At 47.3% G+C, this 60,948-nt stretch overlaps 1 protein-coding gene across 9 annotated transcripts; it reads left to right on the top strand.

Annotated features, from left to right (window-relative positions):
- Positions 1–5,371: 5,371 nt before the first annotated feature.
- LOC102514442 (scavenger receptor cysteine-rich domain-containing protein SCART1) lies at positions 5,372–27,633 on the top strand. Of its 9 annotated transcripts, XM_032490561.1 has the most exons (14): positions 5,372–5,456; positions 16,322–16,554; positions 18,253–18,570; positions 19,277–19,573; positions 20,301–20,609; positions 20,920–21,225; positions 21,369–21,686; positions 21,761–22,075; positions 23,932–24,246; positions 24,422–24,490; positions 24,566–24,880; positions 25,132–25,167; positions 25,768–25,905; positions 26,440–27,071. In XM_032490561.1, the coding sequence occupies exons 2-14, from the start codon at positions 16,488–16,490 to the stop codon at positions 26,724–26,726; spliced, it is 3,090 nt and encodes a 1,029-aa protein (XP_032346452.1). In that variant the 5' UTR covers positions 5,372–5,456; positions 16,322–16,487; the 3' UTR covers positions 26,727–27,071. The 9 variants fall into 9 exon arrangements, with proteins under 9 accessions (XP_032346452.1, XP_032346451.1, XP_032346455.1 ...); XM_032490560.1 differs by lacking the exon at positions 5,372–5,456 and having other exon boundaries at positions 15,889–16,554; XM_032490559.1 differs by lacking the exons at positions 5,372–5,456; positions 16,322–16,554 and adding an exon at positions 27,085–27,633 and having other exon boundaries at positions 17,972–18,570; positions 26,440–26,634.
- Positions 27,634–60,948: the final 33,315 nt, after the last annotated feature.

The raw sequence follows: 60,948 nt of genomic DNA, 5'->3' as shown, positions 1-60,948 counted from the left end.
CACCGCACCCCAGGCAGGTGAAGACACACACCGACGTCAGCACCCGTGCCTCAGACAGACACACAGACATCCCTGCACACATACCACCTGCCCAGGTGACAGGCAGACCCCAAGCCCCCCACCAAGCCCCCCACTCAAGCCTCATGAGCCACGAACTCACTTGTCCACATAAACACGTGGACAAACACAGCTCTGACACCAGCGTAATCCCCAAACCACAGACACGCAGCCCTTCACACAGACCTGTCTGCTGACAGCCCCTGACAGGCACCCCGCCCAGCCCAGAGAGCATGCACACACAGACACGCTCCCGGGACAGACACACGCATCCCGAGCTCCACCTGGGCAGAGACTGACAAGGTCTCCGGTGGCGGAGCTGGGTTCAAGTCCCAGCCCTGTCTAAGCTCTGCCCTCCTGTCGCTGGGGACCTGACAGTTCTCTGGGGCAGAAACAGCTCCTCACCTGGTCCTGAGCCCTCGGAGGGCTCAGATGAGAGACGCAGCAGCCATGGTCACGCAGGCACGCAAGGGCCGGGCCAGGGTGGACGGAGGCTGACCGGGGGCTTCCACAGGTCGTGTCTTGCCCTCAGCTGAACCCAGCTCTGGGTGCTGGGCCCGCAGGTCTCTCCTTCCCAGGGCTGTCGGGTTCCCTGCGACCATCCAGGTGCCTTCCCACCAGGATGGAGCCTTGAGTATGCAAAATGAGATGAGCCTGACTACGAAGGTCCCCTTCACAATAGAAGACCCCCTAGTTGGAGACAGCGATTGATAGCCAGGACCGAAGCGGTCCTCCCCCAGTGTCCGTGTTTCACAGGAGCAGGAGTCAGGTTGTTTGGGAAGAAGCATGAGGGACTCCAGTCCTCTCTGCATGGGGAGAGGGGTCGAGGGCCAGGCAGCCTGGGAGCCCACACCACCCCCCTCCCCAGGCCACGAGTGCATTTCTAGAGGATAACCTCGTCTTAAATGGGAAGCTGACCTCCGTCCTCACTCTCTCCCTTCTTGCATGAAAAGAACCCACAGAAGAGAGGCAGGTGGAGGAGAAGGAGGAGGACCTGGAGCTGGCGGAGAGGGCGAGGCCCCTTCCCGCTGTCCCAGGGGCCAGTGCACAAGACACCCACATGGCCACAGCTCCTCCCGGGAGGCCCCAGCCCCTGCCCAGGGGCCCAACTCTCCTGTGATCAGCTTTGTCAGTCAAAGTGGCCAGAATCAGAGCCCAAAGGGAAAGCTGCCCTCCTCTGCTGTCCTTGTGGGGCCAGAGCAGGTGCGATCCAGAGGTAGGAGGTGGGAACAGGTGACACCCTCGCCACTCAGCAGTGGCTCCATGAAGAGGAGGGGCTCAGGTAGAAACCACTGCACACCCCTGGCCAGAGCTGGAGGTGCAGGAGTGGGCCTAGGCCATGCCCTAGACCCTGCCATCCAGGGGGGCTCCACACTTCCCGCTCAGATGGTTGGTGCTGAGGCTCCAGGCCGGCCTCCTGGTCACTTACTTCCCTGATCTCCAGTGGTCACCGTGAGGGTCGCACGAGGTGGACAGAAAGACCCCTTAGTGGGGCATTGAAGGGGGTACAGGCACTAGGACACTGCCCAGGAGGTGATAGGAAGGTGCCCAGGACCGACCCCACAAGGGGACCTTGGCCCCTCCCTGCACATGGGGTCCAGTGTCAGCCCACATCTCTCCATCAGTCTCTGTGCTGAGTCAGAGAGGGGGCCCCACAGGCTGCAGGGGACAGCTGTCCCACGGTTAGCAGTGAGTGAGGGCCTTGCTGCCGGCCCAGCCTGGGGTCCTGGTCCTGGTGGGGGCCCAGGGTGGGGTTAGTTGGGCTCTGTCCCTCTGCCCCAAAGTCATTTTATAGAACTCTTTTCTCAGGCATCATTCAGCAATGTTTGCTGGGTCCTTACCGGTCTCCTGAACCACAGCAGCAGCAGACAAGTTCCTGCGCATGGAGCTCAGGCATCGCAGGAAACAGACAACAGACCAATGAACAGGCCACCACAGGGCACATGGGATGGTGGCCTGTGCCCGGGGCCAGCAGGAAGACAGGGATGTGGGGCAGGGGCTTTGGGCGGCCTGAAAGGCTCCTGAAGGCCCCTGGGGCCCTGGAGACAGCAGGTAAGGGAGTGCCAGGTAGAGGGAACAGCAACTGCAAAGGCTGGGAGTGGATGAGGCCTCAGGGTGCTGGGGAGGCATGGCTCTGAGAGCTGGGGCTGAGGGAGGGGTGGGCTCCACACTGGGGAGGGGGCTGGGGAAGAGCCGTGGCTTAGCTCAGAGGTGGGCACCCATCTGCAGTCAGCACCCACAGCCCATGGCACTTGGCTCTCTCGGGGGAGAAGTGCAGGGTTCTGACCAGAGCTGGGCTGGATGCTGACTTTGCTTCAAAGGACCGAATTGCGGAGGGTTGGGCTGGGGGCTGTGGTTGCAAGTTGTAGGCTGTAGTCTAATGGTGATGGCCTGGGGCCAGGGTCACAGGATGGATTTCGGGGCCAGTGGGATTGGCTGATGGATTGGACGTGGGGGTGGAAGAGCCAGGGGTCTCAGGCTCTGAGATCAGTGGGATTTGCGGGCTGGGGAGAAGTCAGAAGTAACTTGTTGACGTGCTAGTTTAGAGATGAAGGGACAGTTAGGTGGAGATGCGGACGAGTGGGCTGGGCTGCAAGTGGAGCTGAGCCTTTGGGGTACATCTGGGTGCCGACAGGCATTTCATCGTGAGGCTGAGGAGAGGGTGTGGAATGAGAAAGAAGCCTGAGTGGGCAGGCGAGGCTGATGAGGCTGGTTTTCCGTGAGCAGGCGGTGTCTTTACCTAGCCTAGTCCAGAGCATTCTGCGGATGCTAGAGTTAGTCTATTCAGGATGAAATTGTAAGCGACCAAGAGCGTGTCCAGCCCTGACGATCACGGGAGGACACCGAGACACGTTGACGGTGTGGGTGGTGTGTCACGCAGTCCGACACCTGCTCTTCCTGCTGGGCCTGGATGCAGGGGAGGAGCTGCGGCCTTCGGTGCAGGGCTGCCGCCCTTGGGCCTCTGTCGGCAGCCCTGTGGCCTTGGTTTCCCTGGCTCTGCCTGTGCGCACCAGGCAGCTTCGCAGAGAAGCAGCTAGGACCTTCTAGGGGATGTGGCTCCCGCCCTACCGCGGCCTCCCCGGCCTCCCCATGGGCTGTCAGGACTTGCTCATCTTGGGGCAGGCCTCCCCACCGCTGCGCCCCTGGGGCCTGGCACCACACCCCACCATGAGTGGCGGGGCCAGATGTCCCTCCCCGAGGCTGTGCTTGGTGCAGAGGCTCTTGGGCCGCAGAGCTGCTGGGACTTCCCACTCGTTTGCTGAAGACTTTGCTGCATGGCTGGAGGTTTTCTTCTCAGGGACCCAGGCATCCATAGACAGCCCTCCCGGCTACAACCTCCTGATTCTCAGAGCCCTGCCCACAACGCCATCCCAGCCCCCACCCCACTGCCACCCTGGGCTTCCTATCCCCCAGGACTTCACCTCTTGTCCAAGAGTAAGGTCCTGCCTGTTTCTTAGGTCACGCCTGCAGCACCCCTGGTCCCACCTCAGGGAGCGCCTCCCTTCCAGAGAGGCACCCCCCGCCCCACAGAGCCCCGGAATCTGTCTCTGCTGCAGGAGCTGCCTTCCCAGAGGGCTGCCTAAAGCCTACACCCCCACCCCTTCTCGGAAGACAAGCCACAGGGCGGGGGCCCCACTTCCTGCTTCCCCGCAGAGAGGTCATCTCTCTCCAGTACTTCCTGGGGGCCTCCTGCCAGCTCTCCACCCCACCCCGCTCCCCAAGGACCCTCCCTCGGCTTCACTCCTGAGTCCTCACGGTTCTTCTCATCTGCCTCCCAACATCAGCATGGAGGCAGAGGAAGTCCCCAGTCCCCAGCCTTTCCTGCCTTCTGCCCCTTGGTAGCCAGCATCCCCGCCTACCCACCCCTAGTGCTGGCTGGGCCTACTCGGCCTTGACTGGCCCCAGGAGGCGCCTGGCGGTGTCTGCGGGAAGGAGGGAATCCACTCCCAGACCTGCTCTCTGCTTCCACCCGACGCGGCCCAGCCAGCACTGCGCTGGGGACCCCCAGCGACCACGTGCTGCCCACAGATGGAGCCGCTCAGGCCTGCTTCTAGTCGGCTTGGACGCCACCCACCTGGATTTCCATGTAAATTTTAGAAGCATTTTGTCAAGTCCAGTCTCCTTTCCTTGAGACAATTTGGGACAGTTTTACGTCTTTGCAAGACTGAGTCTTCTAGCTCATGAACTGGGTGCGTTTCTACACTGAGACTTTCCTTCAGTGCGGCTCAGTTTTCTGCATAAAGTCTTCCGTATCTTTCATTAGAGTATTCCGAGATACTTAACATTTTTATTGCTTTTATAAAGCGTAGCTATTTAAAAGAACTCATTTTCTGTTTATTCTTACGTGTAGGAAAACAGGGGATGTGAAAAATCCAGAGGAATCTACAGACAGGTTAGCAGAGCTCACAAGAAAGTTCAGCAGGATAACTGGACACAGTAAACAAGTCCCCTGTTTTCCTACAGTTCATGAGTTTCAGTCTCATTTCCAACCCTTATGACTTTCCTTCTCGAAACTTAAAACGGCGCTGGTTACGACCTCCAGGGCAGAGCCGGGTGGAAGTGGTGAGAGCGGCCTCCGGGCTGCTTCTGATTTCAGAAAGTAGGACACTGACTGTGAGCTGTGTCCCGGTGACACTCGTTATCAGATTAAGGAAGTTCCCTCTGACTTCTGGTTTGCAAAGACTCACGTTATTTATTTATTATCATAAGTGGATATTACATTCTGTACAAACATTTTCTGCATCTCTGAAGACGACAGTGTGAGCTTCCCCCTCAGTATTTCAGTGTGGAGACTTACAGTGGTTTTCTAATGTTGAGCCAACTTTGCCCTCCTGGAGAGAAGCCAGCTTGGGCATCGTTGGTATGCTTTGAGCACCTTGACGGTTCTGTTGGTTCCAGGCCTGGGGTTTTCTCTGTGGGAGGTTCTTTTTTCCTTAAAAACAGCGTTATGGAGGTGTAATCGACACACTCTAAGTGGCACATATTTAAAGTATACGGTTTGGTCAGCTTTGACACAGGTACACAGCCATGACACCATCACCACAACCAAGAGAAGCTGCGTTTCACCCCAAAGCCCCTCCTGCCCTCCTCCTGCCCCTCCCCACACCTCCCTCCAGAGAACCCGGACGGCCTTCCTCACTGTCGGTTGTTTTATACAAGTGGGCTCACACAGCGTGTACCCTTCAGCCTGGCTTCCTTCACTCAGCGTTATTTTGAGCCCATCCGCGTGGCCGCATGGGCCCCCCTTTTACTCCGTTCTGTGGATTTGCTGTGACTGGTTTATCCGATTGTCTGCGGACGGCCATCCTGGTTGTTTGAGGTTTGGACTATGGTGAATAATGCTGCCATGAACATTCATGTACACGTCTTCTTTACACATAGGTTTTGGTTCCTCCCAGGTAATTACTTACGAGTGAGGTGTTGGGAGTGGGTGGTGGGGTGTGTGTGACTCACCGTAAAAGCCACGCTTCCCTGGGTGGCTGTGGGACCCTGAGCTCCGCTGCTCCACATCCTCTCCGACACTTGGCCCGTCTTTCGATTTGGGTCGTCCTGACAGCGTGTAGCCTGCTGCACTGTGCTCATTAGCCATTCTCCGGGGCGTTACCTGCCACCCACGTTTCTTCTTTGGTGAAGTTGAAATGTTTTGCCTGTTCTATCATTGGATTGTTTCCTTACTGTTGACCAGGAGAGTTCATTGTGTCTGCTGAATACAAGTCCTGTATCGGCGACGTGGTTTTCAGCTGGTTCCTCCCTCTCTGTCCTCAGTCGTTTTGTCCTCTTGGTGGTCTCCTTCAAGGAAAAGGTTTTAATTTTGCTGAAGTCCATTTGTCTACTGGCTGTTTTGTATTTTGTACTTTTTGTGTCGCACCTAACACAAGGTCACAAAGATTTTCTTCTGGAAGTTCCATAATTTTAGATTTTACACTTGTGTCTATGATGTATTTTGAGTTATTTTTTGTGTATGGTATGAAGTATGGATCAAAGTTCATTTTTTCCTACTGAATTGCCTTTGCACCTTTGATGAAAATCAGCTGTACGTTTGTGGATCTGCTTCTGGTCTCCCTGTTCAGTTCCCTTCATCTGTTTGTCCGTTTTGACACCAATATCACATTTTCTTGATTGCTGTAGCTTTTCAGTAAATCCTGGAATCAGGGGGCATCAGTCCTCCAAATCTGTTACTCTTTTTCAGAGTTGTTTTGGCTCTTTGAGGTCCTTTGAATTTCCACATGAATTTTAGGGTAAGTTTGTCACTTTCTACAAACAAGTTTCCTGGGGGTATTCGTCGCAGTGACATTGGATCTAGAGATCAGTTTGGTGAGAATTAACAATCCTGATCTTCCAATCCGTGAACACAGAACAGCTCTTGGTTGATTTAGGTCCTTAATTTGCCTCAGCAGTCATCTGTAGTTTTCAGTGTATAGATCTTTCATAGCTTTTGTTTGGGTATATTCCTAAGTAGTTCATATTTTTGGTGATATGGTACATGGTGTTTGCAAGTTTTAATTTGTAACTATTTGTTGCTGGTATATAGAAGTACAGTTAATTTTTGTATGTTGATCTCATGTCATGCAACATTGCTAAACTCATTTATTAGTTCAAAAAGTTAAATAGAGACATGGAAGATCCAAATCAAACTTCTGGAGATGACAACTAGATGTATGGGATGAAAATTCACTGGATGGGATGATATCTGTGTGTGTGTGTTTTACATCAGAAGAGAAGATGAATATAATGAGTGAGGAGAGGAGAATTCCAGTAACATATGGATAATCCAGAGGAAAAACAAATGAAAATGTCAGTGCTGAAAAGCGTAGTATCTCCTCTTAAAATCATTAACAGAATTAATATCAAGACAGGACATGAAATAGGATCGTGTGAAATGCTACAATATTAATGCAGGATGTACTGTTGTAGGTTTGGAATGTCTATTGTGTAAGGAATATAGTGAAAAAGCCAATAGGAATAAAATGGAATACTGAAAAAAAACCCCAAAGAAGTTGGGGAAAGAGGAACAAAGAGTAGATGGACAAAAAAGAAAACAATGGAGTGACAGATGCACACGCTACGTATAATTGCACTGATGTAAATGGACTGAACAATCTAGTTCAATGGCAGGATGGATAAAAAACACGGTCAAGTTACATGCTATTTACAAGAGATGTACTTTAAATACTTAAATGACACAAACAGAATAAAAAGTCAAAGATTAAAAAACATATTCCACATAAATAGTAAGGATATGAAAGCTGATGAGGCCACATAAGTGAAAGACAAAACAGACTTCAAGACGAGCGTGCTGCTGAGGTCGAGGACAGTCTCATAGTGGTAACAGGAACAGTCCTCCAGAAAGACAAGGTGATCTTACAGGTGAATGCAATTATTAATAGTTTCAAAATATGGGAAGCAAAAATCGACACAACTAAGAGCAGAAACAGACAAAACCGCATCATAGTTGGAGCAGTGAACATTCCATGCCCAGCCATTGCCAGAATAAGTCAAAGAAGGTTCAGTTATTCATAGAAAATGTGAACAACACTATCAACCAAATGACCTAATAAAAATATATAAACATTACACTTTCACAATACATATTCTTTCCAAAGGCACATGGTATAGTCACCGGCGTAGACTGTATGCAGGCCATATGGTAAATGCCAATAAACTGGAAAGGACTGACATCATAAGAGTGTATTCTCAAGCCACACAGAATTACACTAGGTATCAATACAGAAATATATCTAGAAACTCCCCAGACTTGGAAATTAAGCAACATACTTTTCAGTAACATGGGTCAAAAAAGAAATTACAAAAGAAATTAGAAAATATTTCAAACTGAGTGATGATGAATACACAACAAACTTTTTTACAAAGAAAATTCCAGATCCAGATGACCTCACTGGTGAATTTTGTCAAACATTTAAGGAAAAATTATGCCAATCACCCGCAAATTGGAGAGGAGGAATAAAAGAAAAGGAAATACTTCTTCAAACTTTTAATGAGGCCAGCATAGCCCTGATATCAAAATCTATCAGGAAAATACAGAAAAATATACTTTACGAACATGATACTTGCAATTAGATTTTTGCAACATATGAAAAGGATAATATAGCATAACTAGGTTCAGTTTGACCCAGGAATGGAAGGTCAATTTAATATATGAGTCATCAAAGCAATTTACTGATAATAATAAATTTTCCGACAATCATTGGAATTAAAAGAGAAGAATTATGTGATCATCCCAGTAGATGCAGAAATCCATCTGACAAAATTCCAGGCTTATTTATGCCTAATCCAATATTTGTACAAACATGCAAAAGACCTTGAACGGCCACAGAAAAATCTTGGAGAGGAACAAAATACCAGGACTTAGAGTGCTGGATTTCAGCACTCATTCGGCAGCTGCAGTAAGCAATGGCAGCGTGGGACTGGTGTAAGGAGAGGCAAGAGATGAATGGAGCAGACGGAGGGCCCAGAAGTAAACCCACACACATGCACTCAGTTGATCCCAGTCAGAGTGAAAGGCACTGCAACCTGGAAGGGACAGCGTCATATCCACTTGGAAAAAACAGAAGCCCTGGCATGTCCTCCACCCCACACACAAAAATGAATTAGAGATGGCCCTAGAGCTAAATGTAGAGGCTGAAACTGTAAAATATCTAGGATAAAACATAGAAAAGTATTTTTACAACCTCGGGAAGGCAGTTTTCTTAAAGAGAGCAAAAAAGGAGAAAATGGATAAACTGAACTCCATAAAAATGAAAACCTCTGTCATCAAAAGACACCAAAATGAAAAGACAAGCCAGAGATTGGGAGGAAATGACCAAGAACCCGTACCCAGAAAATGTGAGGAATTCCTACAAATCAATAATAAAGAGAGAAAATCACAACAATAACAAAGAGACAAGTGACTCCAACAGATGATTCTCAGGGTTCTACGACCGGACAACAAGCACACGAAAAGGTGCTCAACCTCCTCAGTCATCAGGGAGCTGCACGTTAAGACCGCAGTGAGATCACACTGCACACACACAAGAACGGGTGGAATTGAAGGATCGACAAGACTGGATGTTGGGGAGGACATGGAGTGGACGGTGCCCTGGTTCCTTGCGCTGCACAGCGATGTTAGAAGCCTAGATGTGGACACTAGGTGTGCTCATTGCCACTGGAGTGTCTGCTTCTAGGCCCTCTCAGCTGGCAGAGCAAAGGAAAATATGTGTTTGTACACATACTTGCATGTGTGTTTATGGATATATACACATACCTGTAAGTATTTCTCTGTGTAACCATTGGTACCAGTATTATCTAAACATGAGCTCTTACTGATACCGCCAACCCCAATCCACCGCTACGTGAGTCACGCTAGCCTCCTCTCTTGCTGACCTGCAAATGCCCACTCAAGCAGCGAGAGCCCTGGCTGTAGGAGAATGCTGATTACAGAAATTTAACCTCCTTAATAGTTGCAGGACTATTCAGGCTATCTGTTTCATCCTGGCTGAGTTTTAGTAGTTCCTGATTTCCACAGAATTATCTCATGTAAGTTGTCAAATTCATGAGTTTAAAATTGCTCACTGGGTCTCCCCAGTGCCCTTCTAATGGCTGTAGGGTCTGTTGTGATGTCGCCTTTTTTATTCCAGATGTTGACTTGTGTCTTCTTTAAAATCTCTGTCAATCGTGCTAGAGGTTTATGCATTTTATCAATTTTTTCAAATAACCCATTTTTTTTGGTTTCATTTATTTTCTCTATTGTTTCCTGTTTCATTGATTCATGCGTTTATGTTTCTGATTTTCTTCCTTATGCATACTTTAGCTTTATTTAACATTTCTTTTTCTAGATTTTTTAGATGGGAATTTAGATTTTTGATTAGAGATGTTTCCTGTTACATAAGCATTTAGCAGAATGAATTTCCCTTAGCATTACTTCTTATTAGCTGCATCCTACACATTTTGATATGCTGTATTTTCATTTTCATTCAGCTCTTTATGTTTTTAAAATTTCCTTTGAGATTTTATCTCTGACCCATGTATTTCTTAGAAGTGTGTTTGGAAAAGTGCAGATTTTTCTGTTGTCTTTCTATTATTGATTTCTTGTTTGGTTCCATTATGGTCAGAAAACATACTTTGTGTAACTTCAGTCTTTTAAAATTTGTTAAGGTTTGTTTTATGACCTATGTTATTATCAATTTTGGTGAACAGTCCACGTGTGCATGAAACAAATGTGTATTCTACTCTCGTTGTATGAGAGTTCTATAAATGTCAACTAGATCCTGTTGGTTGATGGTATTTTTCAGTTCTTCTAGACCACTGCTGATTTTCTGTCTAGTAATTTTACCAGTTGCTGTGAATGGGGTGTTGAAGTCTCCAGTAAGAAGTGTGGATTTGTCCATTCCTCGTTTTGGCTCTCCCCGTTTTTGTTTCACATACTTTGAAGCTCCGTGGTTTGGTGCATACACATGTAGGACTGCTCTACCTTTTTGGCAGGTTGGTCTTTTTATCATTGCATAATGTCCCCCTTTCTCCCTAGTAATTTTCTTTTGTCTAAAATGTTCCTCTGACATTATTTTAGCCACTTCTGCTTTTCTGATTAATGTTTAGGTGGGGTATCTTTTTCTGTCCTTTTACTTTTGTTTGTCTTTTGAAGAGAGTTTCTTGTAAACAGCACATATTGAAGTCACTTTTTTTTTTGGTTTGGTTTTTTAGTTTGTTTTGTTTTGTCTGTCAATATCTGTCTTTTAATTTGTGAATTTATACCATTTGCATTTAAAGTATTATTGATAAGTTAGGGCTTAAGTCTGCCATCTTATTTTTGTTTCCTGTTTGTCCCCACTGTTTCTCATGCTTCTATTTCTTTTTCTTTGTTGTCTCCTTGTGAGTTATGTGAACATTTTTAGAGCTACACTTTTGATGTATTTATAATGTTTCTGAGTTTTGTATAATTTTCTTTTTTTCCTTTTTTATTGAAGTATAGTTGATTTACAATATTGTGTTAGTTTCAGATGTACAGAATAATGATTCAGTACTTTTATGGATTATATCAAATTAAAAGTTATTACAAGATAATGGCTACAATTCCCTGTGCTCTACAAGCTATCCTTGTTGCTTATCTTTTTTATACGTAGTAGTTCGTATCTCACACCCCTAATTTGCCCCTCCCCCTTCCCTCTGCCTTTTGGCAACCACTGGTTTGTTTTCTGTATCTGTGAGTCTGTTTATGTTTTGTATATACATTCACTTGTGTTACTTTTTATATTCCACATATAAGTGAAATCATACAGTATTTGTCTTTCTCTGTCTAACTTATTTCACTGAACGTAATATTCTCTAGGTCTATCCATGTTGCTGCAAATGGAAGAATTTTGTTCTTTTATATGGCTGAGTAATATATACTGTATCTCTTTTATCCATTAGTCTGTTGATGGGCACAGGGCTGCTTACATATCTTGGCTATTATAAATAGTGCTGCTATGAATATTGGGGTGTATGTATCTTTTTCAATTAGTATTTTATATTTTCTATATATATACCCAGGAGTGGAATTGCTGGATTGTACGGTAGTCTTACTTTTACTTTTTTGAGGAAACTCCATACTGCTTTCCACAGGGGCTGCACCAATTTACATTCCTACCAGCAGTGTACAAGGATTCTCTTTTCCGCACATCTTCTCCAACATTGCTACTTGTAGACTTTGTGATCATAGCCGTTCTGACAAGTGGGGGATGATACCTCATTGTTTTGATTTGCATTTATCTAATAATTAGTGATGCTGAGCATCTTTTTCACTGTGCCTGTTAGTCATCTGTATGTCTTCTTTGGAAAAATGTCTATTCAGATCCTGTGCCCATTTTTGAAGTGGGTTGCTTACTTTTTTTTTAATATTGAGTTGTACGAGCTGTGTTTGTGTCTACACACACACACACATATATATAATTAACCCCTTGTTGGTCACATCATTTGCAAATATTTTCTGTCATTCCATAGGTTGTCTTTTCATTTTGCTGTGCAAAAGCTTTTAGCTTTAGGTCCCATTTGTTTATTTTTGCTTTTATTTCTCTAGCTTTAGGAGAGAGACCCCCCAAAATATTGCTATGATTTATGTCAAAGAATGCTCTGCCCTTTTTCTCTTCTAGGAGTTTTACGATTTCAGGTCTCACATTTAGATCTTTAATCCATTTTGAGTTTACTTTTTGTAACTGGTATGAGGAAGTAACCTAATCTTACTGTTTTACGTGTAGCTGACCAAGTTTCCCAGCACCGTGTGCTGAAGATACTCTTTTCTCCACTGTGTATTCTTGCCTCCTTTGTTGTAGATAATTGACCAGAGGTGCATAGGTTTATTTCTGAGCTTTCTACTCTGTTTTGTTGATCTATGTGTCTGTTTTTGCACAGGTGCCATGCTGTCTTGATTACTTTACCTTTGTAGTATAGTCTTTGGTCTCGGAGGGTGATACCTCCAGCTTTGTTCTTTTTCTCAAATTGCTTTGGCAATTCAGGATCTTTTGTGATTACATACAAATTTAAGAATTATTTGTTTTAGTTCTATGAAAAACATCTTGGGTATTTTGATCAGAATTGCATTAAATCTGTAGATTTCTTTGGGTAGTATGGCCATTTTAACAATAGGAATTCTTCCAATACAAGAGCATGGGGTATCTTTTTATTTCTTTATACCATCTTCAATTTCATTTATCAATGTTTTATAGTTTTCAGAGTATAGGTCTTTCACCTCTTTGGTTAAGTTTATTACTGAGTATTTTGTTCTTTTTGATGAGATTTTAAATGGGATTTGTAAACTTTCTTTTTCTGATAATTTAATTATTAGTGTGTAGAAATGCAGCAGTTTTCTGTATGTTAATCTCATATCTGGCAACTTTGCTGAATTCATTTATTACTTCTAATAGTTTTTGGGTGGAGTATTTAGTGTTTTCTATAGAATGTATCATGCTATCTGCAAATAGTGACAGTTCTATCCCTTCCCTCCAAATTAGATTCCTTTTATTTCTTTTTCTTGTCTGACTGCTGTGGCTAGGACTTCCAATACTATGTTAAATAGAAGTGGCAATTGTGGGCATGCTTGTCTCTTTTCTGAATTTAGAGGAAAGGTTTTCAGCTTTTAATTTTTGAGTATGATGTTGGCTGTGGGTTTATTATAAATGGCCTTTATTATGTTAAGGCATGTTCCTTCTACCCACTTTGATGAGAGTTTTTTTTTTTTTTATCATGAATGAACATTGAATTTTGTCAAATGCTTTTTCTGTGTCTATTGAGATGATCATGTGACTTTTGTCCTCCCTTTTGTTGTGTGGTGTATCACATTGATTTGCAAATGCTGAACCATCCTTGTAACCCTGGGATAAACCCAACTTTACTGTGGTGTATAATCTTTTTAAAAATATATTATTAGATTCAGTTTGCTAATATTTTATTGAGGACTTTTTGCACCTGTATTCATCAGAGATATTGGCCTGTAACTTAATTTTTTTTGTAGTATCTTTGTCTAGTTTTGGTATCAGGGTAATGGTGGCCTTGTAGAATGAATTTGGGAATGTCCCAGTCTCTTAAGTTTTTTAGAATAGTTTGAGAAGTATAGGTATTAGTTATTTTTTTATATGTTTGCTAGAATTCCCCTTTGAAGCCATCTGGTCTTGGACTTTTATTTTTTCAGAGATTTTAAATCACAAATTTAATTTCACTATTGGTGACCAGTCTGTTCAAATTGTTTCTTCTTGATTCAGTCTTGGCAAGTTGTATGTGTCTAGAAATCTGTCTGTTTCTTCTAGGTTGTCCGATTTGTTGCCATATAACTGTAGTATTCTCTTATGATTTTTTGTATCTCTGTGGTATTGGTTGTTATTTCTCCTCTTTAATTTCTTATTTGTTTACTTGAGTCCTCTCTCTTTTCATCTTGGTGAGCCTGGCTAAAGGTTTATCTATTTAAAAAAAATCTTTTCAAACAACCAGTTCTTGTTTTCATTGATCTTTTCTATTTTTTGGTATCTATTTTATTTATTTCTTCTCTCATCTTTATTATTTTCCTTCTTTTGCTAACTTTGGGGTTTATCTTTTCTTCTTTTGCTAACTCTTTTAGGCTGTAAGTTAGGTTACTTATCTGAGAGTATTTTCGTGTCTTGAGGAAGGCCTGTATTGCTATAACCTCCTCTCTTGGAACTGCTTTGCTGCATCCCATATATTTTGGAATGTTGTGTTTCCATTTTCACTTGTCTAAAGGTATTTTCTGATTTCTTCTTTGATTTCTTCATTGACCCATTGGTTTTTTAATAGCATGTTGTTTAGTCTCCATGGTTTTTTTTTTCATGTTCTTTCTGTAGTTGACTTCTAGTTTTATACTGTTGTGGTCAGAAAAATGCTTGATAAAACTTCTATCCTCTTAAATTTGTTGAGATTATTTTGTGACCTAGCATGTGATCTATCTTGAGAATGTTCCATGTGCACTTGAATGTGTATTCCACTATTTTTGGATGTAATGTCTTATAGATATCTATTAAATCCAACTGGTCTAGTTTGTCATTTAAGACCATTGCTGTCTTATTGATTTTCTGTCTTTATGATCTGTATTGTTGTAAGTGGAGTGTTAAAGTCCTCTACTATTATTGTATCATTATCAGTTTCTCCCTTTATGTCTGTTGCTATTTGCTTTATGTATTTAGGTGCTCCTGCATTGGGTGCATGTATGTTAACTAGTGTGATGGCCTCTCTTGTACTGATCCTTTGATCTTTATATATTGCCCTTCTTTGTCTTTTGGGTAGCCTTTGGTTTAAAGTCTACTTTGTCTAATGTGAGTACTGCCACCCCTGTTTCTTGTCATTTCCATTTTCATGAAATATCTGTTTCTTTCCTCTCACTTTTCAGTCTGTGTGTCCCCACCAGCAGTCATTTCCCATTTCCTCTTTCTAGTCCCTGGCAACCACCAATCCACTTTCTATTCTATGGATTTGCTTATTCTGAACATTTCACATAATTGGAGTCATATATGTGGTCTTCTGTGTCTGACTTCTTTCACTCAGCATATTGTTTTCCAGGTTAATCCCACTGAAGTATTTGTCAGTACTTTATGACTTTTAATGGCTGAATGATATTTCATGGTATGAATGTATCGCATTTTGTTTATCCATTCATCTATTTACATACATTTAGGTTGTTTCTACTTTTTCTATTATGAATAATGCTACTATGAACATTTATGTACAGGTTTTAATGTGGACGTAATTTTTACAAATTGAAATATAGTTGATTTACAGTGTATTAGTTTCAGGTGTACAGCATAGTGATTCAGTATTTTTGCAGATTATACTCCTCAGAAATTATTATAAGATAAGGCTATAATTCCCTGTGCTGTGTAGTATATCTTTGTTGCTTATCTTGGACATAATTTTTTGTTTCTCTCTGATGTACAGAATTGCTGGGCCATAGGGTACCTCTATGTTTAACATTTTGAAGACCTGCCAGGCTGTTTTCCGAAGTGGTTGCACTATTTTCCAATCTTCCCAGGAAAGTACGAGTGTTCCAATTTCTCCACATCTTCACCATTGGTTCATTTTTGTATTCTTTTATTTCTTTGCTGAGATTTTTTTTTCCATTTGTTTAAAAAGAATTTGCAATTTATTGTGGAAGCATTTTTATGAAGACTGTTTTAAAATCCTTTTCAGACAATTTTGACATCCAATTCTTGGTATTGGTATTGGCTAACTGTCTTTTACCATCAAAGAGTGGTTTTCCCTGGTTCTTCACATGGTGAGTGATTTTCGGTTGTGTCCTGGACATACTGGTTGTGATGTCAAGACACTCTTGATTCTTTTTAAATCTTCTATTTCAGCAGGTGCTCACCCTGTTTAGGTTCAGGGTGTAGGTTCTGGTCTTTTGTGGCTTTTGTTCCAATGATAATTTAGATCTCAGAGCCCTTGCAAAGCTGTCCAGGCCTGTCTTGTTCTTCTGTGCTTTGGGTGGGGAGCTTGGTGGGAGCAAGGGCTCTGGTGACCTCAATGACACTTGGTTCCCCCAATGCTGGCTCCCAATGCCCAGTGTTACTGTGTCACCATCCACAGTGGGAGTCAAAGCCACTTGCCTGGCTGGAGGACAGGGCTTGGCTGCTGCTGTGGCTGTGGGCAGACCAGACCACCTGCCTGACTGTGAGGTCTGAGTGAAGCTATCCTGTCAGCAGTTATCAGCCTGAGAGGAAACCCACAGCCTGGGCCCCTTGCTCATGCCTGGCAATGCTCAGGCTGAGGCCACTGCCTGCTCTGCTCACAGGTGGAGAGACAGAGCCACTGACTTGATCTGGAAAGGCCCTCGCTGTTCCACTGGTCCCAGGAGGCCACTGGTGGCTCCACTTCTGTGTGTTTGGCTCTGAACGGTGATCCCTGCCTTTGCCCAGCTGAGCAGCAGGTGCTGGCCAGGGCCCTGGGGCCGCGGGACCATGCGGGCAGCTCTCCGGGCTGTGGGACTCAGCGCGCTTCTCCTCAGTGTCATGGCAGTGCCCACTGGTAAGGTCCTTCTTCTCTCACCCACGGAAACTTCTGGAGGCTCTGTAGATGCTGAGCTGCGGGGATCCCTGCTGTGACCAGCTGTCTGCTTGGGTCTTACTCAGCCAAAGAGGGTGGGATGTCCTAGAGCAGGAGGGCACGTGGGCTCCAAAGTGCAGCCCCTGGAGATGCTTGTCCCAACACTGACTGAGCAGGTTCAGTCCCAGGGTGAGGCCAGAGCCCCCAGCCCTACTGCTTGGAGTCAAGTGCAGGGCTGGGTCAGAGCCCAGATAAAGTGGGGGGACATGGCCAGCTACCCAAATCAACAGGGGTGCTGGTGGGTTCTGCAGGGGGACGGCCCCATCTCCTTCCCCTGGGGCAGGGTAGGGGGGTGGGTAGGGGAATGGGAAAGCTGGCCACACTGGGCCACCAGGTGAGCATGGAGCTTGGTGCTGGGCCATGGAGGAGAGCCATAGTCTCAGAGAGATGCCACACCAGGGTGGGGGGTGGGGGGCTGCTGTTACAGAAGCCAAGAGGCTAAGTCATGGACAGGGAGCTGTAAGGAGGTAGTCCTGCCAGAATAACATGGAGAAGCTGGAGATGAGAGCGAGTCCCTGGGGGACGGCATGTGGTGACATGGGACTATGATGAGTGTATGAGTGTGAACGTCAAGTGTGAGCAATTGTGTGCGTACACGTGTGAGTGTGTGTCAGGGCTGAGGGTGGGCAAGGGTAGCAGTGTGCAGTGCCCTGGAAGCTGATCCTGGGGTCCAGCCAGGAGGTGACCAGGAGCTGGACACAGGCACCCCTCGGGACAGGGATGGGATGCAGTTCTGGCCGAAGGGTTCTGTTTTATGTGAAAATGACAGAAAATGACCCTGCACACTGATGCCTGAAAAAGAATAGGTGGGGACTGAGTGGGTGGCAGTGATAGATGAAGACCCTGGGTGGGAGGTGGGAGCAACGTGCCTTCCTCTGCCCTGGGTGGGGGTATCTTTCCCCAACATGAATCCAGGACAGGCCCTGGAGCTGGTCTGGGGTGGCCCAGGCCAGGACGTCCTGGCCGCACCCACATGCATGTCCCCAGCACCAGCCCAGGAGGGGAAGTGAGGATAGAGGGTCAAGAGGCTGTGATGAGGTGGGGCTTCCCCAGGGCTGTGCGGGAAAGACCAGGGTGCAGAGGCCTAGAGAGGGTGTGGTTAGGGGATGGGTCCCTGGTCCCAGTGAAATGGAAAGGTCAGGGGGTGGCTGAGACACTCAGAGCCCTAGGAGGCAGCCTCGAGGAGAGTGAGCTGGACGGGTGGTGGGTGGCCAGGTAGGTCAGGCAGGAGTGAGTGAGTATATGGGGGGTGGAGGGGTGGGCTGCAGGGCCTCTGGTGGAAGCTGGGAAATGACCTTTGGCTGGAGGCTTGGATGGGATGGTGGGAGGAGCCCCCCATCTCCAGGCAGAGGAGGACAGGGCACTTCTATGCCTAGGGGTGGGGTCACCCATGATGTGGGGGCTCTAGCAGGCTGAGGGGGGCTGTGGGGATGAGGATGTGGGCTGCACAGGGTGTGCAAGGACCCTTGCTCCATCCATCACCTCTCTGGACTGCTCTGCGGTGGGTGGGAGGACCTGGCTCTGTGCTGAAGCCTTGGAGGTGGCCCCAGTCAAACGCAGGCGTCTTCTCTGCCCCCTTGCTGCTGTTGCTGACCCCCATCTGGCCTGTTCCATCTGCAGGTGGACCCAGTGACCTGCGGCTGGCGTACAGACACAGCCCATGCGATGGGGTCGTGTTGGTCCAACATAAGGGGGAGTGGGGACATGTGTGCAACCAGGAGTGGACACTGAAGGAAGCATCCGTGGTCTGCAGGCAACTGGGCTGTGGCCATGCTGTGGGCGCCCCCAAGTACGTCCCGCTGCCTGGAGAGGTGGTGCAGCCCTGGCTCCACAACGTGTCCTGCAGGGGCGACGAGTCCTCCCTCTGGGGGTGCAGCCTTGGGGCATGGACGCAGAGCCAGTGCCCTTACGAGTGGGTGGTGGTCGCTCTGTGCTCCAGTAAGTCATGGGGCAGGAGGCCATGGGAGGAGGAGGGAGGGTCCAGGGCTCCCTCGTGGGGGCCTCCAGAGCCCCTGGCCCCCGTAGGACCGGCTGGCCTCGCATCTCTCCTCATTCCTCCTGTGTTAGGAGCTGTTTGTTTTTCGTTCAACAAGCGCTTACTGACCAGGCACTGCTCTGGGTCCTGGGGACACAGCTGTGGATGAACCGCACGAAGGCCTGCGGCCTGGGCCACGCTGTCCCTGGGAGGGACTGAGAGCACATGACTATGCAGGCAGAAGGGCAGTGCTGGGATGTGTGGGGGCCTCGACGCCTTGTCCCTGGGATCACTGCTGCTTCTGCAAACGCTTTCCCTGGAGGTCTGTCTGGATGGTCCACAGCAATATCTGGACGCTTTATGTGCTGAGAGCTTGTGAGGCCCTCATTATGTCCCATCTCTGAGCTGACCCCCTGCATGGGTTGTGGGGCCCGGAGCAGAGTGAGAATGCAGGTGCCTGTGTTGAAAACTCAACGAGAAGGATTTCCCAGAGAGCAACACAGAACACTAAACCAGGCAGGGCCTCTGAGCAGGTCCTTTGTGCTGGCCCAGTGCTTATCCCCCAGAGGGAGGTGCAGGGTGGGTCTGGGCCCAGGATGGGGTGCCTGGTGGGGATGTCTGGGCACTGAGGCCGCTGGCTCCAAGTGCAGTGTTGCGTGTCCTTTGCAGACGGTACTTTCCAGGCGGTCCGGCTGGTGCAGGGCCGAAGCCCCTGTGCGGGACTCCCTGAGATCAGGAACATGAACTCGGTGGATCGCCTCTGTGGTCTGCACAAGGAGGAGGCCACGGTGTTCTGCCAGGAGCTAGAGTGCGGCCCCGCGCTCCAGGCCCCCCGCCAGGGTGGGGGCAGCGCCAGGAAGTACATGACCTGCAAGGGCACCGAGCCAACCATCCGGAACTGCAGACTGAACAACAACCTTCGCAGCGGCTGTGACTTCCAGCAAGACGCCCAGGTGGTCTGCTCAGGTGAGGCCGACCCCTCACGCTCCTGGGGGACCCCCTGGGGGACAGCAGGGAGCAGGGGAGTGACTGCAGGAAGGGTGCGTCCCCACAAACTCAGTCCTGCCTGAGGCGTGAGGTGCAGATGTGGGAGGAGCTGGTTCTCCCCTGGACACCTGCACAGCTGTCCCCACTGTAGAGGGAGTAAGAGCTGGCTGGGGAAAGTGAGTGCAGGAACAGAGTGGCGCAGAGCCGTGGTTCTGCATCCCGGCAGGGGTGTCTGCTCAGAACCCCCGTGCAGGTTGCGGGTACTGGCTGTCTGCAGCACCTGTGCTGTTCTAGCTGCAACTGTTGCGTGTCCAACACGAGTCAGAGTTGGTAGTGAGTCACCCCTCCTGCCCTGTCTCTGGTCTGTGAGAGTGAGCTGGCCCTCTGAGAGCTGTGCTCTGGGGTTTACGGAAGGTGAAATGAGGCAAACTGTCCACTCTCTTGGTGTGCCCAAGGGTGTAGTGGTCTGCGGCAGGAAGGGTGCTTTGACCTTGCCACTGAGACTGTGGGGGGCCTGGATGCCACCGCCCCTGGCAGGCAGAGGTTGTGTGCCACATGTGAGCACCTGCAGGAGGTGTCCCTGACCTCTGACCTTGCGGAAGTGACCAGGGCTGTGCTGGAGCCTCCCGGGACCAAGGATGGTGGGCCCAGGCTGAGCTGGTCATCTGAGAGCACCTGTCCCAGCTGAGTTTGTCTCTTCCTCCAGGACACACAGAAGTGCGGCTGGTGGGTGGCGAGCACCCCTGCTCTGGGCGCCTGGAGGTGAGGCGTGGCCTGACCTGGGGCACTGTCTGTGACGCTGACCTGGACCTAGCCACTGCCCACGTGGTGTGCCGGGAGCTGCAGTGTGGTGTGGCCGTGTCCACACCTGGGGACGCCCACTTCGGCCGGGGCTCGGGGCCCGTGTGGACGGAGGCCTTCCACTGTGAGGGCCACGAGTCTCTGCTGTTCCACTGCCCTCGGGGGCCCGGGAACCAGTGCGGGCATGGCCAGGATGCGGGGCTCAGGTGCTCAGGTGAGGCCAGGAGGGTGTGCATGGTCCTGTTGAAGGAAATGCTGCTTCTGTGGGTTGAGGGGAGGGAGGAGAGGGAGGCAAGACTTCTGGTCACAGAGGGATGTGACCCCTATGGCCGCACCACAGAGCCCGGGCTCTTCTGCAGAGATGTGAGTCAGGTGCTGAGGCTGAGTTGGGTGGGGAGCTGGTGGGAACAAGGGCTCTGGTGCCCCCACACTGGGTGTGAAGGAAAGAAATTGCCACCTGCTTGGCCTGTGGGTGGAAGGACACTGATCCCCGCCCCCCCTGCCCCACCCCACCCCCCGCACAGAGTTCCGGCTGGTGAACGGCAGCAGCGGCTGCGAGGGCCGAGTGGAGCTCCAGGTTCAGGGGGCCTGGGCGCCCCTCTGTGCCGCCCACTGGGACTTAGAAGATGCCACAGTCCTCTGCCACCAGCTCAACTGTGGCAACACAGTGGCCATACCCCCAGGAGGCCATTTTGGGGATGGGGGCTCAGCCATCTGGCCTGACGCATTTCACTGTGTGGGGACAGAGCCCTACTTGTGGGACTGCCCTGTGAGCACCCTGGGGGCCCCCGCCTGCGCCCCTGGCAATGCGGCCGCCACCGTCTGCTCAGGTGGGTCAGCGAGGTCGCGGGACAGATGGAGGCTGGGAGTGGACCGGGCTCTGCTGGGAGGTGGGGTCCTCTCCCCTTCCAGGCCGAGTGGCCTTCCCGCTGACACCCTGGTGGCCCCTGCAGTGCCCCGCGTCCCTCCCCAGGTCTCCCCCACGCCCTGCGGCTGAGGAACGGACAGAGCCGCTGTGATGGCCGTGTGGAGGTGTCCCTGGACGGGGTGTGGGGCCGTGTCCTGGACGACGCATGGGATCTGCGCAGCGCCAGCGTGGTGTGCGGGCAGTTAGGGTGCGGAGGGGCCGAGCAAACCTATGAGGCACCGGCGCCTGGGCGCGGGGCTGTCCCACTGGGGCTGAGCAGCACGCGCTGTCTGGGCACCGAGACCCGCCTGGCCCAGTGCAACGTGTCCGTGTCCCCGCTGGTGGCCGCGGGGACGTCGCGGGACGCGGGTGTCGTGTGCTCCGGTGAGTAGGGGCCCGGCGGCCGCCTCCCTCCCTCTGGCCCGGGGCGCGGCTGCCCTGACTGGGTCTCTCGGCAGGGAGCCATCGGGTGCGGCTGGCCTCGGGGCCAGGCCGCTGTGCGGGGCGCGTGGAGGTGCTGCACGGGGGCGCATGGGGCACTGTGTGTGACGACGGCTGGGACCTGCGGGACGCCCAAGTGGTCTGCCGGCAGTTGGGCTGCGGCCACGCGCTCAGCGCCCCGGGGGCGGCGCACTTCGGGGCCGGGGCCGGGCGCATCTGGATGGATGAGCTGGGCTGCGAGGGCCAGGAGTCTGCGCTGTGGCAGTGCCCGTCGCGGGGCTGGGGCCTGCACGACTGCGGGCACAAGGAGGATGCCAGTGTCGTCTGCTCAGGTGGGTGTCTTAAGCTGAGTCCCCTCCTGGGGTAGTTTGGTTTGAAATGGTTGTGTTGTTTTAGCACATTAAATAATACCCACGTGCTTTCCTCGGATTCCACTAGTGTCTCCCCGCCCAGCTCTTCCTGGTTTGGAGGACTCCGTAGCTCACTGCTTCAGTGTCCTCTTGCTACAGAGATGCTGCGGGACTAAGCACGTTCTTCCCATTGGGGCTGGGGGTGGGGAGGAGGCCGGGGTGGGGCTGGGGGTGGGGAGGAGGCCGGGGAGGGGCTGGGTCTGCTACTTGTTGCTCCTGGTCCTGGTGCAGCACTGCCTGGGGTCCTTCTCTCTTGCTCATGAGCTCATCTCACGTCTGTGCTTGAGGTTTCCGTCTTGAAGTCCTAACTTTGATCCATGTTTCAGTGTGCTGGATGACTTTTTCCAGATATTTTTAAGGCAGAGTATGAAGGTTTTTAGCTCATATATATCTGAGACTCCTCTGTGGATCTTGTCTGGCTGTGATTATTCTTAATGACCGAATTTTGCCGTATGCTGGGGGCACCTGGGAAGTCCTGCCTCCCCAGGCATCTCCAGGCAGCCCTCCAGGGTGGGGCTGGGCATCCCAGGGTGGCCCTTTCTCACTGATTTTGGTTCCTGTTTTTGCTTTAGAAAAGTTTTCTTCGACTTTGTTGGCGGTCTTAGATAACTGCTTTGATTTCAATCTCGTATTTCTTTGTGAGTAGCAGGCCCCTGGTTTTGGCGCATCCTCGTCCTTTTTATCTGGGCTGGAGTGCTCGCTCTTTCCTCGTGCGTTCTGGAGTTTTTCTGGGAGCTGTCCAGATCACTGACTTGCTGTTCTGTCACTGCTGGCCGTCATGCTCTTGGATGTACGTGCGAATGTGCGTTGTGTTTTCAGTTTCCTTGAAGTTCTTCCTTCTCTGTGCTGTGGCCTCTTCGGGCAGCTGCAGGCACTGGCTGGCCGGTAGGGCTCTGCTGCTGGGGACAGTCTGTTTCTGTTACGAGTCAGCCTGGCAGCAGGTTTTAAAGGCGAGAGCAGAAGCAGGCAGGGCACCCTTGAGGCCCCAGCATGGAACAAGAATGGGTGACTCGTACCCCATTAACTTGGTTGGCCAGAGCCCCGAGGCCAGCCCAGATGCAGGGCTGGGAAACAGACTCACTCAAAGAGCACGGATACAGACAGGAGGTCTTGGTGGCCACTTCTGTAATTACAGATGTGTTTCCTTCCGGTGTTTTTTCTAAGCTTATTTCAATTCATTATGATGCTTTCAGATGCAATTCTTATCCACGTTCCTGGATTCATCCTCAGATAGGCATTTTTGATGTATTACGGGCTTTTGTAACATAATTTTAAGGGGCTGTCTAAGACCTTGTCATGCGGTGATATTATGCAGTCTACCTAATGCATCACACTGTTGTTGGACGTGCACTGCTCAAGGGGAACGAGCCAGTACTTGAGCACCGATCAACCAGGCCCCATACTATCTCCAAACTCAGAGATCTGGGCTAATTCCTGTTTTTTTTTTTAATTAAAATTTTTTTATGATCACTGCTAAATCAATCATCTTGTACAAAGGATTATTCTGTATTTCAAGTAATTTCCAAGGATAGATTTCTGGACAATCAGCTGATGCCTGCTGACTAAGATGTTACAACTGGGGATTAAATCTGGTTATCTGTGGTCAACAGTTTCCATCTTTGGGGTGGAAACTGATGGGATGTGGGGTTGATATGAAGGGGATGCCAGGGGCTCACTGGGTCGATGCCCTTGCTTGGCATTGGTCTTGGTGCTGGGACCCCCTCGTCTCCGCCTCCTCCTTCAGAGATTTCCCTGGGCTGACTGTGTTTGTCTTCCAGAGTTAGTGGCCCTGAGGCTGAAAGGTGGCACTGGCCGCTGTGCTGGGTGGCTAGACGTGTTCTACAATGGGACATGGGGCTCCGTGTGTAGCAATGCCCTGAAGGACACCTCGTTGTCCATCATCTGCAAGCAGCTGGCCTGTGGGGAGCAGGGCTGGCTGGAGAACAGACCCGTCCACACTGGCTTGGGCATCTCCTGGGTGGACCACATCCAGTGCCGCAGGCTGCGAAACTCCACCCTATGGCAGTGCCCCTCCGCTCCATGGCACCCGCGCTCCTGTGTCCCTGGAGAGGAAGTCTGGATCACCTGTGCAGGTGGGCCCTGGCAGTCTCTGAGGGGCTGGGAGGCGCTTAAATGTCTTGATAAGTCCTCTGCAGGGGCTGCTGTTGGCCCATGGCTCGGAGCCTGGGAATCACTTGGGCTCCACAGGCTTCATTCTGAAGATTTTCAGGGCGTTTACACTGGGAGGGCCGCTGTTTAATCCAACAGGATTGTCAGAGAAAATGACACAGGATCCCCGGGAGACCCTTAACTGCTCATCCACCCACAGCTGCCCAGGTACCCCTCCCACCGCCTTCCTGTTCACTGCCCATCCGGGTTCTGCCCCGCGGTGACCACAGCCTCCTTTTCCAGAGGAGGGCGCGCTGCGCCTGCTCGGGGGCGAGGACCGCTGCTCCGGCCGCGTGGAGCTCTGGCACGCCGGCTCCTGGGGCACCGTGTGCGACGACTCCTGGGACCTGGCGGATGCCGAGGTCGTGTGCCGCCAGCTGGGCTGTGGCCGGGCCGTGGACGCCCTGGTGGGGGCTGCCTTCGGGCCGGGCTCGGGGCCCGTGTGGCTGGACGAGGTGGGGTGCCGGGGCAGCGAGGCGTCCCTGCGGGGCTGCCCGGCCGAGCCGTGGGGCCGCGGAGACTGCGGGCACAAGGAGGACGCGGGCGTGCGCTGCTCAGGTGAGTGGGCGGGGCCTGAGGTGCCCTCTGCCCTTTCCGTGCGGGAGGGTGGCCGGGGGCGCGGCAGGGTGCCGCGAGGGTTCCTTTGGAGTATCCCTCTACCCTGGGTGCTCCAGAACCCAGGCCTGAGGCTGCCGGGCACTGGGGCACAGGCTGCCCCCACGACCTCCATCTCGGGTTGAGGGGCCGGGGGAAGGTCTGGGCTGCCTTCAGCCCCGTGCGGCTCTCAGACCCCGCCCATTCTCCTGCAGGTGACAGGGAGACCACGGTCCTGCCCCCTGCATCAGGTAGGTGAGTGCTTCCTCAAGCCGCAGCTCGCACCCTCCTGTGCAGCCCCACCCAGAGGGGCCCTGCCTGGGGCGGGTGCCTGGTGTCTCCTGCAGAGGCCATGCCTCAGTCAGCCCCTCCCCAGGCAGGAGGGCAGAGGTCAGGAAGACCAGAACCAGGTGCTGGAGATGTCCATCTCGGAGGGTGTCCCTGGGCCAGGCTGGGTGGAGAGCCAGAGGGAGGGACCATGAGCCCAGGCCCTGCCGGGCCACTCCTCTGGGCCTTTCCCTTGCCGAAGTGGGGGTGAGGAGGTGACGGGGGTGCGCGAGGTTGGCCCCAGTATGTCGTAGCCTCTTAGCCCCTGCAGCTCTGTGTTCAGAGCACAGACAGGACCCTAAGAGCTGTCCCCCAGCCCCTCTCTCCTGTGTCCTCCTCTCTCCTGGACACCCTGTTGGCTTCAGCCCCGTGACCTCAGGCCGCCCCTGGGGGAGGAGCAGCACACGCCCATGGCTCCTCTGGGCGCCCCGCCCCCTCCTGCTCAGGTGGTCCAGGCCCTAGGTCATAATACCGTGGGCAATGCAGGCACACAGGGAAGAGCCGGCCTCTCACTGTCCCTACAGGCCCTCCTCTGAAACCTCTACCTGCCTTCAAGGCCCAGACGCTGCCCATGACCTTCTGCCTGGTCCTCAGCTCCCTCCTGCTTGTCATCTCACTCATCCTGGGGATACAGTGGTTCCGGGGCAGAGGAGCCTGTAGGGGTAGGTGCGCGTGGTGATCGAGGTTAACACTGGGCCTTGCGGATGGGGAGGCTGGTGGGGGCAGCACTCTGAGACCTTAGCTCATCGCAGGTCCTCTGTCCTGGTCACTTCCCTGTGTGCTGGGTCCCCCTCGGACCACTCCCCATCCCCAGCCTTGGCAGCTTCCTAAGACATGAACCCATGAGTTGGTGACAGGGGAGCCTGGGCCCTCTCTGGGCTCTGGAGGGGCTGGATGAGACCTGCAGTTCGGCGTTCCCTCTGTGGGAGAACAGGGCTCCAAGGAGAGAAACGTGCATTAAGGACCCTCAGCAATTCCTCAGAGCCCCCAGGTCCTGCTTCTCTGTCTGTGCCCACAAATCCTGCCCATGGCCTGGTGTGCCTGGTGAGGCCTGTGGCCCCTGGTGGGGAACTGTGGCAGAGGACCTCGGGGTCCAGGGAGTCCTGGCGCGCATGAGACATCCCACAGGGGCCCCGTGGGCCGGCTCAAACCACGGGGAATGTCTCTCCTAAAAGGTTCTGGTGTGGTCTCTGCAGGTTCTGGAATGTTGGGAACTCTGCCCTCGGAAGGTGTTTATGAGGACATTGGAGCTGTTCCTGGCGGGGAGAAAGACGAGGGGCCTGGCGTGTCCTGGGTGCTAGCGCAGGAGGAGGAGTATGATGACGCAGGGGAGCCCGAGCCCGGCTCCGAGGAGGAGGAAGCAGAGGACAGGCCCCCCCTGAGCTCCGTGGGTGTGCATCTCTGTGCCCTGGCGTCCGTGGCGCTTGTCCTGCTGTACTGCTCCTGCTCCCGGGGCTCCGCTCCGGCCAGCCCCTACATCTAAAGCTGCTGATAGCCCCTCTCGTGTGTGTCTGTGACCCTCACTCCTGCCCCAGGCTTGGTGTTAGGGTGCTCGGTCGCCCCTCAGAGTTGCTCCTTAGACTGAAACCTTCTCGCGGGTAGACTGGGAGCTTAGGGAGGCCCTGGGTTTTATCTGGCTTCTTTTCATGGCTGCGCAGAGTCCCCCAGTGCCTTGTCTGCGGTCGGCTGCAGGGGCTGAGCAGGAACGCACCCCCTACCACACTGTCCAGCCCTGTCTCACCCTCTGGCCTCACGGAGCAGCAGGAGGCCAGGGCCCGGAAGCCCTGGGAGCTCTGAGGAATTGCTGAGGGTCCCCAGTGCATGCTTCTCTCCTTACACAGGTGGTGCTCCGCACAGTCTGGGCCTCCTCCAAGCTCAGGCTGGGAATGAAGACCACAGCAGCCTCTGGCCCAGGGCGTGCTGACTGTCAGCTGGCCGTGGGGGACACCAGCGAGACCAGAGGGTGGGAGAGAGCCCAGTGTGCCTGGGGGCTTTCGTTTTCCTTGTTTCTTAAAGAGATTTATTAAATCATTCATCCTTAATTCATCTCAGAAACTTCCCTCATATGCCCTCGTGGCCCAGGTTCTGATTTTGGCCTCTTTTCTGCCTCCCCCTGGTCTGCTGTGGTTTCTGACATTTTTCAGTGGTGTCCTCACCACGGCCTCTTGTGCACACGCTTCTCCCAGGGTGTGGGGTGGGGATCCCTGATGAACCAGCTCATGGCCACCCCTCCTTTCTTCTGCAGACAGGGCTCCATCTAGTTCAAATGTTGTGCCAGATTCTCCAACACTCACAGCTGTTCTGCTCTGATGACCCCACTGAACTCTTTTATGACCACACCCTCCCTGGTCACACCCTCCCTGACCACACCTCCCTGACCACACCCTCCCTGACCACACCTCCCTGACCACACCCTCCCTGACCACACCTCCCTGGTCACACCTCCCTGACCACACCCTCCCTGACCACACCTCTCTGACCACACCTCCCTGACCACACCCTCCCTGGAAAATGTTTCCCTGCCTCCTCTTCCATGTGTGGGTCTGGTATCAGTTTGCAGATGACCAGACCCACCCATATCTAGATGTTTCTGAACTCCCACTTTCCCATCTCAGAATCCGGGGAAAGATGGGGTTTAATTATCCTGTGAGTCTGTCCTCTGCAGCGTCTGTCCAGTGATGCCACTGATTATCACTTACCCCTTAATGTTTACCCTCAGGGTCTGGCCAGCCTGCTGCAGCCATCACTGGCACTGGGCCCTTAGGGTCTCTCTGAGGGGAGGGAGGGTGTGGAGCTACTTTAGTCAGCCCAGGAGTTCGCGTGCCCGCAGACTCAGCTTCACCACTAGTGTCTGGACCGCGTAACTCTCTGTGGGTGTCCTGGGCACTGTGGGGTGTTGAGCAGGGCTCCTGGCCCCCACCCACCAGATGCCAGTACAGTACCCTCCTGCCCGTGGTCACGACACAAAATGTCCCCGGCAGCAAACCTGCCTGGGCTAGGAACCCCTGTGCCGGAGGTAGGCTTGATGGGGTGCTGGGCATGTTTCTAAACCACTACGAGCCTGTAGGATCCGACAAAAGAGATTTTCTTATTTATGAGTTTATTTGTGTAAAAAGCCTTCAAATATAAAGATATTAACTCCTTAGTAGTTACACATACAATGAGTCATCTTCATTGAAAAGAACATTACATAGAAAAAAATGTAAATTTTAGCCAAATTATAAGGTGGAGAAGGTTTTACTAAGCTGGAGCTTGAGTGGGTGTTTCGACTCTCCGTGGCAAGTCTCCTGGGGTTTCATTTACACTCAGTGCTCTTTGACAGTTTACTCTCCTAAAAACGTTCGCTTTTGAGACTCTTAGCAGCAGCATTGGAGCTGGGGGGTGATTCAGGAAGTCTTGTTATATTTGGAATATTTGCCTTCTTGTGATAGAAATTCTCACGTTTTCATCTGTTATGTTTATCCTTGTTCACACGATGAGTTAGTATTTAAGTATAATTTATGGAACAGTATTTATTATACAGACTGAACTACAGAAAAGAGACAGAGCATTGCCTGACGCATGGCCCGGGGTGCCCGAGGGGGTGGAGGTAATGTGAAGCCCCTGTTTGCAGCTGGAAATGTGCACTCAGACACAGCCACTCAGTATACCCCTGTCTCAGGTGCTCCTGGGAGGGGACATGTGGCTGTGGTGTTGGGGTCTGTGTCTCAGACCTCATTTGGTAGCACTAGCATAATTACAGCACCCCGGCTTCAACCAGAGGCAGATTCAACTAAGGGTGTGGGGTTGAACCCCGGCCCAGCCACGTCGGAGCCTCGGGACCCACGGCTTCCTCACCCTGGAGTGCCCACAGGGACTTCAGCATATGGCGCCATCACAGAGAAGTCAGACAAGATTTGAGGGTGCAAGTGATCAACAGTCAGGTATCATTACTGCGCCCTTTAACCATGACTACCAGTAACTACAATATGGTGCTGGTGATGCAAGTGTTCCCCATCCTTTGCAGTTATCCAGCAACCCTAGAAAGAGGTTCTCTGAGTGTGAGTGTTTGCAACTTAGCGCAAATGCTGCAGTGAACACCTGCAGAGTTTTACCAAGGAGTAGGCAGTGCCTAGAAAGGAAGTTGTGGTTTCTTAATTGCTGATCTCACAAATTGTTCAGCAGTTTAGTAAAAATATAAACATCAATATTGGGAACCCTTTTACATTTATGGACAGAAGGATGGAGTTTAGCTAAATTCCTGTTGCAAATCTTTTGAGCCCCGAGCAGGAAGTTTCATCTGCTACATCTGAGTTTAGGCTGCTCCCCAAGGCAAGCAGTAGGTGCTGGGTTGATTGCTCAAGGCCCCGCCCCCGACCTGACCTGGATTCCCTCTCCCTGAGCCCAGCCCCCATCCTGCCCCACCTCGTGTGGGCTCCCAGCTGCCTTCGCAGACTCAAAGGCGGAGAGAGCTGATGGCCCGGGGACTCAGCTGGACTCCAGCGCCTCCAAGTGTCTGTCCTTTTGGAAGCAGAGGTGGCACCCTCAAGGGGCAGGGACAGATGTGAGAGGTGCCAGGGAGAGTGAGGACACTCTGAATCCCTGGCGCCCAGGGAAGGGTGTCCACAGCTCCAGGGCTGCCAAGGGCGAGGGCATTGAGCATGGAATGGAATTTGAAGACCTGCCACCTGACAACACCCACCTTAGTCACAAGGTGGCCCTGGCAGGCCGGCCTCCCTCCCCAACTGTGTTTGGAGTTTTCTTTCTCCAGGACCTCCCAGGGAGGGGTCTCTCTCAGTGTGCTCCTTTGCAAGATCCCAGGGACATGGGGAAGTCTCCTCTGAGGTCATCTATGAGCAGATACTTGAAGACTGCATGGATCTGAGTGGTACAAACCTGAAGCCTGGGGACTGACCAGTGAGTGTGGGGGCTCCTGAACCCCACTCCTACTCTGACATCAGGACAAGGAGGCAGCCCTGGAGCTGAGAGTTCAGGGGTGGGGATGTGATGGCATGGGTCTCAGCCCTACTGTGGCATTTAGCGCGGGCCCCATCGGGCACCTGGTGTGCAGAGGGAGGAGCAGGGAGGAGCCTGGTGCTCCCAGGAGGGCAAGAGGACTGTGAGGGGTGGTCAGAGAGGCAGTGGGGCCAGTTCCCAGGGCTCCCAAACCCACTAATATCTGCATCCCTCTCACCGCCCTATGATGTGCTGGCTCCACCCTTTCCTGCTGTTCTGGGTTCCCTGAGACCCCCAGGCAGGCAACCCAGCCTCCGAGACCTTGGGGAAGGGTGACAGAAGGTGCCTACAAGTCCGTAAATCTTGTCCTGATCCCTAGGACCCGCACACTCTGCTCTGGTGGCTAAGGGGAGGGGAGCATGGCACACCTGGAGCCCCGCCCGGGAGTTAAGCGCCCCAGCCAGGTCTTCCTGGGCCTGGTCAGAGAGGCCCCGGCACAGAGCTGGTCGCATCCACCCAACGCTGCCCACTGGCGGGCTGTGTGCTGGGGTGGGGCCCGGAGGACGCCTGGGCGGCAGCGCAGCCGAGGGGGACCCTGGGTGGGCCTTCCTCGCCTCTCCCCCAAGGCACATGGCCCGAACCCCTGCGGGGGTGCGTCTCTCTGACAAAGTAGTAGCCTCTCTGGACCAGGGTGTCCTGGGCAGCCCCCTTGGCAGCCCAGGTGGGCCCTGCCCAGGGTTCCCCGTAGGCCAGGGGGAGATCTGCACCGACAGGTTGGGATTGGAGACACCCCTGCGACCTGATGACCAGGTGACCCGCGCACCTTCAGGCCGGCAGGTGATGCACAGGGAGGTGGCCCCTCGGCGCTGGGAGAGGAGCCCCCCTCACTGGCGTCCTCGCCTCCAGCTATGACGACGTGGCCACGGCGGCGGGCACCGGGCGGTGAGCCGACCGCTCCTCCAGCGGCACCTGTCCCTTGTGGGGCTTCCGGGAAGGACTTGGGTTTTCCTGGTTTGGACAGATTCGTCTTTGGAACTTTCACTAACAACCCCCCACCACCCCGCCGCCCTCAGTGCAGATATGTTAATAAAGGTCGCCCGATTTAATAGAGTTAGAGCCTCTGTCCGGCCTCGCGCTGGTGGGAACAGGGTCGGTAAACCCTGCAACGCTGGACGATGCCGGTTCCCACCCGGTGGTGCCCAGAGGCTCCCGAACCCCGGGACGTGCGGCGGGAGACCCTGCCCCAGGTGCCCCCCCGCTTTCCCGTCAGCCCGGCCCTGTGGGCCCTCTGCACCCTCAGCCCTTCCTGGCACCGCTGCCGCGGGGTCCCGCTGGGTCCAAGCCCGGTGCCCTCGCCTCGCACTGCCCTTGTGCGCCGCCGCGCTCCACTCCGACCCTGCGCTGGAGCTTCCCACTCCCCACAGACGTGATCCGGGGTGAGGGGTCCGTTGTTCCCACGGCCATCATGTTTTTCCATTTTCAGGCAACATTTTTGTTCTTACGAACGAGATGTGCTTTGTAGAGAGCGTGAGAAAGAGACTTATCCAGAAGAAAGAAATGCTCACTGTGCAGTTGGTAGCAATTGTTTCCTTCCTAAAAACATACTTGAAAACCACTGAGGCACACTCCTCCCTGCGGTCCCGGTACCAGCCTGAGACAGCTGACTGAAAGGCAGTACACTAGCAGAAAAGGGGAGGACGTGAAGGCAGTGATGAGGGTGGGGCTCAACCTGGGAAAGGATGGACACTTTTTATGGGGTACATGTGAAGGGGTCCAGACCTCCAAGCCGTGAGAATATTTGCAGGTACACATATGCATACTCGTGCACAGACCACACACACACACACACACACACACACAAATCTGTGTGTGGCCCGCACACACGGGGCTCTGTCTCCACCTCCTCCCTGGGCCAGGTCCGTGTGCCCACGAGCCCCAGGCCTCAGAACACCAGGAGTTCCCAGGGAGGGCAGCTGGTGGCCAAGGATGGACCCTCAGCAGACTCACCTCCTCCACGCCGCATTTTTGCTGGCAATAAAGGTTTTGGTTTCTGTTTGCTTTAGTCCTGTTTCCGTATCTCAGTTCCTTTTTCTCCCTGACAGGGAAGAGAATGCTCTCATTGGGACCCTGTGGCCTCAACACTGTTGCCTGCTCCTGGTGTGTGTGTGTGTGTGTGTGTGTGTGCGCGCGTGTGTGCGCGTGCGCATGCCTGGCTGCGCAGGTCCCTGAATGTAGCCCCCCCTTTCTACAGAGAACAAAACCAGGCGTGGGTGCTTGGCCTGGGAGAGCTGCATCAACAGCTCTCAGAGGTCAGAGCCCACCTAGTAACGGAAGCAGCATTTCCCTTGTGTCACGTTTACTGTTTCCTGCTTCATTTCACCCATTTTCTCCTCAGTGTCCTCAGACTAATGGCTCATTACAGGCACAGATTGTTCCAACGAGCTGTGGTTTCCTTTTTGTTTAGCTTCCCCACCTCTGTGGCAACCTGGCAGTGCGGGTCCTCAGACATCTCCTCTGGGTCCTCCCCACCTTCTCGAAGAATCCTTACTTCTCAGCACTTACTGGTGTGTCTCCTGGCTTCATTCCCACAGCCCCGGGACTTCTGTTGGCCTCTCTGCAGAGCCCTGGTTCCTTTAAATGGACCCAGGCATGAGGTTAAGTCGTGCCAAACTGACCTCACTGTGGTTTTTACATGCTACTAGCTACTATAATCCTTTTAATACATTACATGATTTGGGATTCTCTTGTGCATGAAGGATTTGTGCATGTATGTTCATGTTGGAAATTGTCCTGTCATGTTCTTTTTTTTCTTCCTTTGATTTCAAAATAATAATGTCCTCTTAGAATGAGATGGGGAAGATTTTGCCTCTTTTTTCTATGGAAGAAATTATATATGGTTGGAATGACTTCACCTTAATGTGGGACTATTAATTATTTTGAAGGAAAAACTTTAAAGAACTTACTCAATTTCAGTACTCGGTAATTAATTCAGTGTGTAACTATTTTTTCTCGAATTAGTTTTGTTTACTTATAAGTTATATTTGTCTAGATGTTTATTCATTTGATGTAAGTTTTCAAATTTATCAGCTTAAAGTTGTTTGTAGCATCCTCGTGTTGGACTCATTCTCATGTCTCCTTTTAAATTCTTGATGGTATTGGTTTGGATCTTTTTTCTTTTTATCAGTCTTGTTAGGTATTTATTTTGTGTCTCTGTAAACATGAAATTCTGGCTTTTATATGTTCTGTTTCATTAAATTCTACTCTTACCTCCCACAACTTTCATTTTTCTTGGTTTTATTGTAGTTCTTTTTCTCACTTAAAATTACAGCTCATTTGTTTTTAGTATCTCTGTATTGGCATTTAAGCAACACATTCATGCTAAATACTATTTTTGTGGAGTCTCCACATGTTTCGATGTGCAGCTCTTCATTGTCACTCAGTTCTAAGTGTTCTGAAGACTCCATTAGGTGTTCTTCCTTGACATATGAGTTAGTTAGGCGTGTATTTTCAAATATCTGAATATATCAGAACTTTTACTTGTCTTTCCCCAAAATTTTATTGTGGAAAACTTCAAACACACAGCAGAGTTAAAAGCATTTGCACCAAACAGCTGTCTATCCACTGTTTAAGTTTCCCTTCAGCATTTGCTTGCTTACTTTAGCGTGTCTGCCTTCTGCATGCATCTCATCACCCATGAACTTATATTTTTTGATTCATTTCAGCGGGCTTGCAGATTTCAATACACCTCACCTAAGTATTTCAGCATGCATTGACTAGAGTTCTATTTTTTCTTTTGTTGCATAACTTACATATAATGAAATGCACAGATCTTAAGTGTATGTTCATTGAGTTTTGATAAATGCATAAAGCCGTGTAACCCAAATACCTACTAAGTTATAGAACATTACCACCACTTCCAGAAGGTTCCTTCCCAGTCAGGTCCCATCCCTTCCCCGATGTAACCACAGTTCTAATTTTTCCTACTGTAAGGTAGTTTTGTATGTTCTAGACTTTCACGTAAGATGGTTCGTACAACACGTGCTCTTAGGCTTCTAAGAGGCTTCTCTTGCTCAGCGTAGTGCTTCTGAGGTCCATCCATGCTGCTGTGTCGAAAGTCTGTATCTTCACGGTGATGAGCAATCTTCTACTGCACAACTCTGCCACAGCTGGTTTCTCCAGTTTCTCACCAATGAGCACCTGGGCTGTTTTTGCTTTTTAGGTGAATGAATAAAGCTGCTTCAAATTTCCTGCACTCGTCTTTTTGTGGGCATATGTTTTAATTGTCTTAGCTGAGGACATGCTGGATCATAGGGTTGATGCATATTTAGTTTTATAGGGAACTCCCAGACCTTATTCCCAAAGCGCCTCTACCAGATTTCATCCCCACCAACAACGGAGGAGAGTTCCATTTGCTCCACATCCTTTCCAACACTTGTTGTTGTCAGTCTTGTCAGTGTTAGCTCTTCTAGAGTGTGTAGTGGTATCTTATTGTGGTTTTAATTTGTGTTTCCCTGGAGGAAAATGAGCAATAGGATGGTTTCTCAGAGAGATGATGGTGGAAATCAAGCCTGGTTGTGATCATTGTTCTGGCTCACCCTTCCTTCCTTCCTTCCTTCCTTCCTTCCTTCCTTCCTTCCTTCCTTCCTTTTTCTTTTTCTTTCTTTCCTTCTTTCAAGTCTCCATCAAATCCTTTCTCCTATTTCCTTTTGGTTTCCCTTTTTTTTTTCCCTTCTTAAGTTAAATTTTATTTTATTTACATATCTATCTACCTATCATTTAAAAAAATAGACTATTTTTTCAAAACAATTTTTTCAAAGCAATTTCAGGTCACAACAGAATTGATGAGGTAGTACAGACATTTCCCATATACCCCCTGCCCTGCTCAACCCCCCCCACTATTGACACCCCTCCAGAATGGTACACTCATTACAACTTATGAAACTTTACTGACACATCATTATCACCCACAGTCCATAGTCTACATTAGTGTCTATGTATTTTTTCTTTTTTATTTGTGAATTTTATACATTAATTTTTAAATTGAGGCATAATTGGCATATAACATTATATCAGTTTCAGGTGTATAACATGATTTGATATTTGTATACACTGAAAAATGATCACCACAGTAAGTCTAGTTAACATTCATCACCACATATAGTTACAAATCTTTTTCTTGTGATGAGAACTTTTAAGGTTTATTCTCTTAGCAACTTTCAAATATGCAGTTCAGTATTATTAACTGTAATTGCCATGCTCTGCATTACATTCATGACCCATTTATTTTATAACTAGAACTTTGTACCTTTTGATCCCTTTCACCCATTTTGCTCACTGTCCACCTCTGCCCCACCTCTGGCAACCACCATTCTGTTCTCTGTATCTAAAAATTCATTTTTTAACAGACTGCGCATGTGAGATCATGAGGTATTTATTTGTCTTTCACTGTCTTATTTCACTGAGTGTCATGCCTGCAAAGTCCATCAGTGCTGTCACAAATGGAAAGATTTTCTTCTTTTTATGGCAGAATAATATATATATATGTATGTATATGTATGTATATGTATGTATATATATGTCATACCTTCTTTATTCATTCATCTACTGATGGACACAATTTGTTTCCACATCTTGGCTGTTACAAATAATGCAGCTATGAACACTGGAGTGCATGTATCTTTTTGAATTACTGTTTTCATTTTCTTCAGATAAATACCTAGCAGTGGAATTACTGGATCATGTGGTAGTTCTATTTTGAATGTTTTGAGGAACCGCCATACTGTTTTCCAAAGTGGCTGCACCAATTTACATTTCTACCAACAGTGTATGAAGGTTCTTTTTTCTCCACATCCTTGCCAACACTTGTTATTTCTTGTCTTTTTGATGATGGCCATTCTAACAGCTATGTGGTGACAACTCACTGTGGCTTTGATTTGCACTTCCCTGATGATTATGATCCATGGACCTGTTGGCCACTGTATGTCTCCTTTGGAGAAAGTGTCTATTCAGGTCCTCCGCCTATTGGATTGTTTATTTGTTCACTATTGTGTTGCAGGAATTCTTTATATGTTTTCAATATTAACATCTGATTAGATACATGATTTGCAGATATTCTGTCTCGTTCCATAGGTTGCTTTTTCCTTTTGTTGATTGTTTCTTTCACTGTGCAGAAACTTTTTAGTTTGATGTAGTCTCACTTGTTTGTTTTTGCTTTTGTTGACTTTTGGTGTCAAATCCAAAAAACTCTTGCCAACACTAATGTCAAGGAGCTGCCAGCCTATGTTTTCTTCTAGGAGCTCAATGGCTTCAGGTCTTATGTTCAAGTCTTTAATCCATTTTGAATTAGTTTTTGTGTGTGGTATAAGGCAGTGTTTTATTCTTTTGCATGTGGCTGTCCAGTTTTCTCAACACCATGGATCAAAGAGACTAGACTGTCTTTTCCTCATTGTGTATTCTTGGATCTTTAGTCATAAGTTAATTGACCATATATGTGGGTGTTTATCTCTAGGCTGTCTATTCTGTTCCATTGATCTGTATGTCTGCTTTTATGACAATATAATGCTGTTTTGATTACTACAGCTTTGTAATATAGATTGAAGCCAGGAAGTGTGATGCTTCCAGCTCTGTTCTTCTTTCTCAAGATTGCTTTGGCTATTCTAGGTCTTTTTTGGCCCATACATATTTTAATATTGTCTGTCATATTTCTGTGAAAATAATATCTTAATAATAAATGGCTAAAACCTCTGAGACTGGTGTTTGGATGTGTTCCAGGTATTAAACAATATAAATCAAGAGCTAATGTAAAACTTAAGGTGAATGGGCCACAGAATGAAATGCTTTTGCCACAACTTTCTCAGAATTCAACTATTAGTAATAATAAAAAGAAAATCTAGAATTTGAGTGTGATAATGTGTCAAAGACTGATCTAAGAACTTTAGGTTTTATAGATACAGGCACCCCAATGTTCACAGCAGCATTATTTATGATAGCCAAAGCATGGAAACATCCTAAATGAGCATCAACAGATGACTAGATAAAGAAGTTATGGTATATTTATACAATGGAATGCTACTCAGCCATAAAAAATAATAAAATGTTGCCATTAGCAGCAACATGGATGGGCCTGGAGATTGTCATACGAAGTGAAGTAAGCCAGAAAGAGAAAGAAAAATACCATTTGATATCATCCATATGTGGAATCTAAAAAAAAAAAAAAAAAAAAAGACACAAATGAACTTATTTACAAAACAGAAATAGACTCATGGACATAGTAAACAAACTTATGGTTCCCAGAGGGAAAGGCGATGGGAAGGGATAAATTGGGAATTCGAGATTTGCAGATACTAAGTACTGTTTATAAAATAGGTAAACCGCAAATTTCTACTGTACAGCACAGGGAGCTATAGTCAATATTTTGTAGTAACCTGTAATGACCAAGAATATGAAAATGAAAATATGTGTGTGCATGACTGAAACATGATGCTGTACACCAGAAATTGACACAATATTGTAAAATCACTATACTTCAGCTAAAACATAAAATTAAATAAAAGAAAAAAAGGAACTTTAGGTTTTATAAAATGTAATTCTCCCCCAAACTCTGTAAGATGTTTATTACTGCCTCTGATTTTCAGGTCAAGAAATGGTGACACACAGGAGTTTGGTAAAATGTATGTCGTGTTTCCTCATATCTTCACATCTCTGAGTTAACATTCTTCTTAAATGTCTGTAGAATGTTTGAAAAGCCTGAGCCTCCTCAGACTAATCATGTTTAACTGAAAAGGACTGTTAGAAGATACCTGCAAAATGCATGGCGCAGCGTCTGACTCAGCACAGACCCTGCGAGCAGTGGGGCGCAGGGGAACCTCGGTGAGCCGACAGGGTAGACCCCCCAGTCCTGCCCTTTGTGGCTGGTGGAGCCAGAGCTCCAGGCCAGTGAGTGATGGGCTGATGGGGTGAGCTGGGGGGTCAGGGCTCCCTGGGGGTTAGGCTGAGCTAACAGAGGAGAATTTCTGGGCCAACTGTTTCCTGCCCAAGGGGAAGGTGGTGAAGGAGGCACTACGAAGGGGTGAGTGAGGGGCTTTGGCTCGGGGAGGAGTGTAGCCCCCACCTCCATCCCGGGCTCTGCCAGCAGCCTGGGTCCTGGTGCTGGGGGACAGCGGCAGGTGGAGGTCACACCTTCCTTCTCTGCTTCCGTCTTGACCCTGTTTGTCACCCAGGCTCGGGAAACACCTGCTTCCAGCACGTGCTGTGCTCCAGGTGCGTCCTCAGCCTTTTTAAGTGACTCCTTGAAATGCCACTGGGTTTATATCTTTCCAAGAGCCACCAACCTAACTGAGGCACACTGCAGGGAGAAGCTTAACTTTATCTATGTATATGTATACATTTTAAAAATTGAAGTATAGCCAGTTTACAATATTGCATCAAATTCTGGCGTACAGTATAGTGATTCAGTTGTACATATACATGTATTCTTTGTCATGTTTTTTCATTATAGGCTATTACATATTCTAATATCCTAGAGACAAGCTTCATGAAATGTGCAAACTTACAACATGTTTAAAACATTCTTTTTTCTTTTCCCTAAAACCACACTTTGCTGAAATCAGTGACAACAGGAGGTGAGGGCCTGTTCTCAGCACTGCTTGTTTTCTGGGGTGAGAACAGTGCTCCAGGCAGGTCCCAGGCGGCTCACCCGTCCTCACAGAGAAAGGACGTCCCCTTTGTCCTTCAGGAACTGAGCTACTTCTTAGTCGTTGTTTGTAGCCCCTAACATTCTCTGAGACTGGCTTCCCCCTCTCACAAGTGAGGGTGTGAGAGAAACCAGCCCTGCCTGGAGCCTGGGCCCACGAGGGAGGTGGGACCCTCGCTCAGCCCCCTGAGCAGATGCAGGTCCTCCTGGGCCCCGGGCAGCAGAGCGAGGCCCGAGACGTCTCCCAGGTGTTCTGTGCCCAGTGTCGGTTTGCCAAGACTGTGGAGAGCTCAGGTGGGGAGAGGGAGCTGATGGTGGCCTGTGGGCAGTTACTGGGCCGAGATACTGGCGAGAGGCCATTCTCCACCTCACTCAGGATCACCTGCAGGTAATAAAAGCCATAATCTATGAATAACAGTGAGGGTGGCAACAAAATAAGGCCATTTATGTGGTGCTTACGTGGCTGTAATCACTGTAAAGTTGTCAGCCCAACAACAACCCTCTGTCCTGCTGATAACCCCACTTCACAGAAGTGCCGACTGAGGCGGAGGGTGGTCAGGAGACGTGTCCAAGGGTCCCACGAGAAGTGGAAGTAAAGAGAGGATGGCAGAGGCTGCTTCGTGACCGGCTGCCCCACCGCAGGGAAGCGGCAGGTTTGGTTCCTGCTGGCCCTTCCTCTCGCTGCCCCTCGTCCCCTACCGCCCAGCCCTGCTGAGGCTCGGTGCTGGGGTCAGACCTGCAGCAGGGTCTCTCCCCAGACGCTCTGGCCTCAGGGGCAGGACGGTGTCGCCTCGACAACTGTGATGCCAGTGCTCACCCTGTCAAGGCCGACGCCAACAGGGAAGGGCTGGTTGATGGTGCGTCTCCTGCGTGGAGAGGTGGGGATGGCAGCTCCATTCTGGGATCTTCACCCCAACCCATCGCCCTCGTCTGATCATGAGAAAAGCAGCAGACAGGTCCGCAGCGGAACACTCAAAAAACACCTGACCAGCACTCCTCACAACCGCCACAGTCGCCAAAACCAAGAGAAGCCTGAGACACTGTCAGCCAAGAGGCCCCTGATGTCACGTGGTGCCCTGGATGGGATCCTGGGACAGTAAAAGGACACTGGGTGAAAACTAATGCAGTCTGAATTAATGGGCTCCAGCTGGTAATACCAACACTGGTTCACTAATGGCCACAAGTGCTCCACAGTCAAGTGAGGTCTTACTATCAAGGGAGACTGGGTGTGGGGCTTCCCGGAACTCTCTGTACTGCCTTCTCAACTTTTATGTGAATCTAAAAACTGTTCTAAAAAATAAACTCTATTTAAACTCAAACCTGTCATTCCCGCAGGGATCAGTTGTACACAGCTCTTGTCTGAGATGTGTCCACAGGAGAGACCCTCGGCAGGGAGGCCGCCAGCTCACACTGAGTTCACGCTGGGCTCGGCTGCCCGGAGCCCCATCCCCTGTGGCACCAGGCACCCTGGCCCTTCTCTGTGTCTGTCAGGGTCCTGGTTCTGCTCAGCCTGTGGGCTGTGCCCACGGGGCCCCTGTTTACCTGCAGGTGGGGTAACTGCTCCCTAGGAGCCATGCCTGGTGGTGCCCTGAGCTCCCCAGAGCCTCGCCGTCCACCCGAGGGGATGCTCTCCCCTCAAAGGGCAATAGCAGACAGGGAGTCCCTGCACTGGGAGACAGGGCTTCAGCCTCACGCTGCATCTCGTTTTCCACCAGAGGGAGGAGTCCCTGCGTCGTCGCACGAAGGTGCGCAGGTCACGTGGGTTTAGGCAGGAGGCAGAGAGGGGACTGTCCTCCACACGCACGGCAAGTAACTTCCTGTCCTTATTCCTTCTTGCCTTTGGACTGTCTTCCCTCATTTTCCTTTTAATGTTTCTGAAAAGACAGATTTGTTTTGCCCTGACCGATGTTATTGTGGAAAGACGGCACCACATGTGCTTTGCTTGTGTCTTTTTCCAGTTCCACTTGAAACTGGGAAGTCCCCAGGGACCTCTGGCACAGCTGCCCGTCTGTGACCTGTCTGGCCCCCAGATCAGCAGAAGGAAGGAACCCAGCAGTATGGCTTGGTTTCTAAGCAGGTCAGGATCCTTACGGGAAACCAGAGCCCAAGGCCCCTGACCCAGCTGTGGTTCCTGGGACTCAGGTATGAGGCTCAGGGGCAGCCAGCGAGCACAGGCGGACAGGTGCCTGGGGGGCCCAGGTGGCTCAGATGTGCAGCTGGAGGGGCTTTGGGAATTCAGGCTGCACGTAGTAGGTCTTGGGTGATTGCTGAGGAGGGGCGTGTGTGGCGTGTGGCCCTGGACAGGGCCAGCAGTGACCAGCAAGGGGGAGCCGTCCTGCCGACTCACTGGCACCTCGGCTCTGCGGGTGGGAGTGAGGAGGGTGAGTGGATTAGACAAGGGGCAGGGGCTGGGGGGGAGCCCAAGCCTGCCCACCATGGGGCTCCGCTGGCCGTCACGGCTGATGATTTACTCCTGTAAATCACGTGTCTTGCTCATATTCCAGCAGGAAAGGACAAGCCTTCCCATGTGGACACTTGTTCCCAGGTGGCCCACAGCCCTTGTGAACCCCCCAGGCAGGTCGTGGACCTTCTGACCTGCTGTCCCCCAGGGCTGCCTGGGGCTGGTACCAGGGAGGGGGTGGGGCTGGCCTCCTTCCCCCACCCACCCGAGTGCTTTGATGAGACTGTTCCATGGGCACAAGGAAGATGGTCTCCTCAACTAAGCTGGACCCTGTCCCGCCCAGGGAGACCTGGTGGTCCCAGAAGGGTTGGGGATGGGTATGCAAGGCTGTGTGGGGAGGCCTGGGAGCTGGATGGGTGTGTAGGCTGGGTGTTGTGGGGCCACGCTGAGCTGGGTGTGTGCCTCCTTCCCTGTATCCCGGCCCCCAGCCCAGCCTGACCCTCAGTGCGAGAAGAGCTTCCCATCCAGCTGGGAGCAAGGGGTGGGGTTAGGACCAGGAGCCCAGATGACCCACCCTCCTCTGTCTCACGGGTCTGCCCTCCCCCAGGGCGCAGCCTGGAGTGACCCAGGCAGAGCTGGGCAACTGTGGTTTCAACTAAAGGGCTTGGCCAGGTCAGTCCACAGCTGACTCTGACAGCTGAGGGTGACCTTCCCCCAGCCACGTCCAGGCTGTGCCTGGTCACTCACTCCCCTCCAAGACCATGCACTCCCCGCTGAGTGCACACTCTGCAGCTGCCGTGGGCGAAATTTCCCTCTTGTTCTTGAGGCTTGACCCCCGCTGACTGGGTTTTCCTTTTGGGAACCTGGATCCTGGGTCCACCTTGCTGCGGGGGGCCTTCCTCACACTGTGGCAGGCCGGGCACACATGCAACAGCAAGCTTCCTCGTCTCTGGATTCTATAGAAAACCCTCAAACTCAAAGCGAGGAAGCCTCATGCTGCACTTCGCTGTGACTCGGCGTGATGCTGGTTGTCACGGGGATGGGGTGTCTCGGGGGCTTCCAGGGGCCACCAGGGGGTCCAGGGTGGAGTATTTCTCAGAATGTCTCCCTGGGTGCAGAGACCTTTGCTGATATCTTAATTATGTGCTCTCTGCAGCAAAGTTGCCAACAGCAAACATTCCCACAGCGCACCCCACCACCCAATGCCTCCGTGTCCCCGCATTGTCCCAGGAGCTGGGTCCCAGGGGCTGCATCCCAGGGGCTGCAGGGGCTCACTCCAAATGGCCACAAACAACCACACAGCCCTGGAGGAGTGTGCCCTGCAGTTTCTCGGAGAAGCGGGCACTCGGGGGCCTTGCTCCTCCTCCTCTGCCTGGGGCTCCTGCAGGGACACCCTCATCGTCATGGCCACCAGCCTGCACCCAGGCCTCCAGACCCCAGTGTACTTCTTTCTCACATGGCAGTTGTAGACATAGTCCGCACATCTACTGTCCTCCCCATGTTGCTGGAGACCCTGGTGGTCAAGGGTGGCACCATCTCCTGCGGGGCCTGCATGACCCAGCTCTTCTTCCTGACCTGGCTTCTGGGGGCCGAGCTGCTGCTGCTCACGGCCACGGCCTGTGATGGCCACGAGGCCTCTGCCGCCCGCCGCACCGCGGCGCTGGCCTGGCTGCGGCCTGCTGGCGGGCGGCGTGTGGGCGGTCGGTGTGGCCGGCGCGTCTGCGCACGCAGGCCTGGTGATGAGGCTGACGTCCCTCAGCTCCGTCAGATCCAGCACTTCCTCCGTGAAGCCCCGCCCCGCCGCTGCCCTCCTGCAGCCCCGCACCCGCACCCGGAACAACGTTATGGTCGATCGCCATGGAGGGTGGGGACTTCGGGGTGGTCAGCCTCCTGCTCACCTTGGCGTCCTGCGGCTGCATCACCGCCAGCATCCTGCTCATCCGCGCGGCCGCGGGCAGGCGGCGGGCCTCCTCCACCTGCTCCGCCGACCACCTGCCGTGCCCACGCCCTGGTGGTCTCCTTGCGCCACTCTGCCGTCTTCTACACACACCCTCCCGGCTCCCGCTCCTCCGTGGAAACTGGCGGGGTGGCGGCCCTGCTGTGCACAGCGGCCAGCCCCACACCGACGCCCTCGTCTACTCTCTGCGGAACAAGGCCCCTCAGGAAGGTGTTTTCCTGCATCCGGTAAAGAAGGGAATGGCTCAGGTGGGCTGTAGGCTAACCAGTTGATTTCAAAATAGGACATTGAAATCTGATGTAAGTGACGAAGAGCAAGGTAATTAATGTGATAGACTTAACACATGCTGTCCTGGGGGCACACCCGGGGTTCCAGGTGGCTCTTGATTAAGTCTTCCAGCGTCACAAGGGTGCAGGCCGTCAGGGCTGTGGGGGGTTGTGGGGACGGGAAGAGCCAGCAGGGGTGAGGAGGCAGAGCAGGAAGCCCGGCAGAGCCCACCTGGCTCCCTCCAACAGCACCCTGCTGACCAGTTTCCCCAGCACCTGGCACCTGGCACTTTACCTGTGGGATACTGCTGGCCTCTTCCTGATCCGAGCCGGGGGTCCAGGTCTGGGGTCTTCCCAGAGTCAGACTCGCCCAGGGTGCACATGGCCTGGTACATTCTGCTTGGGGGTCTCCCAATATCCTGGTCTGGACCACGTCTACCAGATCCAGACTCTCCCACCAGAGCCCTGTAGGTGTGAGGTCCGGGAAAGCACAGGGTTTGCTGCTCCTCACCCCTCACCTGGTCCGCAAGTGTCCCGGGCCCTGGCACTACAGAGACAGTGACAGACGGCGAAGTCCAGCCTTCTACCTAATGACCTGCAGAAGGAGGTGTGCTTTTATTTATTTTTTCCCTTCAAGAAAGAGCACATGCATCCTTTAACCAAGAGACTTTGCCATGGCAGGAAAGAGTTGTTTTGGGTTCTTCGCACAAAGTACTGCACTGTTATTTTTAGGGGCCCATTTCCTTCTCAATCTCCTCGTTATGTCTGCCTCACCCTCTGTGCTGGCCTCCAGGTGCTGCTGCTCTTCCCGGCCCATCCAGGCCCTGGTCTTCTTTACGCCCGTGATAAACGCGGCTATCCTCAGTGTCTGCCAGTGATGTCCAGGTGTAGAGCTGCAGTTAGGGCCTCACCTCTGAACCTCAGACCTGGTGCTGTAACTGCTTCCCTGGCACTGAGCCGACAGAGGAGCCCCTGATCGGCCTGGAGGTCCTCCAAGGGCCTTGCTCAGAGGTAAGAGGCACCACCTGCAGCCCCTCAGCCTCATCCATGTGCAAGAGCCACCGCTGATCTAAGGGTGTGTTTATTTATTCTTTCTTTCAGTTTTATTGAGATATAATTGACACATAGCACTGTTCAAGTTTAAGGTGTACAGAATAATGACTTGGCTTACACAATTTGTGAATTAATTACCATAGTAAGTTTAGTTACTATCCATCATTTCATACAGATACAAAAAATACAAAAAATTAAGAAAAAAATTTTCCTTGGAATGAAAACTTTAAGGATCCACTCTCTTAGCATCTTTCAAATCTACCACACACCAGTGTTAACTGTAGTCACCACACTGTAGGTTACATCCCCAGGACTAATCATCTTATAACTGGAAGTTTGTCACTTTTGACCAATTCATCCTATTCCCCAACCCTCTGGCTCTGGTAACCTAAAATCTGATCTCTTTTTCTATGAGTTTGGGTTCCTTTCTTTCTTTCTTCCTTCCTTCCTTCCTTTCTTCTTTCTTTCTTTCCTTTCTTTCTTCTTTCTTTCTAACATTCCACATTTAATTAAGATCATACAGTATGTATCTTTGTCTGACTTATTTCACTTAGCATAACGTCCTCAAGGTCCATCCATGCTGTTGCAAGTGGTAGGATTTCCTTCTATTTTAGGGTTGGATAATGTATACATCACGTTTTCTTTATTCATTCATGAACACTACAGTAGTTTCCATGTCTTGACTATTGTAAATAATGCCACAGCAAACATGGGGGTGCAGATGTCTCTTTGCCATGGTGATCTTATTTCCTGTGGATAAATACCTAGCAGTGGGATTGCTGGGTCATATTGCTGTTTTTAATTTTTTGAGGAGCCTGCATACTGTTTTCCACAGTGGCTGCGTCAGTTTACATTTCCACCAACAGTGCACCTGGATTTCCTTTTCTCTACATCCTCAGCAGCATTTGTCCTTTCTTATCTTTTTGATGATGGCCATTCTAACCGGTATGAGATGGTAACTTACTGTGGTTTTGATTTTCACTTCTCTGATGATCAGTAGCATTGAGCACCTTTTCACATACCTGTTGTCCATTTGAATATCTTTGGAAAAATGTCTTTTGAGATCCTTTAACCATTTTTTAACTGGGTTGTTTGTTGGTTGGCTATTGAATTGTATGAGTTCTTTATATACTTTGGACATCAACACATTATCAGATATATGATTTGACTTTAGTTTGATGTAGTCCAGCTTGTTTGTTTTTGATTTTTTTGTTGTGCTTTAGGTGTCATATCCAAAACTCATTGCCAAGACCTATGTCCAGGAGCGTGTTTCCTGTGTTCCATCTAGCAGTTTTATGGTTCAGGTCTTACATGTAAATCTTCAGTCTACTTTGAGTTAACTTTTTGAGAGTCATCCAATTTCATTCCTTTGCGTGTGCTTCAGTAACATCATTTATAACTTTGGCTATTAGGAATAGAGCTTGTATGAAGATTTGTGTACAAGTGTTTTTTGGACTTGTTTTTGTTTCTCTTGACTGAATAACTAGGAGTGGAATTGCTGGGTCCAAGGTATGTTGTGGTATATTTATACAATGGAATACTATTCAGCCATAAAAAGGACAACATAACTCCATTTGCAGCAACATGGATGTTCCTGGAGAATGTCATTCTAAGTGAAGTAAGCCAGAAAGAGAAAGAAAAATACCATATGAGATCACTCATATGTGGAATGTAAAGAAAAAAAAAAGAACATAAATACAAAACAAACAGACTCATAGACATAGAATATAAACTTGTGGTTGCCAAAGGGGTGGGGGATGGGAAGGGACAGACTGGGAGTTCAAAATTTGTAGATGACTATAACTCAATAAAAAAATGTTAAAAAAAAGAAGGAAACTTTCAGACTTTCTTCCAAAGTGATTGTACCATTTTATGCTCACACAGCAATGAATGAGGGTTCTGGTTGCTTCACATCTTCCCCAACATTTAGTGTTAGAAAGATATGTGAACAATTGAAATCTAATTAGTCATTCCACTGCTTAGAACCTTGAGTAGCTTCTTATTGCTCATAGGATGAAGTTAGAAATTTCCTTAATTTCTATAGAGGTATAGTGTTACAAAATTCACCTTAACTACTGCTTTACCAGCATCCCAAGATTCTGGTAGGTTTTCTTTTCATTTTCACTAAATTCCAAATGTGATCTAATTCCTGATTTCTTATTTGAATCATCTGTTATTCAGAAGTGCATTATTTAGTTTAAAAATATTTGAGTATTTTCCAGATGGCTATCTATTTTGACTTCTAATTGAATTTCATTGTGGTCAGCACATGAGATTTCCATGACTTAAATCCTTTAAAATTTGTTGAGATTTATTTTATGGTCTAGTATATGGTCTTTCAGGGTAAATGTTTTGATGTACTTAAAAAGAATGCATATTTTGCTATTATTGGATGGAACATTCTATGAGTATGAATGAGGTCAAGTTTGCCATCGTGTTGATCAGGTTACTATATCCTTGCTGATGTTCTGTCTGAATTCTTCTGTCTATTACTGAGAGAGGAGGTTTGAAATCTCCCTATAATTGTGGGTTTGTCTGTTTCCCCATGCAGTTCTCTCAATTTTTGCTTTATGTATTTCAAAACTCTGTAATTAGGTGCATAAACATTTAAGGACCTTATGTCATGTTAATTGTTTCCAACTTTATTCTAAACATTAATTACTAGATGACCTCCTTTATACCTGGCAATATTTTGGCTCTGAAATTAACACTGTCTGATAATAACGTAATCACTCAAGTTTTCTTTTGACTGCCGTTTACACGGCATATTTTCCCCATCCTTTTACGTAGAATGTACCTGTGTCTTCATAAAGTGTTTTTATTTTTGTAGGCAGCATGCTCTTTATACCAACCTGAAAGTCTCCATCTTTTGATTGGGATGTTTTGACCATTTACATTTAATGTAATTATTTCGCTTTCATGTTTGAAAGATGTTTTTGCTAGGTAGAGAATTCCTAGGGTTTTTTCTTTCAGTACTTTCGTGATGTTGAGCTTTTCTTTCCAGCTTTGGGTTTAACAAGAAAATTGCCATTATCTTTGTTCCTCTGTATGGGACATATACTTAAAATTTGAAATTAATTTGAATGGTTATTTGATTAATGTACTCCTGTTGCAGTAGGCTCTAATTTTACTAAGGGTAGGGGTTGTGTTTGTTTTTCTTCACCATTACGTCTTCAAAAGATAGCACGGACTCTGGCACATAACAGGGGACCAATCAGTACTGCTGAGCACGTGAATGCATTTGCTGTAATTAATGACATATGCAATCTATTCAGATGCTGGGCAGTGAGAAAGTGTACATCGAGGGGAAAATACACTCTGTGTAAAGAAAATGTGCTCTTACAAGAGTTTGTGGGGTTTTATTACTCTTAAGTTTCTAAGAAATATGAAGGGAATATTTGAGAGTACTTGGGATGGCTAGGGATTTTGTGACCACAGCTGGTGATTTGCTCAGATGGTGATGCTTGTATTTTTGTGTGTGAAACATGGAGCAGAGGCAACTAAGGAAAACAATGCTGGATTCCTCAACACATCCCTAGCTGGATTGTGAAACAGACTCCAGACTCCTCATTTTCTCTCCTTTCCCACATAAGTACTGTCATGTGATTGAAAAGAAATGTATAAATTGACTTCCTTCAAGCAGAATGGTTGGAGAATGTCCAACAAAAGGAGAGGTGTGTGGCCAAACTCTTTAGAAAAAATAGTGGATTATTTGTTCAGCTGTTGGAGAGGCAGTGTGAGAACTATGTTCTGAAAAGACCTGTGGCAAAGACACACTTTGTACACGTCTGACCCAGTGTTTTCCAGACTTCATAGACTAGGGAAGCACCACCAAACACAGTGCCATCAGTAATGAGCAAGTGCATTTATGGAGTCTCTGGCCCAAAGTGCCCCATGCATACTCTGGGGTTTAACATGTGCTCCTGGGGCTGTTGCAGGGAAGGAAATGGGTGAGTTCAAAAATCCAGCTCCTCTCATTGACTGATAGGATTTTCCTGGTGAATCTGGCTGGAAGTAGAGCCATGCAGAGAGATTCAGGTCACTGTGCAACCACTTTCTTCTTTGCCCATCCACTTGGCTTGAGGATTCCATAGGATGTTGAAAGAACTCGAAAAGACCAGGGTAGAAATTTGGTCCAGCCATTGCCGGACCTGAGATGAGTGGGGAAGAGGGAGGCGTGACCTGGAGTTAAAGAATGAGACAACAGATCAGCAAATTGTTGCCCAGTGATCTTTTCGCCTTTCCCCAAATCTTCATCCAAAATGCAGACTGCAATTGCTTCTCATCACACTCTGAATAAAAGTCAAACTCCTCACTGATGTCTCCAGGGTGTCATGTGATTCAGCTGCACCCACTCTCCCCTCACCACTGGCCTTGATTTCATTCTGGTCTCTTTGTCTTCTAACCAGGAACTTCTCCTCCATTTTCACACTATATCATCTGGTTTAATTTTTGAAATTATATTATTTATTTATTTACATGTGTATCTTACTAGAACATAAACTCCACAAGTGCATGGAGTTTTATATGTTCAGTTTAGTGTTGTATTTTCAGCATCTAGATACATAATTTGCATGTGGTAAGCATCTAATGAATGTCAGCTAAATGCATGAATGTCTCACATACTAGAGTACAGATTCTGTGTTTGGGAAGTCTTCTGCTTTACTCAAGCTGAGCACAACACTGAATGCATTGCACATAGTAGGTGTGCAATAAATATTTCTTGAATGAATGGCATGTCCATGTTCTTCGTGTTATCACTGTGATGCTGGACTACAAACATACAGTAAATGTGATTTTGTAGATGTTTAGAATTGGGCCACACAATTATGTGATATTTTAGGACAACAGTAGCAAGTCTTGCCTATAATTAAGACATCAAAGAAGCAAAGTGCATGGTTCCAAAGCCTGAAACACATATCAAAGTGCTTCTCCACTAGTCCTTGAAAGCATACCTGTCTCCCAAAGGCCTTAGTAGACAGGAAAGGGTAACAGTGTCATGAGAAGCCTGGAGATAGTGAGGGGATAGCCTCTGAAAGCAGGACTGAAAAATGTGCATCTCTTTCCCGGGTTATAAGGAATTGGAAGGATTAGATAAAATGTGTGTGTGTGAAAGTCCTTGGAAGCACTGAACCCATCTCAATCCTTGGTGATCTAGTGCTGCTTCCCCCTGTAGAGGGACAAGGTGACCCAAAGGCACACCATCCCAAAGTCCTTACTGCTTGTAATATGTGCTTCCCACTGGTGTTCCTGTTCATTGAATTGTGAGTGATTTCTCAACCTGAACACACATCAGTCAGCCATTAGCAACCATTGGCTGACTGTCTAGAAGCAGGTGGGTTTCCTAGAAGGAGACCCTGAGGTAGCACTTTGTTTTAAGTGGTTTATTAAGCAGTGTGTCTGATTTCAGGCAAAGTTTCAGCCTGATCCCACAGGGAGCTTGGAGCGTAAAGTTGGCATAGGTAAGGGGAGTGGAAGAGTCACTGCCCTGTGGCCATGGGGCAAGAATGTAAATGTGCATCTTTGTCCTCACATCCAGTGATGTGGTGTCAGGAGCTGAAGTGTAGACCTCAGATGAAGGTCGGGGTCCAGTTAGGGGTGAAGTATTCAGGAGCTGGGTGCACAGAGGGAGCAAGGCAGAGATGCTACAGTGTCTAGTGCAGCTCCACATGATAAATGCACATGCTGGATGTGTGCTGTGTAAATGTTCTAGGAAGGGCACAGGTGTGGCCCTTCCTTAACTGCATCCCTGAGGCTAAATGTGTCTGGTGCTGGGCTATGATCTACAAATTTCTAATGAATGCATGGATGACTGGACTCTATGCTGGAACAGAATTTGGTGCAGATCAAGAGGGCTTGGCTTGGGTGATTAGGATTACTGAGGAATTAAAGATAATACAAGTAAACATGGGGTGGGCAGAAATGAGGGGAGAAGCTGCAAGGTTTCTACTGAGCAGGTGTGGATGAACTAAGGAACCTGGGTCCACATTGGGAGACCTGAGTGTTTGCTCCTGAGGCAAACCCTTTAACTTTGGTCTGACTATAGATCCACACTCCTCCCAACTGCAGGTTGGGTGTGCTCCAGCCTGTCTGGGGACCCACATAGAGACATGCCTATATGTGCTCTTGGAGGCAGGTCTGCTGATCTCAGTCCAGCTGTGGATCCTGACTCAGACCTGTGACCTGGCTCTGGCAAGACTGCAGTAAAGGGGAGTTCTGTCTGCACAGGAACCTGGCAGAAGGCACACCTGTCTGTGCCTCAAAACTCAGATTGGAGATTTCAGTCTTGGCCTTGGTGCCAGAAAGAAGCTCTGTGACTCAGTACCATCTCCTCTCAGCTGCATCTTGGGGAACTGTGCCTGCTCAACTGACCTGTTGAAGGCACAAACATCTGCAAATCTGATAACAGGCGTACTATCTGCAGACCCTGAACAGACTTTTGTTCCAGTGTTAGCTCTACTGATCAAGATCCTGGAGACAGTCCCATCCACCCAAAGACCAGATAGAATCCACACCTACCTGAGAGAGAGAAAGACCTTGTTAACAGAACCACCAACTGCGGACCCAGCTGTGGACTCAGAAGTGACCATATGACTTGGCTCCAACCCACTCAACTGAGTTCCCATAAATAGTACTATCAGCCCAGGGGCCTAAGAGGAGAGGGTCTTTAGCTGCGAAAATTAGCTGAAAGAGGTGTTTGTTCCTTCAGATACACAGACAGCAAAGTAAGGCTACACAGAACATGAAAAATAGAGCAACTATGACACCACCAAAGGAAAATAATAAAACTCCAGAAACTGATCCCAAAGAAATGGAAATCTGTGAATTGATTTCAAAATAATCATCTTAAAGAAGTGCAGTGAGATGCAAGAGAACACTGATAGACAATTAACTGAAATCAGGAGAACAACTCATGAACAAAAAAGAGACGTTTAATAAAGAAAGAAAATCCATTAAAAATCAAACAGAAACACTGGGCTAAAGATTACAATGCCAGCTCTGAGAAATTCAATAGGGAGCTTCAATAGCAGAGTGGATAATGCAGAAGGAAGAAGCAGGGAACCCAAAGACAGGTCATTTGAAATCAGCCAGTTAAAGGAACAAAAAGAAAAAACAGAATGAAAAAGACTGAAAAGGCATACGAGACCTATGGAAAATCATCAACTGAACAAATGTAAGCATGATGGGAGACCCAGGAAAAAGAGAGGGAAAGAGAGAGAAAAGAGGGCAGAAAACTAACTGAAGAAGTAATGACTGAAAGCATCACAAATCTTGGGAGAAATATGGACATCCAGATACATGAAGCCCCGTGGTTCCCAAAGATTCCCCGATATATTATAATGATACTGCCAAAAACCAAAAAGAAGGAGAGAATTTTGAGAGAATCAAGAGAAAAGTGACTTGTTACATAAACAGACTCCTGCCCCTTGTTAGGCTATTACTGGATTTTTCAGCAGAAACACTGCCGGCTTTGGAAGGAATGACATGATAAATTCAAAGAAAAAAATGCCACCAGCCACACTTAAGCTGTCCTTCAGAAATGAAGCAGAGAGAAGATATTCCCAGACAGAGAGAAGCTGAGGGAGCCCATCAGCACTGTGCCTGCCTTACAGGATGTGCTGACTGGAGTTCATACAGTTTTCATGAAAGAAACCAAGTCATATCATTGTATCTTATGAAAATATAAAATTGGTAAGGGTAAATATATAATCAAATTCAGAATACTCTAAAATTTTAATAGTGGTGTGTATGTTACTTTTAACTATAGTATAAACGTTAAAAGACAAAAGTACTAAAAATAACTATAGCTACAATCATTTATTAATAGATGCACAATCTAAAAAGATGCAAAGTGTGACATCAATCTGGCATAAAATATGGGAGTGGAGAAAAATAAAATTAGAGTTTTTGTATGCTATTGAAGTTAAGTTGCTATCACCTTAAAATAGACTTTTATAACTACAAGATGTTTTATGTAAACCTCATGGTAAACAAAAAGCAGAAACTTCTAATAGATACACAAAAGGTAAAGAGAAAAGAATCAAAGCAAAAAATAACTACAAAAAAATCTACAAATCATAAAGAAGGCAACAAGAGGAAGAATGAAAGGAACAACCAAACAGTGAGAAAACAATAAAGTGGCAATAGTAATCTCATACCTATTAATAATTACTTCAAATGTAAATAGATTAAATCCTCTAATCAAAAGACACAGAGTAGAGGATGTGGCCAAGATGGTGAAGTAGGAAGACCCTGATCTCACATCCTCCCATTGGCACAACAAAATTACAACTATTTTCAGAGCAAGTATTTATGAGAACAGCCTGAAGTCTAGCAGAAAAGATTTTCTACAACTAAAGATATTAAGAAGGAACCACAATGAGGAGGTAGGAAGAAGTAAGTAGCTATGTACAAGGGAACTACTATAAGACAGTCAGCTGTCTTTAAAGCAGAAACTCTGCAGTCTAGAAGGGAGAAGCAAGTATATTTAAAGTGATGAAAGGAAAAACCCACAACTAAGAATACTCTATCATTCAGATCTGAAGGAAAGATAGAGTTTTACAGATAAGCAAAAGCCAAGAGTTCAGCACCACTAAATTGGGTTTACAAGAAATGTTAGAGGAACTTCTCCAAGCAGAAAAGAAAAGACCACAACTAGAATTACAATAATTACAAAAAGAATAATCTCATTGGTAAAGGTAAATATACAGTAAAGATAATAGATCACCCACTTTTAAAGCTAGTAGGGGCTCACTCTCACTCTGTCGCTCTGGCTCTTGCTTTTTGAGACAGCCCACACTCTGTCTGTGCAGCATGTATCTGCTTTTACTTTAAAGGAGATTATAAAATTTTATTTTTAAAAGTGAAATAATACTTAAGAGGACAGTGTATCATATCAATTCCCTAGACAAGATAGTGAAACATAATTCCCTACCCCTCTTTGAATTAATATCATTTGCAATATGCCTTTGTAGCTCTTCCCATCAAAAGGTGTTGGTTTTACTTTAAACTAAACACGCACACCTCTCAGCTTCTCTCCCTCTCACCTTTCTGAGATGGCCCACATTCTGCCTATGGAGTGTGTATCTCCTAAGCTGTTTTCCCTTCTGAGTGAGACAGACTGCTCTCTGTCCATGGAGTGTATGTCTCTCTAAATAAACTTGCTTTCACTTAAAAAAAAAAAAAAGCTAGTAGGAAGTTTAAAAGACAAAAGTAGTAAAATCATTTGTATCCCAAATAAGTAGTTAAAGGATACACAAAACAAAAAGTGAAATAGGATGTCAAAAACGTTAAGCATGGTTGGGGGGAGTAAAAAAAAATGCAAGGATTTAGAAGGTGTTCAAACACAAGAGATCATTTTATATATATATATATGCCACAAACCAAAAATCTATAACAGACACACACATAAAAGAGAAAGGAATCCCACCATAACACTAAATATAGTAATTAAATCACAAGGGAAGAGGACAGAAAGAATAGAAGGAGAATAAAGGAACAGAGATCTACAGAAAACAGTGAAAAAATGGCAATAAGTAATTCTTATAAATAATTACTTTAAATGGAAACAGACTGAATGCTGCAACAAAAAATAAAGTGGCTAAATGGATAAAAAAAACTAGATTCTTATATATGTTCTCTACAAGGGACCCACTTCAGATCTAAAGACACACACAGACTGAAAGTAAGGGGACAGAAAAAGGTATTCCATGCAAATGGAAGCAAAAAGAAAGCTGGGGTAGAAATACTTATGTCAGACAAAATAGACTTTAAACAAAGACCATAACAAGGGACAAAGAAGGATATTACATAATGAACAAGGTATCCACCCAACAAGAAGATATAACAATTCTAAATATATACACACCCAACATAGGTGCATGTAAATGTGTAAGACAAATATCAGCAAAGATAAAAGGGGAAACTGGCAGTAACACAATAATAGTAGGGGAGTTTACCACCCCACTTACATCAGTGGACAGATCATCCAGAGAGAAAACCAACACACTAGACCAGTTGGACTTAACAGATGTCTACAGGACACTATGTCCCCAAACAGCAGAGTACACATTCTTTTTAAGTGCACTTGGAACATTCTCCAGAATAGATCCCATGCTAGACCACAAAATAAGTTTTAATAAATTTAAGAAGACATGATATTAAGCATCATTTGTGACTGCAATGCTATGAGACTAGAAATCAACTTAAAAAAAAAGTCAAAAAACACAAATGTGTGAGGCTAAGCAATATGCCACTAAATGAGTAAAGATCACAAAGAAATCATACAGGAAATAAAGACAGTGCCTGGAGACAAAGGAGTATGGAAACCCAACAATCCAAAATCTATGAGGAGCAGCAAAAGCAGCTCTGAAAGGAAAGTTTATAGAGATATATAAGCCTGCCTCAGGAAACAAGAAAAATCTTAAATAAGCCATCCAACCTTAAACCTGAAGGAACTATATGAAGAAGAACAAGCAAAACCCACAGTTAGTAGAAAGAAAGAAACAGTAAAGAACAGAGCAGAAGTAAATGACAGACTAAGAAAGAAAGAGAAAAATGTCAGTGAAACTAAGACCTGGTTCTTTGAAAAGATAAACAAAATTGTTAAACCTGTAGCCAGACTCATCAAGAAAGGAAGAGGGCCTAGATCAATGAAGTCAGAAGTGACAGAGGTGAAATTATGACTGACATCACAGAAAGACAACGGATCACAAGAGACTACTCTGAACAATTATAAGCCATAAACTGATAAACTAGAAGAAATGAATAAATTCTTAGAAATGTACAATCTCCCAAGACTGCATCAGGAAGAAATAGAAAATACGAAGTTAGATTATGAGTAATGAAATTTAATCAGTAATTTTAAAACTCCCAACAAACAAAAGTCCAGCACCAGATAGCTTCACAAGTAAATTCTACCAACATTTTAAAAAGTGTTATCACCTAACCTCATCAAACTGTCCCAAAAAATTAAAGAAAAAGGAACACTTCTGAACTCATTTTATGAAACTAGCATCACCCTGATACCAAAATCAAAGAAAAAAGAAAAATTTCAAATAAACAACCTATCTTTAGACATTCCCAGAATTAAGGAAAGAATAAACTGAGCCCAAAATTACAGAAAGAAGGAAATTTAAAAAATTTGAGCAGCAAAAAATGAAATACAGCCTAGAAACAGAAAAAGAAAGATCAACAAAATTGAGATGATGTTTTTGAAATAATAAAATTGACAGGCCATTAGCTATACTAAACAAGACAAAAAGAGAAAACTTAAGTAAGTAAATGAGAAGCATTACAACTAATACCACAGATCCATACACAGTCATAAGGGAATACTGTGAACAATCATTTCCCCCCTGCCGCAATCATTTCCTGTAAACATACAATCTATCAAGACTGGAAGAAATGGATAATCTGAACAGAATGATAATGACTAAGGAGAGTGAAACAGTAATGGAAAACCTCCCAACAAACAGAAGCCCAGGACCAGATGAGTCATGGGTGAATTCTACCAAACATGTAGCAGTTAATGCTTGAAAGGATTTAATACCAATCCTTTGAAGCTCTTCTGAAAATATAAAGAGGAGGGCATACTTGTAAAGTCATTTTACCAGGCTAGAAACACCCTGTCACCAAAGCCAGGTAAGGACACCATAAGAAAATTCCAGGTGATAGATAACTGATGCTCCATAGGCCACAGTGCCAGAGAGATATGAGCAATATGAAGAAGCAGAGGAACCACTCCCAATTAAAAGAGCAAGAGAAATCTCCTGAAAGAACGATCAATGAAATAGGCATTGATGACCTACTAGATCAAGATTTCAAAAAAGGAGTGATCAAAGTACTGAAGGAACTAAAAGAGATAGTGTTTAGAGATATAAAATATGTCATAAGTGAAATTGAAGGTATAAAGAAGAGCCAGGTAGAATTGGTAAACTCATTTGCTGAGATGAGAGCTGACCTAAAGGCTGTACAAAGCAGGCTAGATAATGCAGAGGAACGAATAAGTGACCTAGAAGACAGGACAACAGAAAGCACCCAATCAGAACAGCTGAGAGAAAAACAAATAAAAAATAATGAAAACAACATAAGGGACCTATGGGATAACATAAAGCGTGCCAATCTACATATAATAGGGGTTCCAGAAGGGGAAGAAAGAATAAAGGGGATTGAAAATGTATTTGAAGAAATCATGACTGAAAACTTCCCAAACCTAAAGAAGGAATCAGATATCTAAGTACAGGAAGCTCAGAGGGTCCCAAACAGGAAGAATCCAAACAGACCCACACCAAGACACATCATAATCAAGATGGCCAGAGTCAAGGATAAAGAAATGATCCTAAAGGCAGCAAGAGAAAAACAAAGAGTGAGTTACAAGGGAACCCCCATAAGGCTCTCATCTGATTTCTCTACACAAACACTACAGGCCAGAAGAGAGTGGCAAGATATATTCGAAGTCCTGAATGAAAAAAAGATGCAGCCTAGGATACTCTATCCAGCAGGGCTATCCTTTAGAATAAAAGGAGAGATGAGATAAAGAATTTCACAGACAAGCAAAAACTAAGAGTTTAACAACACTAAACCCATGCTAAAAGAAATACTGAAAAGTCTACTCTAAATAGGAAAGAAGCAGGATGTTACAGAAATGAGAAACTGATAACTGGAAAGGTGATAACTATCATGAATTACTAATATAATAAACACAAAATTGTAAAAGAAGACATCTAAATCATTAAGAGTGGGAGAGGGAAGCAAGAAAATATAGAGTATTTTTCTTCCTTTTTTAAAATTTTTGTTCTCGGTAGGATGGGTTTGAGATTATATTACTATCTGTTTAATAAAACCAGTTATAGTAATGGACTAATAGACTTACAAAAAAGGGTAACCACAAGCTAAAAACTTACAAGTGAGTCACAAAAACTAAATAAAATTGATGATAATACAAAGGAAAATTATCAAACCACAAAAGGAAGAAGAAAGGAACAAAGAAGAAATACCAAATCAACTGCAAAAATAAATTCAAAATGGCAATAAACATACATCTATCATTAATTACTGTAAATGTTAATGGGCTAAATGCTCCAATCAAAAGACATAGAGTGGCAGACTGGATAATAAAGCAAGAACCTTCAATATGCTGCATACAAGAGACCCACTTTAGGGAGAAGGACACATATAGACTGAGAGTAAAAGGATGGAAAAGGATATTCCATGCAAATGGAAAAGTCAAAAAAGCAGGTTTAGCAGTACTGATTTCAGACAAAATAGACTTTAAAACAAAGGCCATAAAGAAAGATAAAGAAGGACATTTTGTAATGATTGAAGGATTAATACAAAATGAGGATATTACACTCATTGATGTATATGTACCCAATATAGGAGCACCTAAGTACATAAAACAATTACTAACAGAGATAAAGGGGGATATTGATGGGAATACAGTCATTGCCGGAGATTTTAACATGGCATTAACATCACTAGACAGATCTTCCAGAAAGAAAATAAATAAGGCAGCAGTAAAATTAAGTGATACAATAGAAAAATTAGATTCGGTGGATATTTTCAGAGCATTACACCCCCCAAAAATAGGATATACATTCTTTTCAAGTGCACATGGAACATTTTCTAGGATTGATCACGTACTCGGGCACAAAAGAAGCCTCAACAATTTTAAGAAGATAGAAATTATGTCAAGCATCTTTACTGACCACAATGCCATGAAACTAGAAATCAACTACAGGGAAACAAAGGAGAAAAAAGGAAAGCAGGGAGATTAAACAACATGCTATTAAAAAACCAATGGGTCAATGATGAAATCAAAGTTGAAATTAAAAAATACCTTGAGACAAATGAAAATGAAAACATAGCCACACAAAATTTATGGGACGCAGCAAGGCAGTGCTAAGAGGGAAGTTTATAGCGATACAGACCTTCCTCAAAAAAGAAGAACAACCTCAAATAAATAATCTAACCCACCAACTAAAAGAATTAGAAAAAGAAGAGCAAAAAAGCCCAAAAGGCAGCAGAAGGAAGGAAATAATAAAGATCAGGGAGGAAATAAATAAAATAGAGATTAAAAATAAATAGAAAAAAACAAATCAAACCAAAAGCTGTTTTTTTTTAAAAAGTAAATAAAATCGACAAGCCTCTGGCCAAACTTACAAAGAAGAAAAAAGATAGAGCACAAATAAGCAAAATAAGAAAGGAAAATGGAGAAATTACAACAAATAACATAGAAATACAGAATATCATATGAGAATATTATGAAAAACTATATGGAACCAAAATGGATAACCTAGAGAAGATGGACAAGTTTCTGGAAACATACAGTCCACCAAGACTGAACCAAGAAGAAACTGACCACTTGAACAGGCTGATCACTAGAAATGAAATCGAATTAACAATAAAAAACCTCCCTGCAAATAAAAGTCCAGGACTGGACAGCTTCACCAGAGAATTCTACCAAACATACAAAGAAGAACTCATACCAGTCCTTCTCAAACTCTTCCAGAAGATTGAAAAGGAGGGAATACTCCCAAACTCATTCTATGAAGCCACCATCACCCTGATAGCAAAATCAGGCAAAGACACTACCAAAAAAGAAATATAGGCCAATATCACTGATGAACATAGATGCAAAAATCCTCACCAAAATATTAGCAAATATAACCCAATAGCACATAAAAAGATTATACATCATGATCAAGTGGGGTTCATCCCAGGGACACAAGGGTGGTTCAATATACACAAATCAATCAATGTAATACATCACATCAACAAGAGAAAGGACAAAAACCACATAATCATCTCAATAGATGCAGAAAAAGCATTTGATATAATTCAACACCCATTTATGATAAAAACTCTCACCAAAGTGGGTATAGAGGGAACACATCTCAACATAATAAAAGCTGTATATGACAAACCTACAGCCAGCATAGTACTCAATGGTGAAAAACTCAAAAGCTTCCCACTAAAATCTGGGACAAGACAAGGCTGCCCACTATCACCACTCCTATTCAACATAGTCTTGGAAGTCCTAGCCACAGCAATCAGGCAAGAGAGAGAAATAAAAGGGATCCAAATTGGAAAAGAAGAGGTAAAAGTGTCACTATATGCCAACATGTTACTATATATAGAAAACCCTAAAAGGTCCACACAAAAACTACTAGAAATAATCGAAGAATTCAGCAAGGTAGCAGGTTACAAGATTAACGTTCAAAACTTTGCTGCATTCCTTTACACTAATGAGGAATCAACAGAAAAAGAAAGTAAAGAAACAATCCCCTTTAAAATTGCACCCAAAGTAATAAAATGCCTAGGAATAAATCTAGCCAAGGAGGTGAAAGAATTATGCACAGAAAACCATAAACCATTGATGAAAGAAATTAAAGAAGACTTTAAAAAATGGAAGGATATCCTATGCTCTTGGATTGGAAGAATCAATATTGTTAAAATGGTCACACTGCCCAAGGCAATCTACAGATTTAATGCAATCCCTATCAAATTACCCAGGACATATTTCACAGAACAAGAACAAATCATAATAAAATTTATATGGAACCACAAAAGACCTAGATTTGCCAAAGCATTACTGAAGAAAAAGAAAGAGGCTGGAGGAGTAACTCTCCCAGACTTCAGACAATACTATAGAGCTACAGTCATCAAGACAGCATGGTATTGGTACAAAAACAGACATATAGACCAATGGAGCAGAATAGAGAGCCCAGAGATGAACCCACAAACTTTTGGTCAACTAATCTTCAACAAAGGAGGCAAGAATATACAATGGAATAAAGACAGTCTTTTCAGCAAATGGTGTTGGGAAAACTGGACAGCAGCATGTAAATCAATGAAGCTAGAACACTCCCTTACACCATACACAAAAATAAATTCAGAATGGATCAAAGACTTAAACATAAGACAAGATACAATAAACCTCCTAGAAGAAAACATAGGCAAAACATTATCTGACATAAATCTCAAAAATGTTCTCCTAGGGCAGTCTACCCAAGCAATAGAAATAAAAGCAAGAATAAACAAATGGGACCTAATGAAACTTACAAGCTTCTGCACAGCAAAGGAAACCATAAGTAAAACAAAACTGACAACCTACAGAATGGGAGAAAATTTTTGCAAATGAAACCAATGAAGGCTTGATCTCCAGAATATATAAGCAGCTCATACGACTTAATAAGAAAAAAACAAACAACCCAATCCAAAAATGGGCAAAAGACCTAAACAAGCAATTCTCCAAGGAAGAAATACAAATGATCAATAGGCACATGAAAAAATGCTCAATATCGCTAATTATTAGAGAAATGCAAATCAAAACTATGATGAGGTATCACCTCACACCAGTCTGAATGGCCATCATTCAAAAGTCCACAAATGGCAAAT

Source organism: Camelus ferus, chromosome 11 (genome assembly GCF_009834535.1).
Source record: "Camelus ferus isolate YT-003-E chromosome 11, BCGSAC_Cfer_1.0, whole genome shotgun sequence".
In the NCBI taxonomy this organism is placed as follows: domain Eukaryota; kingdom Metazoa; phylum Chordata; class Mammalia; order Artiodactyla; family Camelidae; genus Camelus; species Camelus ferus.
The sequence above is the reverse complement of the archived record's forward strand: the minus strand, read 5'-3'. Positions and strand labels throughout refer to the sequence as shown.

Excerpts from the sequence above, each read along its gene's own strand:
- LOC102514442 (XM_032490558.1), top strand. The coding sequence starts at position 18,063 with ATGAGGATGTGGGCTGCACAGGGTGTGCAAGGACCCTTGCTCCATCCA. Across the intron at positions 20,610-20,919 it reads TGCGGGGCTCAGGTGCTCAG|AGTTCCGGCTGGTGAACGGC; the intron begins GTGAGGCCAGGA and ends CCCCCCGCACAG. Across the intron at positions 22,076-23,931 it reads TGCCAGTGTCGTCTGCTCAG|AGTTAGTGGCCCTGAGGCTG; the intron begins GTGGGTGTCTTA and ends TTTGTCTTCCAG.